At 42.7% G+C, this 55,001-nt stretch overlaps 2 protein-coding genes across 3 annotated transcripts; one reads left to right on the top strand and one right to left on the bottom strand.

Moving 5' to 3' along the window:
* Positions 1–639: 639 nt before the first annotated feature.
* FAM181A (family with sequence similarity 181 member A) lies at positions 640–3,097 on the top strand. The gene is made up of 2 exons (XM_051806711.1): positions 640–1,320; positions 1,639–3,097. The coding sequence occupies exon 2, from the start codon at positions 1,710–1,712 to the stop codon at positions 2,577–2,579; it is 870 nt and encodes a 289-aa protein (XP_051662671.1). The 5' UTR covers positions 640–1,320; positions 1,639–1,709; the 3' UTR covers positions 2,580–3,097.
* A 2,282-nt stretch (positions 3,098–5,379) lies between these two features.
* ASB2 (ankyrin repeat and SOCS box containing 2) lies at positions 5,380–37,917 on the bottom strand. Of its 2 annotated transcripts, XM_051806630.1 has the most exons (10): positions 37,510–37,917; positions 31,326–31,590; positions 29,670–29,774; positions 24,283–24,449; positions 23,469–23,624; positions 21,195–21,440; positions 18,909–19,080; positions 13,565–14,126; positions 9,696–9,849; positions 5,380–8,961 (listed from the first exon to the last, which is right to left on the bottom strand). In XM_051806630.1, exons 2-10 carry the CDS (start codon positions 31,568–31,570, stop codon positions 8,825–8,827), a joined length of 1,944 nt encoding a protein of 647 aa, XP_051662590.1. In that variant the 5' UTR covers positions 31,571–31,590; positions 37,510–37,917; the 3' UTR covers positions 5,380–8,824. The 2 variants fall into 2 exon arrangements, with proteins under 2 accessions (XP_051662590.1, XP_051662591.1); XM_051806631.1 differs by lacking the exon at positions 29,670–29,774 and having other exon boundaries at positions 37,510–37,915.
* Between the last annotated feature and the right edge of the window lie 17,084 nt (positions 37,918–55,001).

Below are 55,001 nucleotides of genomic sequence, written 5' to 3'. Positions count from 1 at the left end.
ATCCCTAGAGTGCGGACTGGAGAGGGAGCATCGCTGCTCCAGCTGCGGAAGGCAACAAATCCCGGCTGGCATATAGGCTGCTGCCAGCTCTGTGTCATCAATGTGTCCAGTGCACATGAAGGGGAGCTCTTCTGCTCTCCTCTTCCTCCAGCTCTAGGTTTTACTGTGCTATTAAGTAATTGCCACCCCTTAGGGATAAGCCTGCGAGAAGGCGAAGGGCTCACATAACTCTGCATCAGTAAAGGAAGCAGCTCAATTAGCATTTCACACGCCTTTTCTTCCCTCTCTTCTTACCTTCCCTGCAGCGGGCATGCTTTCCCCTTAAAGGATTGTCCTGTTTCTGCTCCTTGCCAGCGTTGGCAGGGTGACAGTAGTCGAGTGTGCAAACTTGTGCTATTGTCCCCAGGCCAGGGGGAGTCATGGAGACCCACTAATATGACACAGGAAAATGTTTGCTGATGGCAATTCTATGGGCTTTGTCTAACTCTTTCTCCATCATGACGACTCGATTTAAGTCTCTAACTGTTTGACTACAGATGCAAGAGTACTATCCAACTCCATCCTTTTGTTCGGGTAGTTTGAATGGGTAATTCAGCTTTTGTGTAACTCAATTGAGGGGGCAAACATAAAGACAAGATTCTTGAGCGCTCAAGCTCCCTTTCCATGGATATCTGCACATCTCTTTAGAGATTTGTTCCTTTCCTACCTTTTTCTGACATCATCCTCCCCTTAAAAAAAAAAAGGCTCTGATGGGGAACGGTTAAAAGTAGGTTAGTCCAGTCCCCCGTATTACATTGTCCTGTGCCAATGAAGCATGGTTAGTATCAGCCCCCAGAGAGCTTTGGGGAGTGCAGGGAAAAGGGTGTCTAAACTTTCCTAACTCGTCCTTATCCTGAAGCATTTTCTCTTAGATTGTGTTGTTTTTAAAAGAAAGGCTTCCGTAGGGGTGAAGAGGATGGGGAGAATGGTAGAAATCGTGGGGAAATGATTGTATTTATTAGCTGTCTTTCTGCGGCTGTCCCCATGGAGACAATTTGTGATGGCAAAGAATGCAAGGAGGGGAGGCTGATGCCTGATTGGGATGCTTTGTATTTGGCAAAGTGGCTTCTGATTGGCCTGGGAGAGCCCCGAACTCGCCGGAGTCGATATTCATTCAGCTTGCTCAAGTGCTTGCTAAACTGCATCCAAACACTGGCGGGCCCTGGCTGCCTCCGCCGAGGTTGGCGGTGTGTAACCTGCCTAACGAGATTAGCAGGGAAGGGGTTCTTCTCTGCAGCGACGCAGCCGCCAGCACCGGTGAGAAAAGCTGCCGCGCGCCGGGTGAGTGTCCGTGCTTGCTTACAGGGAGGCCACCCCGGCTTCTGCCCACTTCAGAGCTATCTAACAAGATTAGGCGCCGAGCTGGCTGGCATTCATGAGCCAGTCCCCGTGCCGGTGTGTGCTGGGGCAGCAGTGCGGGGCGGTGGGCTGCGGGCACGCGTCGGCTCCAACAGGAGTTTGCCTGCACGGAGGCGAGCTGACGGACAACTTGTTTGGGTGGCTGAGAAGTTTGACACGTCCCCCCACCTTCCCTCCATTTGCTTGGTGCTATTTGAACCAAAGCTTCTTGCTCTTAAGTCTGCCCGTCATGTTTTGCAGGTTTGCCAAGGTTTGTCCAAAGGCGGATTATAAACTTTCCATGAGAAACTCTGCACGGTGCATCCAGTGAAATGGCATCAGACAGTGAGGTAAAAACCCTGCTGAACTTCGTCAACCTGGCCTCCAGCGACATCAAAGCGGCTCTGGATAAATCAGCTCCTTGTCGCCGGTCAGTTGACCACAGAAAATACTTACAGAAGCAGCTCAAGCGGTTTTCTCAGAAGTACTCACGGATGCCACGGTGTCACCCCAGCAAACCCCCTGAGTGTGGCTGGCGCAGGGGGGCAGAGGATCGGGGCCGTGGCCCCCAGCCCGAGGCACCTGACCCCAGCCCCCATGGTGGGGCTGCCACCGAGAAGGTGATGCAGACAGCCGAGGCAGAGGAGACCCTCACTGGGGAACGGGTTTTGCAGGAGCAAAAACCTGAGGCTGTCCGGCCGGACCAGGTGCCCATGAGGAAGCGACAGCTCCCTGCCTCCTTCTGGGAAGAGCCACGACCAGCTCAGAACCTGACGGCCAGGGCCTTTCCTGCCAGTCCTGAGGGGCTCCCAGCCCCCAGAGACCCTCCTCCCTATGAGGGGAAGAAAAGCAAATGGAGCCCAGATGCTGCTGGCCCAGAGAGCCCTCCTGACCCTGCACCACATGCCGGGGAGAAGGACCCTGCCGGGGTCCTCTCAGGCCGGGTGGGTGCCTGGACCTGCTGCCCCTTCCCTTGCCCCGGGACAGGGGTGTACCAGCCCCCGGGAGCGCTGCCCCCATCACCCTTCCCAGGGCTGGGACTGTGGAGGAAGAGTGCAGCCACACTGCCGGCGGAGGTGCCACACTTCTGCAAGGAGGCCGATGGCACGGGGCAAAAACTCTACAGGCCCATGGTTCTGAAACCCATCCCCACCAAGCCCACCATCCCCCCACCTATCTTCAATGTTTTTGGCTATCTTTAGCGGGGTGGTGTCGGAGTCATGCTGAACACGACAGCTCCTGAGGGTGAATTGAAACGCCCGGTCAGCCACCAGGCATGAGCTGCTGGCAGCGTGGAGCTGCAAGGGAAGGAGACCACTGATCACACCCTCTTCCTCGTGGGCGGGCTGGGGGGAATTAGTAACTGTTGGGAAGCTACTTGAGCTCCACTCTTCTCTCAGTACGTGGGTGTAAATCGGGAATAAACCTTACGAAGCCGGTGGCATGGAGCATGAGGCAAACCAGGGCTCTTTCATGGATGGGCATTGTCTGAGGCGCGGTGAGCGGGGCTGCAGGCCATTCATAGCTGCACTTGTAACACCTAGGAGACCTCCTCCATGTGGGAACATCTTTCTGGGGCTGCCCTGCAGCAGCAGCAGTGAAATGACATGAATTAAACCCATTCAAAAAGTTTTTGTACTTTAAAGTAATTCTGGAGAAGTCAAGATATTCAGGTCGCTTGGTTTTGCATGCAGGAGACTGGAAGGACAGTATTTAATGTAGAAACCACACTTGTGAATGATTTAAGCTCTTGTTGTATGTAAATACTGAAAGAATTAAAAGAAAAAAATAAGGCAAGAAAGGAGGTTAATTTTATTTTGGTGATTCTGCAAATGCAGTCTGTCTAATTTTATCGCACGGGGTAGACACAGGTTTTATTTGCAACTGGTAGGGAGATATGAGGGCTGAAATCTCTGCCTATGCAGATTGATATAAACTTAAAAGTAATTCTGATGCTGGGAAATTAGCTAGCATTAAGCTGGTGCAAATGGAAGCAGAATGAATTTCCACATCAGGAATTACTCTGCACTAACAGAACAAATGAAGAATTGTATTAGTTTAATACAAAACCATGAAGTATGATAGAAGGAAAAAAGTGTAAAGAACAGCCTGCCTTGATTTCTGGCTCACAGATGTTTTTTGTTTTGCCTGATTTTAAGATGCTATCCCAAGACCTGGCTGTAAATGTTTTGCCTAGTATTTTCCTAATTATTTCAACAAATTGGCATTGAAGAATTTATTACAATTTTTTTTTAAGTTAGGTTTCTCTTAAACCCATGGAGAAAGTGTTACTAAGACATGAGATCTGAGATGTTTAATATTGCAGGTGTATGTATCTATTCAGTTATACTGGAGTATATCACTGCAGTCAAAAGAAGAATATTTTGAGGGGTAAAAGGGCCAGAGAATGGACACCTGTGATATCCCGAGGCCTGAACCTGTACTGTTGCTGGAGCTAATGGAAACTTCACACAGATTCAATAAAAAGTGGCCTTGATAGGTTTGGTCTTTGACTAGTGAAGCTCTTTATGACTCCTGGTATCTCTGCAAGGGTTAAAAAACAGGCAGCATTTCATTCAAGCACATTGCAGTAATGAAAAAAATTATCATCTGAGGCAACTGTAGAATGCCATTTTGGATCTTCTGATGGGCCTTGGTGTTGTATAACCAGGTTGCAACTTTCGTTAGAATACGAACTACTCACAGGCTAAAGTATTTAGTTCTTTCCCCAAACTTCACATATCCCAACAATGTTCACTTTTATGGAAACAACATCTGTAATGTGTTAGTAGAGCAAGACAAAAGTAGAATTGGAGATGGCTTTCATTGCTTTCTCCTTGCTACCAGCACTTAATGTATGTATCAATCCTGCACAAACTATTCCTTTAGGAAGAGAGCAGGAGCTATCTTTGATAGCACATACCTGCAACTACATGCAAGGTGTGAGGTGGTAAAGAGCTGATCTAGGGGTTAAAGACATCAAGTTAGCTCTTGATCCAGAAGTGAAGATAGGAACATACTTAAATGCCTTTCCCTTTTTGGAAAAAAATCCTTGAGGAAGCTGTCCCTCTCCCCAAGGACACTAACAGAAACCGGAGGCAGTACCCCCATTGAAGTTAATTGGAGAGCAATGGCTTTTAATTTACAGAGCTGTAGGCAAGGAATTTTCTACATGGAAGTAGGGGTCCATCAATAGCTCTGTGTCACTGTTGTAATCCAGATGAAGCCAGATGCTGAACTCTGTCTCAGTGCTGTCAGTGCAGAGCAGCCTCCTTGGTGTTGGTCTGGGTGAGCAGAGCAGGTCATGGAATGAACTACAGGTATTGCAGAGATTGCTGTGCACAAGTGTTCCTGCTTGAATTCAGAAGGAAAATTTCACAGTGCTGTGTATCACACCAGAATATGCATTTCTATCAAAATTAAAATACTTGGCAAAGTGGATAGCCTCTGTATAAATATTATTTCTGGAGAAATCCAGAGAAAGAAGGGAGTTAAAATCAAGTTTCTCTCTTTTGAATGTTAAATTCTTTGTTTGTTTGTTTGTTTTTTCTTTTAAAGTCTTTCTTATTTGAATGCATATTGCTGCACATTTTCCATGTAGTAGAATAGTGTTTTTTAAAGGATCGAACCAGATAATTCTAAATGACTTCTGACTCAGATATTTATGCTCTTACTCTCAGATTTAAACTAATGTTACTTTTTAAAATCCTTTGTGACATGGATGGCCCTTGCTGGGGCTTTGAACTGGAGCAGCAGTGAAGTAAAACATAAATGAACAGAAGACAATTGTTAAGTATATTCAAAATCACTGAATGGGGATGTGTGAGACTTTTTGAAAGGTTCGCAAAGAATAGCAACTCTGTCTCCTCTTTAGTAATATGTACTGTTCTCTTATCCCTGAGATTAAAATCAGAATTATTAATTGTTCAAACTGGGATTGAATCAGAATTTTCCTGGATATTTTTGTGTTTGGCTGTTGTTATCCAGGACAGCTGATAGCTCTTCAGAATCTACTTGTTTATTCATACTTTGTTTGAAAGATGGAAACATAACATTTGAGAGCTGCTATTTACAAAAACAATGCAAATTTAAACTTTTAAAACCACAATAGCTTTATAAATAATGGGAAGGAAGAGGTAAATGAAAAAGCTTTCATACAAAATGAAATTTAAAAAAAAAATCAAAAAAAGTGCACAAGAACATCAAGTGAATTGCACATTTTGCAGTAAAAAAAGTACAGTAACCTGGTCGTGAAATATTCCTAGAACATTTCACATAAATTCATTGTCTTGGAAGGAGAATATTTATCACACTCAGTAAAAACAAGCCACTTTACTTTGCACTAGAACTACTGATCTGCTTATAAAGCCTGGTTTGGTTGGGTTTTGGGCTATTTTTCTTTTCACAGTAACTTCTAAGCAGATGCATTAAAGGCACATTGAATTTGTGCAGATTCATTATTTTGCACAAAATAGTATGTCAGTGACTGGAGCGGAGAGGTAGCAGGCTCCATTTCAGTGCAAATAATTGTAAACTGAGTATGTGAAGTTTTGCTGTAACAATCAAGCAGAAAGGACTCAATAACATTGTAATTACCAGATTCCCCCTCTAATAGACTCTTCTCACCTCAGTTTCTGTGCACAGCGTGCACTTATCCTTCCCACAATTGTGTTATATTCCCATCAGACCAGTGTTCTCCAGCTTAGTGACTCCTGCTCAGGACAGGTGGTTGACAACAAACCAGGACTTGGGTCTCCCTATAGAAATGAAGGGCTCTTGGTTGAAAGAAAAATGGGCTTTCCATATTTGTGCTGTTCAAACCTAGTTTCAACTTCTCCAAGGACATAAAAAGAAATTGCAACTTGCTAGACTGTTGTGGACACAACAATGTTGGCTCAGGGGAAATTCCCATTTTGGGATAGCTTATGAAATCCCACTTCTCTGGTTATACATGCAGTTGGTGATTGTGAATCCTTTCTATCAGCCAGGGTCTCCAGTGCTGTCACCGCACACCAAACAAACACTAAAGTGGTCTCCAGCAAGCTGTGTTTGTATCCATCACCCTCTACAACTCTGCTTCGTTACACTTATTTAATTTCAAGGACTTTTCTTCTGATTTATATCAACATAAGTAGGACCCAGGCCTTCGCTGTTCAGCCCCAGAAAGTGAGAGATGGATGAACTCCACAGGTGATTTTCTGTCTCTCAAAGTACTGCTTACCAATACAGGGCCTTCACTGGCAAAACTGGTCTAGAGATTTCCTGTACCCCATCCTTTTCTCTCCACCCAATATTTTTCTAACCTGATGAAATTCCCTGTTCACACTGGAGGAGACAAGGAGGTAGATCCTAAAATGACAGTAAAGGAAGTCACTGGATGAAACATCACCAGTGGAGGAATCTCACCTGACTTTCCAAAGCTTTGCAAGAAGATCATTGTTCAGTGGGAATTGAAACTCTGTGGGTTGTTCAACTTTCGCATTCAGGTAGGGGACAGCTGTGACAGAATGTTGTAGCTGTAACCAATTTAGTTCTGCTCCCATCCTGTCCCACAAGTGCTGAGCACATTTCGTACAAAGTCATCACAAAATCTGAACTTGTGTGCCCAGACAGACCTGTATGTGTGCAACACACTTTAGTCCTGTGTTAAGGTATAAAACTCCACACAAATAAAAGTCAGTGCAATGCATTTTCCCTACTTACATTTCTATCTGATTCCATGCATGGTATGTAGACCAACAAATAAAACCAGATCTGCCATGTGTCTGGGGGGGACTCCAAGCAGACCATGATGCACAGCTCCTTTATCACCTAAGGAAAGAATGAGTGTGCTTCTAGCATAAGATCTGCATAGGCGTCATTCCAAATTTCAGTTCTTTCATACTTTCTTAGGTGCCTATTCAGGAATGAAGCACTCATCAAAGCAGTTCAGCAAGTCACACCTGTCAGCTGAGCCGTAGTCACTGCCAATAACCACTCATGGGCTCCTTGGCCTCCCCAGCTGTGAGGGAATGTGACTTGTTAAAAACTTCAATAAAAGAATTTCACGGACAATTATAGTTGTTCAGCAGATAGATGGTAACTTGTTAAGCTGCCATAAATCAGTTGAGGATCTGAGCTGTAAATAGGTGACCTAATTTTCAAAGAAGCTAAGATAATAACTTTTATCAGTTTCAAAGGGAGCTAATAGATATTTCAGACTTCCAAAGTCAGAAAATTCAGGGCTAAATCCCAAGGTTTTTAGTCTGCCTCACTAATATATGACACTAACTGTGATCCCCCTGGCTTCAGTGGAACTACACCTAGTGCAAACAACTTGACATTGTTTAGGCACCTGAATAAGGATTTGGAAACCTAATTCTGGATATTCATTTTCATAAATTTTGAAGTCTGACTTTAATAATTTTGAAATAATTTCTCTTTCTTCCATTGATAGTATTGCTATAGCCACAGAGGTCCAAGGAGTTAGGAAAGGTTGGGTTTTTTAGAGATAAGATCTTCTAGGGGAGGAACAGATTAAGTTGGTGTAATAGTGTTGCCTCTCTCCTTCACACCACTCTGTTCCCTGTCCTTTAGGGCTTTGTTTTGTTCTGACACCAGATTCATGACAGTGTAAACCTACTGTTTACAGTGCAGCAACTTCTAATTTACACCAAGAAAAGAAAAAAAAAGAGCTCAGATTTACTTGCAAATCCCCAGTCTAAGAAATTCTCTCAGAATGACAGAAAGCAGAATGACATTGCAAATGTAATACAGAATGAACTCCATTCACTATGTGCAAATACAGTTCTTACTTCCTCCTTAAATAAACCTTTCCTTGATTTTTAAAGGATTCATCTTTTCTGAATTTTAGTCTGTTGAAGAAATCTGAGATTTGAATGTTCAGAAATCAAGTACTCTACTCAATAAGAAAGATACAAAAAAAGAAAGTAAAAGTGTTAGCAAGGTGGTGTAAAAGTATCAGAGAATTAGCTACCCGCACACTTAGCAGAAATCCAAACAATAAAATAGAAAATACAATAAAAATCTCAGTCAGTGAAGGAAATGTGATTGTCTTCCCAAATATGTTGACTCTCAACAATTTCTTAATTGTCATCACAGCAAGGATGCTAAGCTTCACCACAACCCCTGGATACCTTTGTATTCCTCTGCAAATATTGGTACGACTCATTTGTCAGTGTCAGCTTTCATTTCTTGTTCTTTGCAGAACAAGCACAGAGGTGAATCATATGTGTTTGCTCTTGAAAAACCTAACAACAGTCCTATCTTTAGCTCTGTCTCCTCCATTTTCTTCTCACTCACGCTTCAAAAGCATATTTCTCTTAGATTAGTCATTGGAGGGTGCTTGACCAAGCCAGCAGCAATTCCTCCCTGCTGTGGGCCCTTGCCATGCTGGTGATGCTGGGTGCCATGCCGGGAAGCCACTGCATATCCATCGTGCCTGGGGTCACTGTCTGTAATCGTGCTGTAAGTATCGGATCAGTCTGTCTGGGAGAGGCAAGGTGTCAAGAAGCTTAATGCGGTTTCTTCCAACCAGGCTTCGTACCTTGATGCGGCAAAGATGGGAAAGAGGTCGCGGAGGTTCTGAAAGACAGGCAGGTTAGAAGCATGAGCAGAACAGTTTTAACTTCAAATGGACAGCTCAGCTTGGCCAGAACAGTGTGAAGAGGAAAATGGGAGAAGGAATATAAAAAGGAGTGGTTCTCTGTAATGAAGGGATAAGGCGTCTGAGATTGATAGAAGATCATCTTTCTGGGACATGACACAGGGAAGAAAGTGGGGTTGGAAAGTAGGGTGTTGTACCCATCTCTAAGCTTTCTAGGAGGATCTGTATAAGCCACTTCAAAGTATTCAGCCTTCCCATTGAAAAAAAATGCAGTAGGTACCAAATTTACCTTGATACCAGAAACCTAATTCTAATACTGTCTATGAAAGACTTTGTATCCTGAAGGAAAGGATATTTAGGAGAGCACAATACAAATAAAGACTTTAAAGGCCTCTGGTCATAAGGCTGCTGTGGGGATTGTCACGCTGCCCACCTGTCCTGACCTGACTGCACCCCAGGTACAGCCAAATGGGCCTTTCTGCATCACAATGCTCATTCCCAGTGAGTCAAATCCGTGGCTGGTGTATGTTTCACATCACAGTCAATGACATCTCAGAAATTTCTAGTGCCTAATACCCAGTCCAAAGTATAATTCAGTTACAGTAAGGAAATCCTTTCCATTTTATGGGATGAATACTTAGGTGATGGTGACTGAGGTTTTGAATCTAACAATGGGACTAGTTGTGTCAGATTCTCTCCTGGGTGACCATACCTGCTTTTTCTTTAATGACAGCCCAGTCCTCATAGCTGTCAATATGCTCCTTGAGCCGGGAACAGAGCTGCACATTACCCACATAATCCAGGAGAACATCAATGATTGGCCCAGCCCAGCGACTTATCTCTGGAGTAGACACCATTTCACAAAACTTCAAGGAAAAACAGATTGACTACAGTCAATGAATGCACTTGTGGAAACAGCAACAATAACAATACCCCTGACAACTTCAATGGTCCCACCCTTCTACCAGCTGTGAGGGGAATCACCAGTTTCCCTTCAGAAAACTTAAAAGCCTATTCTTTGACAACTGAGATTAGAACCCCATCTTTACAATCCCAGGATGACACAAATCCCTGGTGAAGTCCTAGCTCTGGAGCATGGAAGAATGATGAATTGTTTACAAGTCCAAAGGTCCTACTTCCACAGAAGTGTGAGGGCAGGGGAAAATTGTCCCAAGTCAGTGAGGGGCTGCTGAAAGGTCCATGCAGTCCAGGGCACTATGACCAAGCATTCTGGGTCCCTTTCCCTTCTTGGGAGGGGCTCTGTGGGGCTACCGTGCAAAAGGAGGCTTAGGGAAAGAGGGAGATTCAGCAGAGCACAGCACCTCCTGCTTCTTGTGAACCCACTAGTGTCTGCAGCTTTTGGGGACCAAACACCTTACTAGAAACAAGCTGGGGGAATGGAAGAAGTCTCTACACAGATGAATCCCAGGCAGTTTTACTCACTTATGAGAGAACTATCCTGGGCCTAATAGAGAGGCATCTTCCTTACTCAGTCCTGGATCAGGCAAATTTTCTGTTGCCCACAGTGCAAGCTGCAGAATACTGAGGCATTACATGGTGGGGCTGCTTATGGAGATACTGCAGAATAGACTTAAGGACCTGACTTCAGGCAGTCTCATTTCAAAAAAGTGGTGACTTTTCGTCTCACTTTAATCTAAATATGTATATTATATCAGTCAGCCTCATCTGTCTCTTGTAGTGTTCTGCATCTGATGAAGATATCTGTGGACGTATCTTCATGTGAACTGCCAGGAAGTTTAACATGAATTAAATCATGCTGTGTAAGTAAGAATTCAGGCACAGAGCTGAATCCAATTGAATGATGGTGGCTTAAGCACCATCCATCAACTTAGTCACTGAAACTGTATGCAAACACCCTCCAAGCTCACACTAAATGGGAAAGAAAACACACCAGCTTAAACCTCTTTCAGTCTAAGCTCCTGTAACTAGATCAAATTTGATTATGAGTCCTAATTCAAAATGCATTAAACTGTTGTGTGGATACTCTTATTCAGAAATAAAATTATATTATCTTACCTAGTAAGGAATAAAGCTGCAGAAAAGGCTATTTTACTCAGGGTAAAAGCATTCACAGAGGTGTTTACTACTCTTCTCTTATTTTCCACTGAACATTACTGTGTATTGTTTCCCAGAAGAACTAGATACAGTGATGTCTGCAGGATCGCAGTGGACAACCCCCAGTTTCCTACCTGGACTGCTTATAGGAAGTTCAGTTAGTATAGCTGGCTGTCACTTTCCAGTGCATATGCCACTGCCATGCAGTTATCCATAGGATGTGCCAGCTGGGGATCTGCACTATCACCTCCATGCAGCAACTGCTTTATCAGTTTAAATGAAGATACATGTAGAGCAATAAAACACTGGATCTTATTTGCTCTGTTCTTGTCTCTCCCAGAGACCTTGCCTGCCTCTTTCTGTCTTCCCTATTCACAAGCTCAATCTACAAAAACATTTTCTGGAATAAACGTGTTTCAAAAGACATTGCAGGAAAATAAACAGAACAAAATGTAGGAAAATAATGCAAACCTGCAACTGCAGGCAATGGGATTGACTCAGGGACAAAGTGGCTGTGAGCCTTTGTCCTCAGCAGAAACCTGAATGCCCTCTTGCGGCAGTACGATACCGCTCTCCCCACCTTCATGGGTTTGACAGCAATTCTGGAAATGTAGAGGAAGGCAGCAACCATTTTTCTGCATTCACTTTCTCCAGGACACATTAATTTAGTGGCAACAGTAAGGATTTATAGTTATGCATTTTCCAAATCCACTAACAGTAGCTCATAGTCATTTAAAGACTAATCATTCAGATTTATTACCCTTACGTAATCTTATACAAGAAAAAAGAAAATGCACGTCCTTTGTGTGGAGAAGGCTACAGTTTCATAAGATCCTCTGTATTTCAGAATACAAACCCTAGCATAACTATATATCTTGAAGCTACACCACACATGCCTTACTTTTATTAACCAAAATACTAGCAGTAAAAGCAATTTAAAAACGGTATTAGAGGGAAAGAATTGCTTTTTTTTGTGTATGCATTTGTCCCTTACTGCTCTCTCTCTCTAGGCACAGATAAAATTTTGTACAGCTTTTGCTACCTCTACCTCATGTGCTCTGACCTTTGAGGAGATGACTGTGAGTGATCTAATATTTTGTTAGGCAATAGTTTTAGGTGAGATCCAGAGGGAACGGGTTTTGAGTGGCTAGAATACCATAGAGGGCTACAGACAAACCATCTCTCCCTGCCCTGGAATTCCATCTCTCTGTTCACTCTACCTGCTACCATATCATGAAACAAAGACTAGAGTTGATACATTCTATTAATTTTTCTTTGACAAAATAAGTGGAATCCTGGAAGAATTTTGCTGTGGCAAACATTCTCAGGGAAAATTCAGCTCTGTTTAGGATAAAAGATTATTGTGATGGACTCTTATCATCCTCTTTATAAGATTTTTTTGTGTCTTTGTTTTTTTCTCCAGATGTTTTACTGGAGATTAATGTCTTTTGGAAGACAGGACTGATAATAAGATAAAGATTTCCTAGGATCTTTTAATATTTTCCTTTATTCTTTCTGCCACTAAAGAACATTTATTGGTAACCATGTCTTTGAGATTCTTCTGAATGCCTCAAAACTACACTTAAACTAGATAGAAGTTGATTTATTTCTTCCCTGATTCTTTGCAAAATAGAAAGAGTGCTGTGTTGAAATTTCTTTTTTGTGTAGCATGTTGAAGGATAGCAAATTTTGATTGGATGATCAGACTTCATTTGAGATATATTGGAAGGAGAGAACATACAGAAATCAGAAAAAAAAAGTAATCTGAGATTCTGCAAAGTCCATTAAAGTACTGAGAGTCCAATCCCAGTCCAATGGAAGCTGAGCAAGCTGCACTTTGGAAAGTACCGCAAAGATACATGTATGAAATGTGTATATGCAAAATCTGTCTTTGAAAATATGAAATCATGGATCTAAATCTCCTAACCTCTTGTGAAAACTTCAACTATAATTCACAGTCATATAGCTAATGTAATAATTTATGCTCTCTCTCTGTGATTGCTTAACCAGTAAACTTAGAAGGTGCAAATATTTACTTTCACTAGTTTACCCTCATAAAGTGAAGCTCTAGACAATTTTAATGTAACCAGTAAATAAAATTCTGTATCAGACAAAACAAATCTTACAGGACATATAAAAAAAGCAGGTTTCTACTATCTGTATGCTACCACCCATACATCTGTCAGGAAAATATGCCTCACTCCTGCACCTCAGGCCCAGAGGAAAAGAATATTATAGAACTGTCAGTAAGGCTGTCAAGATGGCTATAATTCACTGTAAATTCAAGCTGGTGCCACAGAGGCTGTTGCCTACCTTCCTGCTGTCATTGAACATGAACTTGGAACATTCAGAGACACTTATTGAACCTTTTTTCTGTAAATAAAGTGGAGATATTGGCAACTTCTCTCATCAGAAAGTTGTGAGAAAAAAATACACTAAATTTCTCAAGATCTATAGGTAGGAGCTGTCCTCAGAAGTCCTACAGGTAGACTGGGCAGTGCTTACCTGTACTATGGTTGGTTCCTTAGTCAGCTGAGGATCATTAAGTCTTTCCCGTCTGTAATTTAATGCAGGATGGGGGCCATTCCCATACTGACACTCGAAACAGGAACTTGCATCACAGCCCAGATCCAGGAGATACTTCAGCACAGAGAGGTACTTCATTGAAAACATGATGGTAGCTGGAAATGTGGTGGGATGACTCGATATATAGGCATCAATGTTTGCTCCATGGTCAAGGAGCAGTTTCATGGTCTTCATGCAGCCATGACGGATGGAGATGAGTAATGGGTTGATGAGGTCAATATTGGGGTTGGCTCCGGCTTGCAGCAGGAGCTCTGTGGCGTAGATATTGTTGTTAAAAACTGCAAAATAGAGGGGGGTGGTGCGTCTGTCCTCATAAAGGTAGGACCGTTCATTGGAGAGGGCACTGTTGACCTCGTAGCCAGCATCTATCAGCTCTTCCAAGATGTCGTCGTTGTTCCGTTCGGCCGCCAAGTGCAGGGGGCTGATGCCACTACGTTTGACGCGGGTGCGGCTGGTCACAGGGATCAGCATGGAGACAATCCTGCCAGCAGGAGAGTCAGTGAATAGCAGTGAGCTCTGGGGGATTTACAAGCCTACAGCAAATCGTAGCTTTATGGCTGTAACCGTAAGACAGAGTACTTGGGTACAGGAACAACTCTGAGAGAACCCGGGGTGTAAACTTTAAACCTATCAACAACTCTCTCTGCTCCTACCTTGCCAAAAATGTGAGTTGTATGACCCCCTGTCTCATGGAGGAACACTTTTTTTTTGATTACCACCCAGTTTCTGTGGTGTAATGGCAGCTACAGGCCAACATGCTGGCACTCCCCTACCCTCTTTAACTTCTCTTAGGTTCCACAGCCCAAGTGGCAGACAACCAGCCAGGATCTACCAGATGTCCTGCACCTTCGTCACCACGCTGTGGGTAGGACTGGAGGAAAAGGCAGACACCCCCTAGCCTGAGGTGCCAGCAGAAAGGCTGTATCTCCTCACCTTTGTAGGGATTGCTTCATTGCTCAGCAGAGAAGGGTGCCAACATGAAGCGCTGGTAGGTGTTGTGGGTCACAGCCACAGCAAAAGGCATAGGTTAAAATACATATTTGGTTCCCAGACCTCCCCTGGCAGATTTTACAATTCAGTTATTGCCCTGAATTGATCCCTATCCTGGAGGCCCTCACTGTGTGGCTTTTGGCTGTGGCAAATCCATGGGGCTGTCAATGTCCATCCCAGATCATGGGGAGCCAAAAAGACAATTAGTAAAGGGGAGAAAAAGAAATAAAAATATTCTCCAGGCTGGTTTCCATGTTTTAGCCAAGGGAGAAAAAATGTACAGCCAAGTCCTAAACCCCAGTAGTGAGGGATTGCTATTGGAACGCATGATGTGGCCTTAAACACAACCACATAAATCAAGCTGCTCTCATTATGTAATGTGAATTTCAAATATATGATGTATAGGAGCCCTGCAGTTGCAAATCTGTGATCATTTTTATGTCTGCACAGGTGTCATTGGAGCTGCATGACCAACGCAATAGGTTAAACCTTCATTTCCTGCTGTAAAGTTGGGTGGTTTAGCCAAGGCACTAGGCTGATTGTGTAGATACAGATAAGTCACCTTTTAGTACTTTCAGACAGAGACTAGGGACCATCCAATGTGAGTCTGCCTGCTGTTTCCAGAGATGACCATGCTTCCTACATAATGTCTGTGAAGAGAGGGGTATCTAAATAGGAACTTGTGGGAGTTCAACAAGCCAAGCACACCTTCTTCTTTTTTTTTCCTCCCATGCAGATTCCTCTGTCTAGCAGCCAACAGCTTTGGTAACACACAAACATGCAAAGCTCAGTTTCCTACTATGTAGAAAGTCTTCTTTAAAATGCTGTGTATCTTCAACTTGACTGCAATGGCTAGTCCCAACACTGGGCCCTCAAACATGTATTTACATAATGAACTAAGCCAAATATAAGTGCCAGTCTCAGTAAAACCTTTATTTGTGACAATCTGGTGATCCTGTGAAATGATCCTGTGAAAGATTGAGCCTCCAACGCTCCCAGGAGCTGAAATAAGAGTTGAAGATGCATTGTATTTTACAGGATTATGTTCCTATTTACATGATGGACTATTGATGTCTCCAAGTTACTTCTAAATCTCATTTTTAAACAAAAATGTTTTTCAAATTATGTAAATATCTTGGGAAATTAAGCACTTTTTTTTCTCTAAGCAGCTGCACTAGTTTTCCAGCACTGTGACACTCGCCAGGGAGCAGGAGGTTTGGGTGCTGGTGAGTTGGCAACTTCCCACCAGCAAATGTTCTGTAAGAGCCTAATAACAAAAAGGGCACAGAGCACTGCGAGGACACCATGCCAAGTACCAGCATTAGTCATCCCATGATCAAATGTTTTGAAGATTTAAGGGTCTGTTTTGTTCTTTCCCTCCAGCGTATGTGCTTCAGCCAGCTCTTCACATCTGAGTTAAAGAGGTACTGCATCATTTCAGTCTGCAAGGCGGACCTGAACCTCCCTGCAGGAGTGCCACACTCAGGTTCCACATCCAAATGCTGAAGTGTTCTAGAGGTCAGTACAGTCCCTGTACTCCACATTTGTTTTGGTATGATAAGCAGGAAACATCAAATTTGTATCAATTTCATTGTGTAGCTCAAACTTGTCTCTCTTTCTTGCCCTTCCAAGTGGATTGGTTCAGTAATATGGTGCCTCTATCTCTGCAGCCTTTCCTGTCCCTCTATAGGGAGAATGCAGCTCAAATGAAAGCAGCCAAGACCAGAGAAGTCAGACTACAGCCCATGTCTGTCACAGGGCTGAGCTTCATGTACCATTTTGAAATGGTGCCAAGTTTCTCCTTAGTCCCGACACCTGCTTCTGTGATTTCTATTTATTAGAAATTAAATGGAGCAGGAGACAGAGCGTCCTTAGTAGGAGTGTGCCAAGAGTTTACTGATTTCTATTTACTTTATAAATCTGCTCACATGTCAAAAAGTCTTCCCTTTTCAGCATCTCAGTTCTGAGGGGGAAAGAGTTAAATGACTGCTTGCAATTGTTCTACAGCTCATGAGATGACCCTTATGAATTTCTGGTCAGTATTGACAAGGTGTCATTTAAAATAAACAAACACCAAGCAACAAGAGTTGACAGTTGAGCCCTGGGACCACATTCTTTGCTTTTTGATGGTAAGGAGCCTTCATGCTCTGGCAAAAAGTTGAAGTGTGGAATTCCTGCAGAATTACGTACTAAATCTGCAGGAATACAGAGGTCACCGTGAAGGGTGTTATTTTACTGAATACCAAAGGAATTAAGAATGATCAGCCAATTGGGCTAAAGCTTTGTCATTTAGATAAATATTTATAAGAGAATATCTCTTTCTTTTGTCTTTCTCTTGCACTTAGTTTGCAGCAGTTGTGCATAAAAATTTGTGTTCAGTGAAACACAGAGTTTGGCCTAAATTCTGGTCTCATTTATGCTGCTGGTCGTCAGGAATAACAGATATAAGACCTGAATCAAGCCCTTGTTTTTATAATATATTATATATATATAAAATATAATATATTCATAATAATCACGTTACAGAGTTTCCATGTAAATTTCTTTTCAGGTCATAGTGTGGGACTACTGAGGGGAGGAAAATATTAAGAGAGCTGGGCTGGACTTTATATAAAAACTGGATACAGATCAACTAACTGTACTTTCAGATAAACTTTTTCAAAACTGGAGCTGGGTTCTGTCTCTGGTGCAAGGAAATGTCTTTGCAAATCAAACCCTGGAGAAAATTTTGAGTCATGCCTGCATTAGTCTGTGTGGGGTATCCATGAACATGCTGTAAGTGTATAAACCTGTTACATAAATCAACATTGAGCTTCCCTCTTGAATACACAGCTTGCACAGGGAAGTAGGCCTACTCCAACTACAGAAAATTAATATCCTCAAGTCTAACAAAGTGTTTGGACAAGCTTGACAGTCCCAAGCAAACCTAAACACTAGGATGAAAAACTTTATGGGAAGGTGTAATGATGTCAAAAGCTTTTATTCCTTAGAGATTGTGAAATATGTAAGAATCCACTCTAGCAGTTCTCTGCAAAGATAGCTGTACTGTCCAGAAACAGTCATTGCAGTTGGATAGACTCTCTCATTTGCCTGTTCTCTCATTTACCTATTCCTAGAAGCATTTTGATAGAAACTGCAATAATCAGAGGAGTCCTCTACAGTCAGAAAAGGGGTTTGTCACTGCAAGATGTGACTGTGTTTTGCAAAATTAGCTGTGGGTCGCTCACCCTTCCAGCAGCAAGGGGTTAAAGACAGGAACTAAAACTTACTGTAGGATAAGAAGTACATGCTATGGAGTCCAGGCTCAGAAGCATGCTGCAATGTCCCAGATTTTGAAAGAGCCAGGTAAACGCTATTTACATGACAGTGCAACAATCCCATCCTAGACAGCATCTTCTATTTTGATATACTTTATCACAGACTGTAGAGTTTGTCCCTTTCCCAGAAACATCTCTATTTCAGAGGACTGTAAAAATCTACCTGATTCCTGGTTATTTTTTCCATTAGTTACTATTCTCACTGTTTTAAAGAATATGCTCAGCTCTGTCCCAAACACATTTCATTTGAGACAGAAACCACAGGGTCTTTTTATGCATTTGTCTGCTATAATTAAGAGTTATTTAATCACTCAGTAATAAAATATATTTTCAAGACCATGAGCAATTCTTGTCCTTCTTTTCTGAAGCCATTCCAATTTCCTGAAAGGTTTCTGAAAGGGAGGATACCAGAACTGAACACCATATTCTAGCAACAATCTCACTAATGCCCTAGAGATTCACTTAACCACTTCCTGCTGTCAGCAACTGAATTATTGTCAATAAACCTGAACATAGCAGAGATGAATCCAACATCTTCTGCTTGTGCAGAATAATCACAATGGACTCGTAGGAAACTACGCTGCAAAAACTATTGACTAACACTCCCCACCAATACTTTTTTAATTTCATCTCAAGAATATTTTGAGGATCTCAGTTTAATCCACTTCCAAGATACATGATGTTATTTAGCTGCAATAGGTGATGTCTTAGTAAAGTTAAAGAAATCTTTCACCCTTCATTCCTGCTCACCCCATCCCATCCCATCCCACCCTGCAAACACACTCTTCAGTGTATAATTTCTGGCCCAAGCTCTGCAAGCAGAAAACCCCATCCTCAACTAGTAGCTCCCTTGCTCATAATGCCAAGAATTAGATCTGAAACATTACATTCTCCTTTTCATAAGAATGATAGATTCTTGTCTAAAAGATGAAACTATAAAATTAAATAAAACTTACTCGCAAATCCCTTTTTTGGCTGCTATGTGAAGAGGTAACAGGCCATCCTTATTGGTTTTGTTAGCATCTGCTCCTTGGGACAAAAGAAACTCCACAATATGTACATGTCCATTTTTACAGGCTTCATAAAGGGCAGTGGCATTATCACTGGCTTGAGTATTTATATCAGCGCCTAGGAAGGAAGAAAATCTTTTAGCACCAAAAGGTTAAAATCAAATGGAAGGAACATACTTTGAATGAACACTACATCTCCATAACACTGGAAATACAAAATGATGGGTATTTTATGGGGGAGAGTTTGTCATGGGTAGCAACCATTAGGTTCCAATCATGAATCCAGACTCCATTCAGCTATAGCTCAAAGGAAAAAAAAACTTTAAAATGGGTTGTTCTTTATATAGCATGGCTTTTCCTTCAAACACAATAATTCCACTAATATTTATATGTTTTCACTATGTATGTATGCTATTCCTGATCAGGAGTTTGGACTAGATGATCTCAATAGGTGCTTTCCAAAATTCTATGGATATGTATTTATGATATATGTTTATATGTATCATTCATACTCTATATATTCACACTATATTTATAGAATTTATACTATGTTTTAGTTTTAGCACATATCCAGGCTAAAACAATACTCTCTAAAAAGACATCTGCATAGTGCCAAGCAAAAATTCTAAACGGGCTTTATTTGGGCATGTCTTAATTGAGGAATATTGCATTTCAAAACTCAGCACCTGAGATCATATCTCTTCACAAGATCTGAAGTTTGGCTCCAGATAGTTTTACAAAAAAAAAAAAAATTATTAATGAGCTACTAGATCATGTGGGAATTTTTCTTTCTTCAGCTCTAATGTGTGCTTGGCTTAATAAACAACATGCAAGTATAAATCAAGACAATACTTTTTTGTCATGAACAATTTGGAATCTAACCTTTTCTGTTATAGATATTCAAGGCCCAAAAGCCTGGGTTTTGACTGTCATATACTGTACCATGGTGTTCTCAGGCAGGTTGCTCTAGGTGTATCCTAAATGGGAATGACATTTCACTGGAGTTTTGCTTCTAAACTCTAACAAAGAAATCATGTTTGATCATGAAACATTTCCCTGTGTTCTCACCCTAAGCTGAGACATCTGTGTTGTGTTTGGCCCTTTGAAGGTGCTGTAGCTGGAAACATCAGGAGAACTGCAGTGACAAAACATAATGAGGGACTACGTTCTTAATGAGAAAGAAGCCCTTTTTATGATGAACATTTCTTGTCATAAACAATGAATGATATCATTCCTGGGATTTTCAGAGGAGCTTTTCAGGCTTGATACAATTGGACAGTTTTATTGGAATTTCTCCTGTATATTTTTCTCAAAATTGAACTTCAAGGAAATCCTCATATCTATCTAGTTTGGAACACAAATCACATTCTGGCTTAGTTTCTAACATTGTAGGCAGCATGATGGACTAACTGGCCATGTAAAATTTTTTTGACAAGACTAGCTGGGCAGCAGAACACATTTTTTGTTCCCCGACTCATATCTTTCTTAGCCATACTAACTGTTTCAGAAGTTTTATTTCATCTGTGTTAAGCTCTTGTTACACAAGTGCAGGACCCAGATCTTACCTGCATTGAAGATGTTAGCCCACTGTGAAAATAAAATATGCCTGGAATAATATTAAAGTATGCTGTGCTTAGTGTAAAGCTGTTTCACACAAGTGGAGCATTAAAAGGTATGCTTAGTATAAGCTAGATCAAAATTCACTGTTTATATGGCTAAAAATTTACACATAGGGAGAGGTAGTCTGCTTCTACTTGATGTAGACCCATTAACTCTACAATAGTACTCTATCTATTTTCAGCAGAATACATTAAGAGGAGAACAGCTAACATTGCCCATCACTGCACATGTTCACGAGCAGATGGGGTAGGCTAAAGTTCAACTTCTGCCATCTATTACCACCTACATCTGTCTTTTATGACTGATTGGATTTTGGGCTACATGTTTCAGCAATGTCAGTTTAGAAAGTTCAGGAAATGCAGTTAGACAGCACCATATTACTTCCCAGAGTAGGTGACCATGAATGAATGCTGAAGAAGTGTGCGTGTCTAGATCATGCTCTCTGAAAGACCCTACCCAATTCCACCATCTGGAACAACAGGGTTTTAGTGCCTCTGCAGGCTAGGTCTTGCCTCCAGAGACACAAAAAATGCACCAGGGAGAGCTACTGGAAACTTCTAATTATTAAGAATTAAATGAATAAAGGCATGTTAATGGCACGGCTGTACTTACCACATTTTGCAAGGTATCTCAAGGCTTCCAGCTGCCCACTCTCAGCTGCCACAAATAAAGAAGTGATCCCGTAGGCATTTGCCGACTCAATCTTGGCACCCCCTTTCACAAGAATATCAATAATCTCCAGGTCATTTCGGGAGACAGCCTCATGGAGAGCAGTCCATCCTCGATTACAACGATGGTTGGTATCTGCATTGTACTGTACCAGGAGTCTTGCGGCTTCCGCATTCTTACGCTCACAGGCTGTTTGTTTTGGAAAAATGGGAAGAGAGTAGGACAGGCTTTTGAAAATATTCTGGGTGTTGTATATTCACTTCATGTAGCCTAAGGCAGTGTGACACCAGTAAGCCATAGTAAGACTAAAGACCCATTGAGGTACGAGGGCCAAGGCTGCTGCCAAAAACACTGTCTGGGACTCGTAAAGGATGTGATAGTGAAAACAATCTTCAGCTGGGAGGTGGTGGGAGCTAAGTGTCCTGTGCAAGGGTTGTGCCAAGCCTGATACTGGGTGGAATCCAGCCCAGCACATTTGTACCAACTGGACACCACAGTGACCAAGTGAGGTGACAAATGTGAAGGAAATAATTTACGAAGAACAAATATGTTACATAAATCATATGACATGAACGCTTTCTTTCCAAATTCTGTGCAAACTGACCCTTTATCTTACTGTCCTGGACCGTAAGATAAAGCTCTATATAGACAAGGAAAAAAAAAAAAAGCTCAAACTAATAGGACCCAGTAAAGGATCCTTAGAAAACAATAATTGTGTGAGTCAGTAGCACTTTCTCCACCTGAAACAATTTTTAGTTAAAGATCATCCTGAGCTAAAGAAAAGTTCTTAATCATTAATAGCATTTCGTTGATTTTTATTCTACCAATTTGTCCCATTGCTTTTTGAATCCCAAATCATCAGGTTTCCCACACACTTTTATGGTGAGATCCCAAACCAAAGGTACATAGGATAAGCAGCTACATTTACAAACTCCAATTAGCATTTGTTGTACAATGTACAATGTACAGAAGAGAGGCTGGCACATTTCATAGCAATTGGGTTTTTTTCTTTGAAATAATGGTGTCTTTTTTTCACAGAGGTGCCACCTTTTGGTTTTGATCCTTCCCTTGGGATATCTCCATGACTTCCTCTCCCATAAACAGGTGTCACTCGTGTACTGAAAGCAACTATGTAATTAGCTGCTTCTGTAAATACCTATCTATAGCTCTGAAGAGTTTAATTTGCTTCCATATGAGGGATGGTTACTTTGTTAGGATAGACTTTTTTAAATTTGTTTTTTTGTTTGTTTGTTTGTTTTTGTTGTTGTAAGATAAACTAGAAGATATTGCATCAATGCTAGCACATTGTTATTAAGACTTTTTCTCTGGCTAAAGGGTTTTTTCATATCATTGTTGTTATTATTATTACTGTGAGCACTACTATTACCACCACTACTGTGTGTTGAATGCACAGCTGAACAGCTTTCCTTTAGCCAACTAAAAGCCAGAATTTTAAACCAAAAGCATTTTAAACTGAGCAGCTCTAATGACAGGCATCCAAAGCTGGATGTAAGATTGGTGTTTTAACCAGTAATATGTGCTTTTAACGTTTTAGAGTGCTAAAAATTGTCATGGCAGGAGCAAAGGCAGATTGATGTGAAGGTGTGAGAGATCATCTCCTTCTATGAATCTTTGTGATGTCATGGATTTATTGCTATTCTGCTAAAGAAAGAAAGTGTTCTCTCCAACTAGCAGCAAAGTAATATGTCCACGTTAAAGACTTTATCCACCTCACTGAATCGTTTATAATGTTATGCCTCGCCATAGGACACAGCTTGGCCTGACTCACACAGTATATGAATCACTGGCATGTCTACAGTTACTGTAGACATCGAACTGTAGACATCCCACATCGAACATCTACTTAGATCCTACTGTTTAGAAAAGCATACATATTCCAGTACTCTTCGGCTTTTTGTAAGTTTGGGACATTGCGTAGACAGCCTGTGCTTGGGGCCCCACTGAACCTCTCACACCCCACCCTCAGCACCACATCAAAGCTTGCACCCTGCAGGGCAGCTGCTAATCCTGTTTCTGTTACAGATAGGAAAAAAGGCCATGGCACGGCAGGTCAGACATAGGAGATAGAGGACTACTGCAGGGAAGTAGAAAACAGGAACTAGTTGCTGAGTTTCTACCCTTCATCACAAGTGGTCCTGCAGTTCTGCCTTGGTGGCACCAGAAGAGTTCAGCATCCCTGGAAAAGCAGCTACACACCTTTGTAGAGCGGCGTTTCTCTGGCCTTGTTGGAGATGTCGGGCTCAGCCCCAGCCTGCAGCAGGGTGAGCAGGCAGTCCAGGTTGCCCCGGCTGGTGGCCAGGTAGAGAGCTGTCTCCTCATTGAGAGTGCGTTGGTCGATGGTGCCGGGGTACGCTGTGGAGGAATGGTGAGCCCAAAGTCATTACGGCGTGTAGTGCACAAGTATCTACAGTATCATCACCTTCCAAAATCCTTGGAGTTTCAAGTAAGTTTTTATCGTTTCTTTTCCTTTTCCATGATCAATATAAGTTAGGAATATACTATAAAGTTACTATAATTCAGATTGAGTATCTAAATCTGTCACCAGTTTAGATTAAAATGTTCAGCTATGGCTACTAGTGATGCAGAAAGTTGTTGAGTAACTTCAGCAGCAATTTGAAAACAAACTACAAGAGTTAACTGCCTTCAAGCACCAGCAAAGAGATGATCGGTTGGATCTCCAGCCAGTGGGAAGTGAGGTGATTCCTGTCAGCTTTGGCAGCTGAGCAGCTCATAATAGTAGAGAGCTCAGCTTCAAGGCTTTAGTGTGAGAAATCCATGGCTTGGCAGGATCTATCCCGATATCAGTTTCTCCCAAATATCCTAACTTTTAAGGCTTCAGTTTGGAAACCTATTTTCCAAGAGAAAATGAAATTAATATACAGTCAGAGAGGTTGGAAAAAAGTTTCACACACAGTCCCAGGCCAGGATTGGGATGCTGCTAATACTGCCTTTTAGTTTATTCATATTCTTCTTTTCCATTTTGTAATTAATTAGTTTTAAGTTCACTGACCTTTTTGCAACAGGCTCAGGCAACCCACTTGGCCGTAGTATGCAGCTTCGTGGAGGGGTATCCAGCCATCCTTATTAGGTTTAGAAAGGTTTTTTCCTGATTTCATCATGTTGCATACTGCTTTTTCATCTCCATCCTTGATCGCTGCCACTACAGGGTCAAGTTCTCTTTGAAACAAGATTAAAACTTGATTACTGCTTTCTTCATTACTGAGAAGCTTTTTGGAGCAACATTACTGTATCATTTGACCAAAATAGTGAACCCCTTCAGCCTATATACCAAGTATTTGTGGCCCTGAGGTGTCTTGCCACAGGTAAAATTTGTCTTCTCTAATTTTACCATTCTCAGTAAATAAGAAGAATCACTCTCTAGAGGAACTGATCTCTCTCCTCAGAGACTAAGGAAAGTGTAGATGTAACTAATCTCTGACATAAACACTTATTTTAAGTATCTGGATTTGGGGCAGATTTGGATTTTAAGTATCTGGATTTGGGCAAGCCCTGCCCTTGCTCTGTACACTGCGAATTGTCCATGGCTGTGATAATTACTTCACCTTGCTGTCCCATGTGGCATGGTGCTTCCATATGAGCTCTTTTAAACAAGATCAACTTTGAAGAGCATTGCCCCTGTTCACCCCTGAAGAAATTTTCAGATTTGCAGGTGGCTTTAGCAAAAATTATCAATAAATCTTACTCTTGTGTTTTGAAAATACTTCCTATTTCCTTACACAATCCCATTTTCAGAATTTAGCTGATCCAATAATCACAGAACCACAGAATATACTGAGTTGGAAGGGACCCACAAGGATCATCGAGTCCAACTCCTGGACCTGCACAGGACCATCCCCAAGAGTCACACATGTGCCAGAAAGTATCATCCAAATGCTCCTTGAACTCTGTCAGGCTCAGTGCTGTGACCACTTCACTGGGGAGCCTGTTCCAGTGCCCAAACACTGCCTGGGTGAAGAACCTTTGTCTTGTATCCAACCTAAACCTTCCCTGACATAACTTCAGGCCATTCCTTCAGGTCCGTGTGAACATTAGGGTGTTTGTCTTGGCTCTCTTTTTTTTCATCCAGGGATGGCTGAAAAAAAATACACCCACCTGAATGAAATCCTGAGCTGCCCTTCATCATGTCATCACAGAGATCCACAGCTATAGTTATTTCAACATTGAAACAAACAGATTTTCAGAAATAGTAACTACTTCAAACACTATTGACCTTAAAAATATGTCTCCAGTGTCTCAGTAAGACATATGACATGCTGGACACTTCTGAAAATCTGGTTGTTAGCTGTTAAGTGGTTCATGACTTGATCCATTCTAACCCAACAAACCACTCACAGGCTCCACAGGGTCAAATAACTTCTAGACACAAGGATTAAAAGGAATGAAAAACTATTAGGGAGGAAGTGAATATTTAAAAGTCTCTCCAGAGTTCAAAGTCATTGAAATGTGTAGAATCAGTGGATATATAAATAATATGTAAGTAATCTTTTATTTGGTGCTACCTAGTTCTGATACTTCCAAGAAGAGGCTCACTGTGAAAATCTACAAAAAGCATAAAGTGTGCTCCATGCCACCCAGCATGAGGCACAACGAACAGCCTACAAGTGCACTTTGCCCTCACAAGCCTTCCCTCTGCCAAGGATGCATTCCACACACTCCGGGCAGTGACCCATTTCTCCAAGCTCTGTAAGAGTGGTTGCAGAGCAGGGCTGACCCAGGCACATGAGTCCTTCTGCAGAGCAACAGTGAGAGCTACTGGGAGTCTCCCCACAGAGCAGGGGTCACAACACTGCCTGACAGTCACCATGTCCCCAGTCAGCAGTGCCTGCAGCAGGGCCTGCTGCCCTCATTCCACCTCATCTGAGGCTGCCAGGAGCATGACAGAGGCAGAGAGCTGGGAAGTGGGTCCTCTACAGCCAAGTCAGGCAGGACCCCTGCCTGTGGTGGACAGCAGCTCTGTGCATGATGCTGGGCTGTGCCTTCCAGTGTTGGCATCTGCTCGAGCTCCTGCTGAGCTGTGCTGGGACAAGGCAGCCACGGCTTTCTTATTTTGATGCACTAAATAACTAAGCTCTAGGACAGCTAACATTGTAAAGGAAGAAGAGCTTTTCCGGTTCTAATGGGAACTTGCAAAAAATTAATGTGGGCTATACTTTCAGAGACAGAGAGCAAGAGGTTCATGAGGACATAGGAGCATTTGTGGTTTGAACTAACTCTATGGAGGAAAACTTGCAGTCCTGAAGCCAGAGAGATGTGGGAGACAGGTGCGTGTCTCAGAGAGACTGTTAGCATAGACAGGGTAAGAATACAGCATGTGTTAAAGGTCATGCAGGGTAGTGATTATGGGAACAACCTTAAACTCTAGTTATGACAGAATGAAAGTCTAAAATACCACAATAGAGTGAGATCAGAGACATAAAAATATGGGCAGGTTAGCACAGGTCTCCTCACAAAGCAGATTACTGGTACAACCTCTGTATTTAGTGCGAGTTACAGGAGCAACACTGGATTACATTGTCTTGCAGGGGCTGGGCAGACCAGCAGCCTGAAACTCACACAGGCATCACTAATTTCAGTTTGCCCAAAGGTACCTAATCTGTGCCATAAACATTGATATTAGCATTGAAAGAAAAGTCACCAAGCTGCTTCTCTGAGGATAAACTCGGGGCCTTGAAGTAGAACAGGTGAACTCAATACGTATGCCAGAGAATGCGAGAAAACACCATTTCCCAGGTGAAAAAGTGCTTGGTACCTCTTGCTCTTTCTCTACAGCTGAAAGCAGTGATTTCAAAACAGTATAGTCACAAAAATAGCAAGACTGGAATGGGGAGAGATATGGGACACGAGGTCAGGCGTTTTGCCTGAGAAGATAGCAGCTACAGCAGGCAGCTGTCTCCCTGGTCACAGCCCTCCCAGGAGGAATCAACTGACCTCCGATAACTGCCAGGCTAAGGTCTCAGGGACACTGCTGTATCTCCAGGCTGTTTAAAGTACCCTGGGGACTAAGCCTAAAATTGCTAATTTTGTACAGATAATAAACTTTTATACAGGTGTTAGAAACTGAGCATTTTGTTGAAGTCAGCTGAGAGCAACTATTGGCATCTCTGGCTGGGAGAGGAGGCGGAGGTGGGGGATCTTCATCTTTCAACGCCTCTGGCACCAGGCTGCTGAAACCATCTGTTGTTCTGTGCAAAAGTTCGTGTTACACGTACACTGCAACCTCAGGATTTGGGCACATGATAGAGTTACCGGCACATAATGAGTTACTGTGTGCCAGGTGGACCACGGCAGGAGGCTGTGCATGGGGCTGGTACACAGCAAATGCAAGGTGAATCACGTTATCTGAGACCTCAGTGAAAGCAGGAGGGTACCTCGGATTTGTGGTAGGGTTAAAAATGTGTGAAGAATCCGTTACTATTCTGCTTAAGCCCTCAGATCTTGAATGAAGCAAACTTCTGTCGGGTTCCTTGACCTTAAATGATTCCTGAGTAAGATGAGGGGGTTTACTGGATGAGGCTGCAGATGCTTTAGCCAAGCAAATTCCAGATCAGAACAAAAAGTTTAATGAATCTCCATGTGAAATCCTTGTTTTCTGCCTGGTTTATAATTGGCTGTTATAAAACCCCAGCATATTCTTCTGCCTGGATTTCATCAGATATAGAAAAAACAAGTATTAAAACTATGATGTAAGTCTTAATATCTGATGAAATCTTAACCTTATAGGCAACTCAAAAGAATTACTGCATTTCAAAGGCCAGTAGCCAAGACAATAAATACTCATTGCAGATGAGATATATGGTGAGGTCAATTTGGAGTGCTGCAGAAGAGGTTCAGTGAAGTATGGAAAAGTTCATGAAGCTCTTTCTTTTCCTGACAGCCTGGAGTGATGCAGGCAGCATTGAAGCAACAGCACTTCCCCAGGTGAAGCCAAATATCATCCCTTCCTGGATCTGAGACTAGGGTAAAATATCATGCCATCATGCTCTCCTGTGGCTTCCCAGCTATATTTTTGCTCTCACTTGGCAGAAGAGGAGAGCTGGTTTATCAGCCTTATCCCAGCCTTTTTGTGGGCTGAACTCAGTCAAGCTGCTTGATGCAGAACAGCCTGCACCCCACCCTGCTGCTGGACCCAGAGCATCATAGAGGCATGCAAGGAGTGCAGAGCACCTACTGAGAGGATGTGATTTCAGTGTGGCCAAGGGGAGCTGGCAGGTGACAGGGATAAGGCAGGTTTCATGCTGCAGCAGAAAGAGATGTTCACAATGTCAGGGAGGGTAATGGTAGCGGAGGGCCAGGAACAGACCCTGCATCAGCCAGGATGCAGGGGGAAGTGAGGAAGATTGTAGAGCTGGATGAGGGATGAAAGGAAGAAGAGTGTTGGAGGAGTAGTCCCTGCAACCAGGCATCCAGGGAGAGACTCGTAACACAGATAAAAAAAAGTAGATTTGAACTGGGTAGATAAAAAGGGCAGGGAATTTTTTTCTGCAAGGATACAGAGAAGTGCTGCCTACAACACTTTTCTCTTGTCATCTGATAGCTAAGGGCAGGTGCACGTATCTAGTCTGCCTCCAGAGAGCTGTAATAAACCCGTCACAGTCCAGACATTTCCACTACACTCAGGCACTGTGGCAGAGTTTAGGCCACCGCATTGCCTGTCTGCTTTCCTCATCCAAGACTCTGTTCACCTAAGCTTATTTGCAGCCCTCCCAACAGCAAAGCTCAGCCAGGAGGATCAGAGTCAGTCAAGCTAGTTTCCTCTTTGGGCAAGTAAGCTCTCTTCAGTGTGGCAGAACAGCACAGATATGGCTGGGAAAAGGCACAGCATCTTGGGAGCATTTATAAAATATTTACTTTGAAGGACTGCACTTTCTTATCTTGTTTATATATGGTGATACATTTTTTTCCCCATTCTTCCCTATTGTTGAACCCTGAACTTAATACCAATGCAATATGCAATTACTATCAGCACCTGCCTGCCTCATCTACCGTGTTAAGTGAGCCAGTCTATATAAATCACACTGCATTTGTCCCTTCCCTGCTGTCCTTGTCACCTCAGAGCTACTGACTGACCAAGAATCCCAGGACATGTGCACTGAAGGGATGAAGAGAGATGAAGAGGGAGAAGGGAACAAGGGAGTTTTGAGGTGGCTCAACTGCGAGAGCCTGGGCATGGTCTGGGGCAGCTAGGAGGCTGGAAGGAAGAGCAGGAGTGCAGTGAGGGTGTGGTGCAGGTGTCAGCAAGACCTCCTCCAGATGAACACACCATCTCCCCCAACCAGACACCATTGCCACCCAGAAGTGATGTCTTAGTGGGAGAGTGGGTAGCAAGGTTTGTTTTGACTGCGGGGTAAAGCAGGAGAGGAAGAGGGAGACACTTACACGGACTGGGATGTGCTGCACAGGCTGCTGTCGTACCTTCGCCTGACACCACAGGCTGCCCCCGAGCTGGATGGCTGAGCACGGCCTGTCTGCTGGGCCGCCAATCTGGAGTGGCGATGACATGAATGGAATAAGGAAAAATACTCCGAATAGGAGAAACAGGTCATGCTGAGGCAGAAGGAGAGACACACATCCACAGAAATGGAGCGAGAAAGCCTGCCGGTCAGGGCGTTGAATAAAAGCAGATGGCCACGGCTTGCACTGCACTGGATTCAGCTGCTCACTCGGCTCGAGTTTATTTTTGGCCCTCTGAGGAAGCGTCAGGGGATTCAAATGACCATATAAGACAACAGTGTGGTTAACCCTACCACCACCGCACAGGAAGCAGGCATGAGGCGAGGTGAGGTGACATTCATCACCTCCACAGTGCCATGCAAGCAGGTCAGAGATGAGTGCAGAGGAGGACCCAGGGTGTCTGGGTGTCAGCTCCATTTCAGTTCGGCTCTCCCAGGTGGCAGAAGAGTTCAGCAGTGCTACAGATCTGGTGATACAAGCTGGAAAGATTTTCCCTCCAGTGGGAGGTCAAACTCTGCTGGGCTAAGGCAGGGGCAGGACAGGTTAATGCACAGAAATGCTAATGCTGCCTTTTGCCAAAATAGCAGTTGTCAAAGGATATCCAAGGAGGACAAGACCAAATGGCCAGGGAATCTTTTATTCTCCCCAGCATCGGGTCCCCACAGCACAGCTGACAGTTTAAGAACATAGTAATGACACTGAAAAGCCACTATCTTTGGTGGGGAGTAGGATTGCAGGCTATACTGCATCCTGATTCCACAGCTATGAACATGCTTACATTGAATTATCATTGAATTGTTCCCAGTTTCCCACCCTTGGAAACCAAACAACCACAGGTGTTAATGAGCAAGGCATCAGAGGGTGGAGTTATGACAAAGGAGGAGCAAAACTTTGGTTACTCCTAGTTTATTAAAAAATGAAAAATTAGTTTAAAAGGATATTTTCCCTTGTTTTGGAGGTGACTTTGGGACCTATTCCCTTTTCCCTTGAGAAATCTGCCTTATATAAAATGAAAGGGGAACATGGCCTGTGTTCGAAACTGTCAGCAGGTCTCTGTGATGACAGCTCAGCATTGCAGGGGAGGGGGATGGTGCCACAATTTGGTATCTGGAGCTGTTCTTGGCTGAGAGTAGCATGTTTGAAATCTGACTGATCTGAAATAGCCACATCCTCTAAAAACTGGAGTATCTGAAAGGTAGCCAGCTCACATTATACCTATTTTTTGCATCTCTCTTATGTTTTCCCATAACAAATTCTGTCCTCCCTCTCTGGTAAAACCTAAGCTTGGCGTATAGTGTGTCCCTGAGGGGGAAAGGAGCAGGTAGCCTCGGGAGGGCTTCTGTGGCTCAGGAAAGCTTGTGCCTCTTTTTTTTCTTTTATTTGTTACTTAAAACAGACAACATCAAGCATATTCTCCTTTTGCTGTGAGCACATAAATTGTTGACCTCATTGGATTTGTAGCAGACTCCGGCTTTCGCACTAATGACAGGCTTGCGGAGGAGCCGCCTGGCAAAGCTAATTAGAGAGCACGTGGTCTGACAGGGGAGGCTGTTTTCCATTTCCAGGCAAGGACTCACTTACCTTTGCCAAGGGTAGATGCGGTAAGGTGGGTTGTGGGGGCTGGCGTGGCTGGGGGTGGCCGCCGCACCAGCACATGCCACCATTGACTTCTGATGGCTCTGGGCACCTGGCTGACCTGCGGGGTCCTCCTCCAAGCTCTGCTGGATGGCCATCTTTATAAGCTCATCTTCACTCAGGCTGCTGTACAGACTGTATTCCTCACAGCCTATTGTTTGTCTTTGAGTATTTGCTGCCGTTGTAGCCATTTTTATTATTCTTTGCTTCCCTATAAAAAGAAATTGTGATCATCAAAATCTGGAAAATGAAAGAAAGAAACTCAACTGTCTTGTGCTCATCTATCATCTCTGCCTCTTGATTAGACTGACCAGAAAATCCTTCAGAAATCTTCCACCAGGGAGAGAATGTTACCAGCTAAAATCTGCATGTAAACTTAATGAACTAAGTCTTTTCTATCACACAGAAATAACTGGTTTAACTGGTGTTTTAAAAAGAGGAAGTGAGCTGTTGCACACAGGGCAGGTTTTTATCTGCTTCTTTTGGTTTCCAAATCTCAAGAGAAAATAGATAAAGGAAATCCCCGTAAGATTAAAGAGGTACAGTTTTGAATTTTATTTAGAAGACCAATGGATGTCTCTTTTTATTGGTTTTTTCTTGCTCTAATTGCAGGAAATTAAGGGAGGAGGTTTGTCTCTTTGCTGGTTTTCTGAAAGGACAGGTTCTCCACCATGAAGTGTAAAGAAACTGTTGAGCAAGTTTTTCCTCCATATCTGGAGATCTCTCGAGCAACATGCAAAGCTATGCTTTGAAGTGCCTTTGTTTCACTCAGCAAGGAAAGCAACACAACATTGCTGTTTCACTTCTGATTTTTTGCTTTTTCACAGAACAAAGTTCAAGGTCATGAGTGAGCTGGAAATGAGAGAAGGGGGAAACACTGGGGCGCACTCAGCAATCACAGAATGACTGTGAACCACCAATGCAGCATGGACTAAAAAGGCCAGGATGATCCAAAATACTGAAGAATTTCCAGCAGTGATAGGGAAGTGCTAATGGCATGAATGGTATGATGCTCTAGTAAGATCTCATTTGGATGCCAAAGAGCACTCTGGCCACCAGTGTTCAAGAGCCAAGGGATTATTTTATGGGAGGAAAAGGAAAAGCTTGCCTCAGATGACAGCCAACATGGAATAGGTTTACTTTTTATAAGCACTGAGTGAGAACTGTGTAAAATAATGGAGAACAGTGGGATGAGGAGCAACAGGAACAAGCTGCCCAGGAGGACATGAACATGACAGGGACCCAGCAGGAGGGGGCTGTGGAGGCATGTCCCCCAGGTGCAGAGAGGTGAGGCTGAGAGCACCTGTAGGGTTGTCAAAAAAGCTGCCTGACTCTACCCTGTGTCTGCTGGTCCCTGTCCCAGCGATGCCACAGCAGGGTTGGTCTGCAGCTCCACACAGCCTGGCTGTGCCCAGGTTCAGGTCCTACTGATCTGGGCCACCCAGCAGAGCCATGAGCATGAGCACCACTGTGCAGGAACAAGCCTCACACCAGGAAAGTACCCTGCTATGGTAGCCCTTGCTGCTGCGTGCATAGCCCAGAGATGGTCCTGACCTGGAAGAAATGGTAGCTCCCCAAATGGCAACAGGGCCATATCTATGCATGTCCAGATCCTCATGTTTGTTTCTTTGACCATAATTTAAAAAAACCCACCCCCTCACAAACTAATACAGTTTGAAGAAATTGCAAGAACTTGAATTAGGCCATAAGTAACTTAAAATCTTGAATTTAAGGTTTTCACTTCAGACATGGTGGTATCTCCCACATCAATAGCCACCTCAGACTAGCCAAGCCCACCCCAGAAGTGTGAAGACTTCAGGGTAAAGGGAAGCCCAGCAGATTTCAGACTGACATTATGATGTTTAACAACAAAAGATGTATTTCACAGCCATGAAAAATGCCAAAATAAAACCTTCAATTGGCTCTAAACAATGCTGCCAAATTTTGATGGTTTTTATTTTTTTAAATTTATTTATTTTGTTTATTTTTTTATTTTATTTTTTATTTTCATTTTCAGCCGTATCTCTCATGGCTACAGTTAGTTCCCTTCTCCAGTGGGAGCTGGTATGCCCCAGCTCTGCTATGACCCTTGCTGTCCCAAAGATCCAAGCCCAGACACCAAGCAACAGATAGCTCTTGTATGGAGCTGCTGCCCATCCTGCACCCCAGCTGCTCCAATACCTGTCTTTGGCTGTGCTCCAGTGAGTGTCTGGCCAAGAACAATGACACAACTTTGTTTCTCCAGCAGCTGCTGCTGCTGTTTGGCTCTCTCAGCTCCTGAAATGCTGAGCAGCACTTGCATAGCTGCCCATAGGTACTCACGTAGTAGCTGGTGAATGGCAGATGTGTGGAATCCACGGGTTGGAGTCAGAGGGCTTGTCTGAAGCATCCAGCACTGCATCCAGCACTGTAATGCCTTAATGTATGGACCTGGCCCCAGTGGTGACTCAGAGACCTAAACAAAGCCGTCAGTGGAGAGGGCAGGATCTGATCATAAGCTCCTAATGGAGGTGATGCACAGTGACTCTTTGAAGGACGCAAGAACGGAGATGAAACTGCTCCTCTTTGAGGACAACCTGCACCAGTGCAACCTGGGACACAGATCCCTCCTCAATATCCTGCCCAATCCCATCACCGGCATCCTTATGCCACAGGAGGTAGGGCAGGCAGTGAATCCATCCTCACTGTGCTTCTGAGCTGGGTGTTGCAGTACTTTCAGGGGCAGTCAGGGCTTTGAAGAGTGTGCAGGAGACTACTGCGAACATGATGCCACACCCTGGCACAGAGGAGCTAACTGATTTAGCTATCTCACTAAATTCCCAATGGATCTAGGTATAAAAGCCATTTCTGCACATCTTCCCCTCCCTCCTTTTGTTTCACACCTCGGTAAGGCAAAGAGAGTGAAAGGGAGATTTTAAGTTTGCATGGATCATTCCTATTTCACCCTCTTATTCTTGGTAGGGGTTAACTGGGTCCAATCCACTTGCAGAGCAAAAGGAGAATGTTTCCTGCATGTTGGTGAGCCTCACTAATCTAAATATTTTGACAAGAGTTCCACAGAGTGCAGAAACAACAGTGTTAGCTGCAGCTCGCGCCACTGACTCATCCTGCAGGGAGAAACTTTGTAGGGCTCAAAATAAAGCTTTCACGTCTGCTCATTGAACTGCACAAACATGATGAAGGTGTGAGGGTCATATCCTGGGGCTGCAGGAGCTTTTGGGCCCTTACTGAGAGCCAGAGATAGCCTTGGCTGCCCTGAAACCCAACAGAGACTGTTATAGTTGGGCTTGAAGCCATTCTTGCATACCCCTGCCTGTGTCCCCTTGCTCAGATTGACCTGTGTGGTGTGACTGAGTTTGGCAGGAGGCACAACACATGCCTTCTCCCTACAGCTCCCTGTGTGACAGCCCTGAGTGGAGTGGAGCAGAGCAAAGCTACCACCCTCACCTTCCACCTGGGGATGCTTTTGTTTGAAGCTGGAGGACCACAGGGCACCAGCACTGGTCCAAATTATGTCTATAAGAAGTCACAGTGAGCCAGCTGAGCTGCAATGACAGGCCGAGCACATGCCCTTGGCTAGAGGCTAAAAGCACCAGCACCTGGTTCAGTTTACCCTTCTTTCCCTATGGCTGAGCTTGGTGTGTTCCTGTGAGTTCCTGGCACTGCCCTAGTTCAGCTGATACAGCAGGGCTAAGGTTACCCCATCTGAGGCCATCAGTGAACTGCCAACCACAGCCTTATGAAAGCTCACTAGACTAATGCACTGTGAGGTAAATATTTTCCACATCCTGTAATGAAGGTGTGAAAAAAAAACACAATCTCTGTCGCTAGAAATGTTTGAGCCGGTTCGGAATAGTGAGATCTGGCCAAAGTGGTCTTTCTAAATGCAGTTTGAATCTATTTTCTTGCCCTAAGCCTGCTTAGCGTAGGTTTACAGCATTGGAATCAGATTTATAAGTTAAATGCTGGGTTTACTGTTCACCCTAACTTCAGGTTTTGGGGATGTTTTAAGGTTTGGCTGCACCCTGCATTTCTCTGACAGCCCAAGATTCCATCCTCACATGCAGGTAGCACACAGCATTGCATCTACTGGGATAGCAGAACCTGAATTTTGAAGCTGTGGTTTAATGCCCTTATTATTCCTTAGCGAATGCTTTGCCTTCAGGTCTGGATGGCTTCACTAGTGATCTCTCTTGGCAGAAACATATCTTAGGATGCTGCTCTCTGTGCTGCCACTTAGTAGTTCAGTCTGACAAGATCTTCAGGAATCTAGACTTACCACCATTTCCACCTAGAGTCTGATACTTATTTTTAATTTTGCTGTCCTGATTTCAGAGAAAGTTTGTTTATTTATATGTAGGAACCAGGCCTGTGCTATACAGGGGTAACTTAGCTGCATCCAGGGACCAGAAGACAAGGTTAGAAAGGAAATGCTTGTGCCAGGGCCACACTGCAATGCTCTGTCCTGAGTTCATGGGCAGCTGTACCTGGCAGATCTCTGAAACCGAAGGTATTATTCACAGGGTGGCTACTAGTAATCACCTGCTTGATAGCAAAAGCCACAGACAAACACAATTAGGTTGCTATTATAGTTGGAGGACAAGCTCTGTCAACATACAGTGTTTGGGAGAATGGGCCTCTGATCTCTGATGCAACATAAATAAACAAGGATTACAGCTGGCTTTGAACATGCAGAACTGTGCAATTCAATACCATTAGCATCTGAAACAACTGGTCCCCATTGATAGCACTTCCTTAAAGAAAAGCTTAGGGGAGCTGCCTGTCCTCCCTTAATAGATTCCAGGCAGCAGAATTAGCAGAATTACTTATTTCTGTCAAAGGAGGGTGGCAGGTGAATGACAAGGTCATTAAGGGAACAGAGCCAGACTTCGCCTGCCTTTGCGCTTTTATCCCAGTCAGCTGGTAACTCAATACAGGACCTTGGTATTTACGGCTCAAGGTGTGATAAACCATATTTCTAAAAACATTACCAAGTCTCTGGAGGCTGCAAAAGAGAGAGGAGAAGAGCAGCTTCATAATTTTGTCTTTTGCAAGGAATGATTAAGCCCCAGCCTCTGCAAATATGTTTGCCTTTCCACGTATTTGTCATTACTTCTGAAAGCAGAAGGAGCACGTGGAGGAAGGCAAACACTGCTGGATGTCTTCACAGCAAACCAAGCCTCCACTTCATTTCTTACTGTGGCACCTTTCAGGACAGATCCTCTGTGGGCAATGGAAACCAGATCAACTTGCAACACTCAAAGTACTCATATTTTTGCTGCATTTTAGGTCAGTTTCCAGATAAATCTTTGCAGTTCTCTAAGGATATTATGCTGGATAACTACTACAGGGAAGCAAATGATTTTTTAAAACCAGAAAGATTTCAGTGCCCATCAGATCTGCCAGATCTGAGACATCAGAAGAATGACACCTCATGCTGTCCGGCTGCAGCAACAGGCAAGGATTCTTTGTAGTGACAGCTTATGCAGACGGCTCAAGTTCTAGCCCAGTGCTGAAGGAGCAAAGCCAGGCTTCCCGAAGGAATCCTCTGAGCAAACAAATCCCCTTGTTCAGCCCCAGCTGTCAAAACAGGTCACCTATCAGCCTGGCATATGCTCTAATGCCACAAAATCATGATTTTGCACAAATTCTTTACTGGAAATCATACACCTGCAAGATTTTATTTCTTCTCAGAACACATTAATTCACACAGCAATCAGTGCAATATTAGCTTCTTTTCAAACCAACTAAACATTTATAAATTAAAGAAATCATTTGCCAAGGTAATTTTTCTCCTTCACACTGTGCCTTGTATGATACATTCCACTTTAGTATATTGTAGCTACAGCACTGATTTCTGAGCAAGATATTCTAGGGACAAAGCATCACCTGCAAGTTAAAAAAAAATAAGGAAAAGGCAGAGCTACTGTTCTGTTTAATACCAGAGAGTGCTTTATGGCATATTTGAAAAAAACAAACCCCCAAATAAACAAAAGCAAATCACAAAACTTTTCAAGACTGTGTTAGGGTGTTAGGTTACAAACTGTTGTAGGAATAAATATTTACATAGACACAGTAAACCAGAAGTTGAAAATACTAATTAAGTTCAAAACATGCATATTTGCATTACCTTTTTGTTCTGAAATAAAAGGGTAAAAATACTGTTGAAATGGGTTATCTCCTTGATTAAGTCTTAATTCAGAAAATCCTTGCTGGTATTTGTCTCCCTGCTTTGCCTGGATGTTTCGATCAACTGCAGGACAGCTTGGAAACACTCTCTCTTTGAAGCCTGGAGTTTATTTCTGGATCACCCCATGATCAGCGAATACAAGCCAAAATATAAGTTGTTCCGAATCTCAGATTTCCTGTTTGAAGATGCACGGCAGAAACTTTTACTGATCCTGAAGTTCTTCCTTGTTGCGTTATCTGACAAACTTCACTTCATCGAGCATCCTGTAGCTAAGTGACACAAAATTGACCTTTCTATTACATCATTATTTATTGTCCCTGACAAGTAAACCATATATGGACATGTTTCTGGAACCTAAAGAAGGAAAAAAAAAATGCCATGTAATTTTGAAGTAAAATATGCTGTCCTTGAGAGTTTTATTTACTTGGGGGGAAGTGAGCTCCCTTACTTTTTCTTTTAGCTGATGCTTGTTAAACAAAACAGCCAAACATTACATGGGTATTTACTGATGTTTTAGAGTTGTTCATATATTTTTAAGGCTGCAAGTTGGAGACTTCAGGATTCCAAAAGATGACAAAAGCAGTTGTGAACCTGTTGCAAGTAGTATTTGTAAGAGCTTACTAGTGGAAAAGAACTGCTCTTGTACCATCTAAATGTGAACAACAGACACTCTCTCAGACTCCTTGAGACCATAAATGGGAAGTGATAGCCACCTTCCCCACATCTGGAAGAGGGCAAGCTGGCCAAGGAGGAGATTCTGTGAGATAGCACTGACCCAGGGATGAGTTAGAAGAAAAGAGTCAGGCACATGTAGGAGAACTGACACTTGGATCGGCTGGAACGTTGGGATAATAATGCTCAGTTTGGGAAGGTTTCCATGTGTTTGTCCAGCTAACACAATGAATGAAGGGAAACTATAATACAGTATCAAAACGATGCCTTATGCTTTTTCCTTCAGCTTCTGCTTTACTGATTGCCACAGCAAAATGTTGCATATAGGGAGAATAAAGCCTTGATTGCAGTGGGTCTGCAATCCTTTCTGAGTACCTTGTGAAGCCTCAGGCTACCTGTACATACCCTGTCAGTGCATAAACACCCCCATCTAAAGTTTAGCAAGAACAATCTTGAAGGGAAAAAATGTAGCCAAACCATATAATCCACTAATATGCAATTCCTTCCAACTCATCTACTTCTTTTGTAGTCTTTGAGGACCAGCATGATTTCCCTCTCCATGCTTGCTCCTCAATCCATTGTGCTCCAGCATGAGAGGATGGCCAGCACATGACACATCTCCCTTCCCTGCTGTCCAAAAAGCTGTGTGTCCCTCATATCTAGTGCTGGGGCTGTTGTTTTGTCCAAAGTTAGAGTCATTCAGCAGTTACTGTGACAGGCAGAGGAGCCCTGGAGGTCATCACCGAAAGTGTGTGAAATTCTTACACCCTTGACAAGATGTCAGCCAACCCTCTGTGACTTTTAAACAATACCCAATGCTTTTTTTACCCTGATACTACCTCAAGATTGTAACTAGCCTTGACTTAAATCAAATCTGAATATCTGCTACTTTTAACCCTTCTGCTTGCTTTTTGGCAATCTCTCACCAAATTCACGCCCCTGTCACAGTCTGATTGATCACTGAACTCAAGAAAAAATGCTGATACTGTGATGCAGATTCACACTTCATACTGGCAAGGGTGTCTGTGTCTTCCAGGATGGACTGTTTGATTAACACAAAGATACTGGGGCTCAAGGTCCCATAAGCCATGAACATTGTAGGTGGTTGCCCATGACATTCAAAGCAAGCGCACTCTTCAGCTCCCTTGCAGAGCTCTGTGCACACCCTTGATATATTTGAAACTTCTATAAATGCTGATGCACAATTTTCCAATAAAAGCACAGGACTCTGCTTCAGAAGATCTATTTTCAGATACCACTAACTCTCCCTTTTGTCTTGAGTAAATCATTTAGCTCCTCTGGGTATCATTTTCTACATTAGTGAAGTGGAAATAATCAGATGCATTAACTTCAGAGAACAGTCCAAAATTCCTTGCTGATGGGAAGCCAACAGGACTATTTATATGGATAGAGATTGCTGAATAAGGCCTTATTTAATTAGTATCTGTGAAATCCTCAGAGTAAGACCTCATAGAAGTTTGAAATTTTAATTACAGAAACAATACTGTACAGAAATGAAATCATACATTTGGGGGTTGGTTTTTTTCCCAATAAAACCATGTCGTGTCTTTATTACAACACATCCAAAGCATAATAATAACAATAATTATGATTTATTAGCATTGCCTCAGATTGGTTAATATTTTCCCTGGGGCATGCAAAGTTACAGATCTGCATTTTTCAGCTTAACCCCAAGACATTCCAATAGATTACAAATGTCACCTGAAAAAATAAATATGTACATTTATACTATTTTCTGGAACAAATTTCAAGCTCAGACACTGCATATTAGATCCACTTGCTTTATCTTTAAATAAGAGTCATGGAAATGTCTGACATGCTGATGGGGGAGTCAGCTAGGGTCTCACAAACAGTGAAAGAGATTTGAATCTGCAAGAAGAAAAGAAGGATGACCACGTGAAAATGAATGGCAAAATGAACAGCAAGATAGTTTTATTCTTCATGTTTCCTCTAAACAGCCAGCAGAAGTCAGGTTAGGAAAGCACATTTAACATTTCTTTGGTTTTTGGATTTGTTCAGGGTCTCTCTTTAGTTGAATTAAGTATTCTTCATCTCTACTAAGCTACACAGCTGAATCAGGCAGCTGAGGCTTGAGAAAAAACAGAGTTGATTTGTGCATCCCAGGGGACTGGTGAGCTTTTTACCGATCCATTCTGTATGCAGAGCTGCCGTAGATGTACCATCACATGATGAAATGCATGAAATTACCACAAATTGTATTCCATAGACTGTACCTACCTATGGTGACTAACTCAACTGCATCCAAACACTTGGCTCATGTGTGGCTGTTCTGAAAGGAAGAAAATGCTGATTAGTTTTGACAGTAACAGTTCCTGGACAGAAAATCCTCATAATACTTTGCTTCAGAACAGCATACCTCTTCATGCACCAATTACATGGAACTGTTCCCTTGTTACTTAGATCTGGGCTGAACTTTTTTGCTGCAGAAGGGCAGCAAGGTGTTTACGGTGTCATATTTCACTGAGAGCATAGAGCTAGGGCACACATATTTTACCATCATATTCCAGCAAGCAGAGCTTTGCATTCAGTGTTGTCACGTTGTGCTTCCAGCGGACACTCCCAGAGTTCAAATGCAACCACTAGAACCACAGGGAACTCTCCTGTGCCTCCTGCTACACAACCCACATTCAAATAACAAGAATATAGAAACTCCCACAGGGGAAGATGGTTTCAATTTCCTTTGCAAGAACTAATGATTGCTTTGGCCACAGTATCCCAAGAGAGGTGAGGAGTGAGAGGCACTTGTATGGGAAAAGGTGCAGGATGTCACACGTGCCCTGGGGGAATGAATATGATAGATATTATTCCTTGCTGACTTTGCTGCCTAAATACTTCATTGCTGGAAAGATGTAGGTGTTTTGAGATCATTCTACTAAGAATATAATTCCCCTTTCATGAGGAATTTATCCCACTTTAATGGCTGCTGACACACACCCCGAGTCAGAGTGGTCTTCGACTCAGCGTAGAATTTCCATCTCTGCACAGTGTCTCCTCACTGAATATTTTTCCCTTTCAAATCCAACCAAAATGAAGTCCTCACTCCTCTGGAAATATGACATGAGCACCAAGGGGAACAGCCAGTATCCAGGGTCCTAAGCCCCATTTCAGGTATCTGATAACTCAGCCCTGCCAGTGAGCTTTGGAAGAGTGTGCAGCTACTACAGTCACACCTCTCTGCAAATGTCACCATAAGGTCACATCCACTGACTCAAACTGAAAGAAGAATCAGTCAGAGGGAACATGAAGTGCTAATATGAAGTGAGCACAACCCAAAGACTGTATAAACAAATATATGTTCCTTGGAGGAAGAGGGAAATCATAAACATTATCATTTAGTTCTCTTTGCTGTGCAAATATCATTTATCTTATTTTATAATGTATGTTAGTAAGAACTCTGATGAAAGACTCGCCTTTACTTTGACCTTTAAAAAATCCACAAAATTCAGAGATATTGCTGCAACCCCATTGCTTTGAGGCTCTTGGAGGACGAGAATGGCAGCCTGAGACACAAGCTGCCATGAATAGCAAAGATCCTGGAAAAAAACAGTGACTCCAAACCAGCATTGATGGAAAGATGAAATTAATTCTTACAGAAAACAACCTTTTCACAGTTTTTTAAAGGCAGTCTTTGGAAATATACAATGGCTTTTTACCTCTCCATTTGGTCCCTTAGGCTAGTTTATAAACAAAGTCTCTTTTGAAGCTTTTCTCTGGTACCCTCTAATTCCATTAAGACTAATTTGTTTCTAATTATTGTGTCTGCTGTATGCAAAAAGACCTATTGCATTGCTCTCCTTTCCTTCCTGCAATGACATGAGAACAACAGCCTTACTATGTATGGATCTGTCTTTGCTTTACATGCCACGGATAAACAGACCTTGAAAAACAAAACACCTTAATTCCGCAGCTTGCAGAAATGTCCATAACTTTTAACACAAGGAAGTTCAAGGAATTACAACTTTCTATATGCTTGGAGTGAACCTAAGATAGGTGCTACTGGAGTGGCAAGGCAGAGCAGGGCCTTCCTGTGAACAGGCCCAGGGAAGACGTGGGTGGGTTGGGCTCCTGAAAGATGGATTCCAGCCTGGGATGGATGCTGGAGGTTGCTTCTGACCAACCCCAGTGGAAGTGGGTTCACTGCCATGGGGCTCAGAAACTCAAAACAGGGGGACAAGCTGCCATTCACATTGACTCCTGTCACGTTATGCTGGCCCACTACCCTGATGAGATATCCAGGCCTGGGGCACTGCTGGTTGCTGTGCAGACAAGAGCAGTGGAGGAACCAGAGTACTGTGCTAAAGGACACTGCACCACCATCTCTATTTACCCAGTGCTGGTTTTGTGTGCGGTCAAATTCATATGTGATAGATACCATATCTGAAGCCCTTGTCAAATGCACTCCTTTCTATTGCCATGGAGAAAGCTTCACTATCTTGCACTGACTGAGCATGCAGGAGAGAGGATCAGAGGTTTATGCCTCCTTTATGTTCAAATCACAAAGCAACAGGTTTGTTTTGCAGGGCTGACATTTAATTATTTGCCCTACAACTCAGGTTAAATTCAGAGCTAAATTTAGGACAAGTGTCTGGACAGAATGTCATGACACCAGTGTATATCTGTTGCACGACATACCATACGAACGAGTAATTTTCAACTCAGTTAAAAATAACCATACACTTACCTAATTCAGCAGACTTCTGGGCTTTGTCTACTGAGCTGGTAAGCAGACAGTGCAATACTAAGAGTCACAAGTATACTGTGGGAAAAAACATCTCTAAAAGCAAGAAGACAAAAAATATCCTTCTGTGTCTGTTTTCTCTTTTTTTGTGTGTGTGTCAAGTAACAAGTACTGTCCCATAGTAACATAAGTATGATGTCCGGATTATCTTAAAAATCGATTTGAATAAATAAATTAAAGTGGAATTGTGAAAAGAGTTTTTTCCCATTGAAGTGAGAGATCTCTGATTCCTTAAGGGCAGAGTCAAATGGCTGTTAATGCTCCCACCCCAACCCTAGAAGAGGACAGATTTTTTCACAGTAAAGAATTAGCTTGCTACTACCTGGTTTCCTCAGCTACAAGATGGCTATATAACACCAATTAATGTGGCTGCGTCAGGGAGACTCAGATCTCCAAACTAAGCATCATTAGCTTCCTGAGCTGTATTTGGAGATAATAGCTCCAGGGAAAACCTAAACACAGGAAAAACATTCCTGTTGTACAAGTGTCAAAACCACAAAGGGAGATAGCAAATCTGTTTAACACCTTTACAGATAAGATGAGAACAGCACAACAGCACAGATGAATGCTGGAGTAAAGAGCTGAACTTCAGCCAAGCTGTCTTGATGTCACGGAGAGCTGTAACAATAAGCAGAATTTATTTTCTCTATTTGAGCTGCTGACATGCTTCTGTCCTTTGGCATTTATCTAGACCTACCTTGCTGATAAGGAAAGGTCAGGGTGTTTTCACCAGGCCTTGGATGGTGGGGTTGTGGGCACTTCAGCCGTGCGGGGGTGATAGCCATCAATATCGAGTCCTCCAGCTGGAGGAGCTGGCAGCCCCCATGGTTCCTTGCTGTGGAAACATCCTTACAGGTCCCCAGCCCCACTCATGTCCCTGGAGCTACAGCCTGGCAGAGGGAAGGTCACCAGGATGAGACAATAAATGCTGAATGCTGCTGACCATCAAATGGAGGGGCCAACAGCTGTAACAAGCAAACCAGCTGGTTATTGAGGTGCTTTGGGAGCACCAGGGCAGCTTGTGGGGCTGCTGAGCAAGCACTGATGGAGTGCCTGTGACAGCTGAGCAAGGACAGGGTTTTGTTTCAAGGCAGTAGAAATGGGATACAAGCAGTTACCTGGGTCACTAAGCTAAAGCTGGTCCAGCCCAAATGGAGGGAGCTGGTACCTGACAGTTGCCTCATAGCTGATGGGAGCCTGTGCAGGCTCAGTGTGGGGGCAGGATGATCAACCATATCATGGGCTACAGAAGGTACTGCCAGGTATCCTCAGTAAAAAAATCTCACCCTTAGGTGGGACAGTCCTCTGGGAGGAGAGCAAGGCACAGTACCATGACAGTGTAGGGAAGTGTATCCATCTACTTTGTGCTTGCTCTCCAGATACAAAAGCACTTTGCTGTGAGGGCATGCCAGCATAACACCTTTCAAAAGTGCTTAAATCATGTTTACTGTTTTTTCCTTTAACGAGTGATTTCCTTTTGACCTGAGATTGTGAGACAAGATAATGTGCCAAACTATTCACACTATATATGAGTGAGGTTAGTGCATTCACAGTTTCAAAGACATTTTTCTTGAAACACTGCAAAGACTGAGTCATTTCTTGGTTGGCACATTCTATTTTTCATGAAAATGATTTTGCTTTCTCTGCTGCAATTGTACATCATGTCTGTCACATTAGTTGTGGTCACTGTTACATATAATGGATTAACCTCTGATATAATCTTATTTTCTGTTGCTTGGCACCTAAAAATCAATCAGGCCATTGGTCAGCTTAGGTCAACCCCATAGGTTGACCCTGACAGTGGTAGTTTAGGAGCATTTGCAAGGAACTTTGGTCAGGATAAATCATTTCCCTCAGAGACATTCTGCCAGTTCATGATGACTGGTTTAAATCTTCAAAACTTGGCACTTTGCAATCTTTCCAAATATTTTTAATTATTTACTCCTCAATATCCCATTTTCATATAACGCTGAACCCAGATTTGAATCTTGCTCAGTTCTTTATCTCCGTGACATTTTGAAGCCTCGTGTCCCAGAGTTGCAAATAGCACATTCTTGTGCTAATGTTGTTCAACTTCTGGCAACCTCTTGCTGTGTACCAGCAAAGACCCACAAGTGGTTTGAACACCAGGAGCAGAGACCTCACTCCTCAATGTATGCTGGCACTGTAAGTCAGGTTCTAGGGGAAAGCCAGGCTGCAGGCACTACCTTTAACACATTGAGTCACACGGACATGACACTGGGGTGTATGCTGGAAACGCGGACTTCAGGTTGCACAGGAAACTGTGGCTAGCTTTAAAATACAAAGAAAAAAACCTCAAAACCTGATACATGCACCAAGGCTTCACTTTTGCAGTCAGCAGCTCTTAGTGAATGTGTCAGGAGACATACTGGGGCAGTCTGTGCGGCACATGGCAGCACCGGGGCTTGAGACACATTTGTGTCTGAAAAGAGCCAAAACACTCATAATCTCAAAGAAAATGAAAGTGTAAATTTTCACCAGTGCTATGAAATGTTTCTGGCAATTGGTTCCCTGCTCAGGATATGAAGATGAACGGAGTGTTTCATAATAATGTTATCAAATTTTTTTAATTTTTTTTTTTTAAGGGGAGAAAAAAGGAAGATTTACCAGAAACCACTGGAGTAACTGTAGGGTGCTGTCCTCATTACTGATCTTTGTAATCACAATCCATACCACATGTTTGGTCCCAGCATTGGTTTGTTTCTGCTCTGCATCGCATCTGTGTGACAAAGCATGGGAACTAATATCAGTTTGGTGGTATGTTCTGGTATGTTGGTTCAGTACCAGAGAAGATGACGGAGTCACACTGGAGTAAGTGAGGAGTCAAAATACCCTAGGGTCTTATAACACACTAGAAATAAGTAAATATGCAAAGAAAGAATAGATCAACCAGGCATTACCAACTTTTCTTTCTCTGGGGTAATTATATTTTGTTACTTATGAAAAACTAATATTTTCTCTTCTGAGCCTCCTGCACACACATGAAAAAGGACTCTGTCTCTCTCTTCAGATATGTATATGTGTATATGAACATATATCTTACTGGAAATTTTGTATACTTGGGAAAAGACAGTGAAGTCCTTTACCTAAGGTATCCATTGCAGGTACAAATTAGTATGGCAAGAGAATAGCTGGGGAAAATATTGCAGAAGATGTGGGCTTTCTCCATCTTTCTTCATATAAAGAAATAGTTCATATAGTTAAATCTCCACTTCCAGACAATTTCCATCTGTCTTTACCTTCCTCACTGTATGCAGGAAAACTGACAAACGAGGGCAGGCAATACAGACTTTTGCATTTATTTATGTACAGAACAAGCAGATTTTTAGATACTATAAATCAGTACATTCCTGATTATTTTAGTGGAACTGTATTTAATTGTTTCCAAAGTAGGAGCACAAGAATCACTTCAGGAAGAGACATGTATGTTCCATCAAGAGGTTTTTTAAAACTGTGCTTCAGATCCGTGAAACAATGTGACACACAAATGGTGCACTGCAGGTGGTTATGCTGAATTGGAGTAAGCAAACAAAAGAGTTTATTGTGGGAAGTATATATCTTTACCATCCTGGGTGTACAGGTCAGAGTTCTGTACTGGTTAAGCATCCTCAGGAAAAAATCATCATACAGGTTAGCAGCATAGGATGCATATTAGCACAGAACCAAAAGAAATTATGAGAAAATAAATCTGCAATTACATATAACTAAAATGGCATAACCCAGATACAAGCATGGGACTCTGCACCTCTTGCTTATTTCACAGAGGAAAACCAGGCTTTGCTGTGCAAATGAAACAAAATACTGCTGAGACAACTGCCATTTAGAAGAAGAATAAAAAAAAAAAGATAAAATTTTTGTACCTCTGCACATGCTGCAGTAAATATGCACAGATGCACCACAGATGCAAAGAGAGAAAAAAGGACAGCACCTGCTGTCCTTGTGAAAAAAGGACAGCACCAAGAAGGCCAAACAGCTTCTGAAAAATTAAAGACATTAAATCCCAACCCTCCAATTCTGTTAGTAGCATTTGTATTTTGATGCTATCCTGGGAACTGATTATATTGAATTTTTTGCAGTTGATTTTGAAGCTTTCAGGTTGAAAATTCCCCCAAGGTGTTACATGTGGCAAGGAAGGGACATTTGCCCAGATAAGGTTGTTAACATGACTTGGCAGATCTCTGCACAGTGGCAAGCAGTAGAAATATTTGCCAGGGTAAGCCTGATCACCTGGCCTACCATCCCTGCCTGGACATGGCTAAGGCTTCTGGGGGAACAGGGCTTACAGCTGTGGCCAGGAAGTGGCTCTCCACTGCTCCCCTCTGCTCAGCAGAGATTGGCAGGAGATTTGCATCCATCTTGAAATTTATATTTCTCCAAATCATAGTTTGGTATAATTAAAACAAATGGGGCTGGATTTTGTTGATGCAGCCAGAGGCTGTCAACATTTCCACCCCCAACTCTGCTCCCTTTCTTTTCAGTAGAAGTCATCAAAATGCATATGGCTTACTGAATAGAGCACTGTGTGTTGGGAAAGGCTCCTAGTGTGCTCCCAACTTCATGTGAGAAACCAGGCGTCCCCAGAAATCTCAAATGAGGTATTTGCTGCAAGTGAAGAAAAGTAAAGAAATGTTTTGTGACCCAGTTGGGTGAATTCAGGTAGGTGACTTCAAATCCCACCACACCCTTGAATATAAAAGAAGAAACCTTGATGGGGAACATGGTGCTTGGAGATTCTCAGAAACAACAGTGCTTCTAAAGAATTTAGGACAAAAGGGAAGAATAACTGAGTAGTAACTTTCCTGTACATGTAAAGCAGCTTTGTCTGTAAACTTAGCGTTGTACATTTAAGGGTGGCATCCCACAACATAAAACCAAACTGGTTGATCTCAGTAGACACTGACTGAATTTAAATTTGTTTTGCAACATGGGGAAGGGATATTGTAGAAGACAGTGAGATGATTCATAATTGCAAAATCAGAATTTATAGCAAATAATATGGAGTCAATAAAAATAAAAAGACAGAACACCATGATTAATACAACACATATGTGCACAAGTGGTTGACTCAGCCCCCGAAAAGCCTAGAACAGATCTGGGAAACTGAGTATGTGCAGCTGCTGCTCACATTAGTCCATCTAATCCATCCATCATTTCTAATGTGCCCACCACTGTGGTATCTATTTGCATAGCACAGAGCTCAGGCAAATACATGTATTAACCTACTTTATCTAAGTTGCTGCATAAACCTACTTACATAGGTGCTTAGGGCTAGCTGAATTGCCCATCAGCCTTTTCAAAATGGTGCAAAAGGTCCAAGAAGCACAGTCCTTCCCACATATGTTGACAGTATTTCTTTCCAATAGAGTATCTCTTCAGAAGAATCAGCCGGAAATGCCCATTAATTTTGCACATTTCAAGACCATTCTCTTATAGTTTGCCTTCAAAGACCTCCAACCCCAGTAATAAAACACTCCAGACTTCTTAAATGTATAACCATAAACAAATCAAATATGTAAGATCACATAAGACATTTTGTATAGCACTAATCCTGGAACAGAAGGTTCATTTTTCATATCATATCTCTCAGACTTATTCTGTGCCCAGTGGAAAATCTGTAGCTGGGCCTGTATCTCACTTTCTTTTTTGTAAAACCTATGAGACTAGGTACTTTCTTCAGTATTCCAACAGTTATGCCCACTGAATTAATCTCTGCAGAGGCAGCCAGAAAAATTTTTCACCTGAAGAAAATCTTCAGGAGCTGCTTAGCATCCATCAGTACCAGAAGATTAATTCAAGAGACCATCACACTCTGAATTACACTGATAAATATATGTCAATCTTGCTGGGCAGGACCCGAGAGAGTGCCCTGAAGTTGTGTCAGAGGATGTTTAGGTTGGAAATTAGAAGAAGGTTCTTCACTCAGAGGGTGGTGGTTGGGCACTGGAACAGACTCCCCAGGGAAGGGGTGACAGCACCAAGTCTGACAGAGTTTAAGAAGTGTTTGGACAATACTCTTGGGTACATGGTGTGATTCTTGGGGTTGGTCTTGTGCAGGGCCAGGAGCTGGATTTGATGATCCTTGTGGGTTTCTTCCAACTCAGCATATTCTGTGATTCTTCGACCTGGGCTCACATATCTATAAAATTTCAAATTTTTGGAATTAAACAGTGATTCCAAAGTGCAATTTAAAGGCTGTCAGGTTGGTAATTTTTAGGTTGACTCTTCCTGTCGGAAGCCCTGCCTGCCTCCTTTGTGCCCTGCCTGCCTGCCTTTCTCCATTGTGCAATATGATGCAACGTATTTGATGCCTGGCCCCTGAGTGCAGTGCTAAAGTATAATCTTTGCACCAACTTGTCAGGAAGCTAGACAGGTCTGTTTTATGTTCCCTCAATCTGTATTTAGTCCACTTTGTCTTCATAGGGAGCCCTGCCCAGATAGATATATACATATTTATAAAAACAGCCATTCATTTTGTACACAGAACATCTCAAAGTACAGTCATGTCTATAAACATTTGGGCCAAAACCCCTCTGGCATTGAAACCACTGATGCCAGAGCAATGAAAGAAACTCTTTTCTTTGTCTCAACGCAACCCTTTCTCATCTTTGCTATGATGCACTACCGAGCAGAGCTGTGTGACCGTATGCCACGACAAAGCACCACATATCATTGCTATTAACAGGCTTAAGAAAGGTACTAGGAAGAAAATCTCATTACTGCAAGCTGATATTTCTCATACAAGGTCTGATTCCAGATGCAAATTCTTGATCTGTTTGTAAACATGAAGTGGAGTCTTTATTTCTTTTTACATTCCATTTAACTTAATATTGAACTGAAAAGGAATGTTGGAATAGCAAAAAATACTGGAATGACCTTGCTTCATAAAATAAAATTTTCCGAGTAGTGTAATTGTTTTTGAAACCAATCAAGCTTTATAAAAATCAGAATATTAAACTTCCCCTATCATCGATTCATAAATTTTTAAAGAACTTTTCAAACAATCACTGTATTCAGTATGCGAAGGACAAATCTACAAGAGATAAGGAGATGCATCCTGCCCTCATCTTTTCTAATTAACCTTATTGTGACACCAACAAATGCAACTGATTCCCTTTCAATTCACATCAGCATCATTGAGCTTATGACTTGGCCAAAGAATTAATTATGTCTCAACAGAAAATCTGTAACTAGAAATATCATCAAAAGAAATATGATGAAGGGTGTTGCCTGGTCTGTCTTTGCTGGCAAATAAGTAATTTTTTAAAAACATGTCAATTGAGTAATTTCCTGGCTGATACAAACATCTTGTCCCACATCAATGGTGTTACCTGCCAGCAGAGAGAGGCCAGGTCTGGAATGAAGATAACCAAGGTGACTTGTGATTTTGCCTGGCATGGCCTAGGTGATAGACAGCATCATCAGTACTAACATATGGACAGTCCCTTCTGCTGGTCCCCAGGGCAGGGGAGGAGAAATTATCACCTTCAACCCTCTCTGAGAGATGAACTCTTGCTCTCCTTACTTACATATTGTGGGTATAAGATCAGAAAGATTGGAAGTCCTGTATGACATTTTGCTTTTTCTGCATATCCTTGGGTAACTTGATTCTTTAACAACTTTACACAGGGAAAGTCAGCTGTGAATTCTTTTCTAAGGATGAAATGCCTGCTGAAGCCAAAGGTCATTTCACGGTGTACAGGCAAGTGAATATGGAGTAAGAAATTAATGATTTTAGTGATGCTTTGGTTGATTTGATTGACTGTTGTATATTTTCCCATGGAGGAAGAGGACAGAGGTGTCACTCATGTCCCCATCACCCACGAGGTGGGACAAACCTCTTTGCTTATTCACATGTATGCCAGAGAATCTCAGGGAACAGCATTTTCTCATTAAATCAAAGTAAACTCTTACCTATTAAATTATCCACTGCCCTCTCAGTGCACAGTGCGTGTGTCAGCTAAGCTGACCCCAGACGTTTCCAGCTAATTGGTGTCATTTGGATCCAAGTTTGGGCCCCTAGAGAAGTGAGTGCATGGCACTCTGTTATTCAGGAAAATTACCTTCTTATGGTTTATTGACACCCCAGGTGAGGCAGTGTCATGAGCAAAGGAAATTCTACATTTAAAAAATATGCTTTTTTTTTTTTTTTACATACAGCAACCCAAAAGCAGTTATTCATTATGAGAAAAAGGCAAAAAATCAGCAATGCAACCAAAAAAGAAAGACATACTCTGTTAAGGAAATAAATCTTACTTCCGAGTCTTCAACAATAGCATCTGTAGCTGTGGACAATTCCAGTTTGGAACGTCCAATTATTACATGTTAATTCTACCTCAGGTACTTCCTGCCCTCCTCTGTGCAGAAAGTGGGTTCTGCCCAGGTCCTGTGCTTCAATTTGCCCCATGTAACTGTGAGCAATGAGCAATACTTCACAGTCTCAACACCTTACACCGCCCTGAATCACGATAGAGAGAGATTAATGGCAGTAGACAGTGTAGAAATATCATTGGCCTATTACAGGAGGAGGATGGTCACCCCACAAACAGAGACAAGGCAGAGGTGCTTAATGCTTTCTTTGCCTCTGTCTTCAACACAGAAGATGGACCAAGGGGGTCTCAGTGCCCTGAGCTGGAGGACCATGACTGCGAGAAAGATCAACTCCCAGTTGACCCTGAAATTGTGCTTTCCCAGTCTGGTTCAAGAAGTGTTTGGATGATACTCAGGCACATGGTGTCACTTTTGGGGATGGTTCTGTGCAGGGCCAGGACTTGGGCTTGATTATCCTTGTGTGTCCCTTCCAACTAAGCATATTCTGTGATACCTCCTTGGGCACTGCAGAACTTGGGAGGGCTACACTGACTTCTTAGGATATTTACTCTTGTTCATCAGCTTCAGGGTTGTTTAATCATCTAACTTTGGCACCGCTTTGAAATGCCTAGGTGCCCTAGAAGATCAGCAAGCCCTCTACTCAGTTAAAAACCCCACACTTGGTTACATTTTTCTGGACGTTAGGCCCACACGTAGCAAAATTTGTCCAACACCAGCCAGTGTGGACAACTCACTATTTATTTAAATCAATATGCACCCAAACCAGCATAAATCCAGCACTATATGATTCAGGGCTGCACTCTGGGCGTTTCCCAGTTTGACCTAGCCATGACTATACGAGACTCTAAGGACTGCTCAGACCCACCTGTCAGTGTCCTACCAGCCTCACTGGTCATAATAGTGTGAGTACAGCCCAGCCTAGCCCACCACCTTCTCCTTTGCTGCACCTTAACTGTACCCTGATCAAAAGGTGACTTAACTGCACCTTAACTGCACCTTAACTGCACCCTGACCCCCCACTTTATGCTTCTTGGGGGTAGTGGCAGGATGGGACCTTGAGTCAGGGTGGCTCCTTGCATGCTCATAGGAAGTCTCATGGTTTACTTCAACCAAACAGGGAGTTCCTAAAACTGTCACACTCCTGTTCAGGTTTGGGATCACCACTGTACTGTGAGGGTCAGGAGTTGGAACATGACATTTTGACCAGATTTAGGACAAAGAGATTGTACTCTGAATTGGCTTTCTGCAGTCACAGGGGGATTTGCTGTGTGCCTTTACTGGCTTGCAAAGCTGATTTTCTTTGTAGGCCCCCAGCAAGACACTGAAAAGCAGTGCAAATATGCTCCAGAAGACTCTGCTTCTAAAGAGAGGTCAAAGTCAATTGTGTCACAGCAGAGCTTGTTGCCAAGTGGCAAGAAATTAAAGTGAGGATGAAATCTGTGTCCCAGTGAAGAGCAGAGCTGACCACCAAGCACATCAAGACATAAGCATCCTTCTCCACTGTGCTGGGAGAGGAGAGCCCTGGCATCAGGGTTTAGTCCTGCTTCATTCCTTTGTGACTCTCTTCTGGCTGTTCATGGCTAGTCTTTGCACATTTACACACATTGCAATCAGTAGGAAATTTAAGCAACAGGCATAGTCCATTAGAGCAGGGGAATTGCTGCAAACTGTAGTCTTTCTCCAAGGGAGAGGAAAGTGCTAGCCGTCTCTCTGGGGGACATCCCACTTGCAGTGACAGGAGTGACTTTCATCATTTACCATGACACGTGACTCAGTGCTGCAGCCTGCACAGACTGCAGTCCAGGTCTTTGCTCGCGCTGTAAAATCCTTCAAGTTGGATTTAGCAATGGCACTGAGGTCAGTTATTACATGAACATCTTCCCCTGTGCTCCATTCCCAGTGTGAACACTTCAATTGTTTGGGACTTGATCTGATGGAAGCTGATATATCTATCCATGGCACTGGATAATCTGTCAGTTTACCAAGTCCCTGTGTGGAATGTCTCATCCCCCTGTTAAATGCAGCATTTCACTTCTTTTGTGCCAGAATGCGAATCAAACTTTTAATTTTCATAAGCTTTTTTAAGACTAATGGGAAAAGAGGAAATGAGGCAGCACAAACTGCCAAGCAGAAGTAGAGTCAAATGAAATGACAGAGGGATCGAAAAATAAAAATAAACTTGTAGCAGAGCTGAAAAATTGAGAGTGAGGTAAGGGCTAAGCTTCCCCTGCCACAATATCCAACTGGTGCATCTCCATTGTTCCATCTATTCTGTTAGTAAAAAAAATTAGCACAACAGTACAGTATTGGTAATAGGAGCAAGGTACTAAAATGGACTCATTGCAACTTTAAGTCTTGTCCCCTGCTGTTGTTAGTAAACATTATGTACAATACTCATTCAGAATATAATGAGAGCCATCAAAAAGGAGTAAGGAAATCTGGGCTAAACACAGTAAGGGGCTTTAAGAACTGCTTAGCTTGACAAGATAAATGGTGTTTTAAAGCCAAAATGGACTCAAAATCTGGGAGCTCAGGTTCCTTTTGAAGTCAGTGGGGATTAAGGCCTGTTATCTAGCCTGTTTATCAATAAAGCAGCTGTGTAAAAAATGTGGATGATGGAGCACTGCCTTCCCCTCCTCTAGTCATGATTAAAATACAGTGCCTCTTGATCATGGTGAGAAGTTCTCCAGGTTTAAATCCTAGGACATCAGTTGGTGATCAACTACTTTTGATGCAGCTGAGAGATGAGTAAAGAATGAAGCTGCTCAGCCTGAGCAGTGCTGGGCACATGGTGATGCAGAGCCTGCAGCTCCCAGGAGGCTCTCAATGCCTATGGTAGAGTGCTAAGTGATTTAGGCACCTCCAGCATTAGAGGGCTTTCAAGAGGCTGTAACTTGCAATGACAGTGTGCCAAGGGATGGTGTCCAACATGGCTGTAGCTCCTGTTAAACCCAGTAATATATTGTTCGAGGCCTCTTTCCTCTGATTACATGCTTTCTTCTAATTGACTCATGGCCCTTTATTTCTTTTGCTGCCAGCTCTCCTTTAGCTTAACTGGCTCTTCGTTCTCCCTAATGTTATGCCCTTGCTTTATTTATAGAAAGCACTGGTATCCACTCTGGGATACTTTCTCACTAGCGGTGAGCTAGCCAAGTTCCCGTTGTCCCAGACAGGCTCTCAGCTCCCCTGCTCTGCTCAGCTCTCCCTACGGCACCTGTGTGGTCCGAGTCTGCCTTTCAGGAACACTGCATGCAGCTTTTGGGAGTAGATCTCATTAAAGTCTAGTACCATGGGACATTTATACTTGCTATTATTAAGTATTATGATTATTAGCATTCCTATTATTTCAGGAGATCACCGGGAGGCTGAACAGTCAGAACTGCTGGATTTCCCTCTCAAAGGATAGTTGTTTTATATACTCCTCCAACATCATGGAAATCCTCCTCACGAGGCATAACACAATTAAAAGTTCCTTTGACACCAAAAGATCCTTTTAACAACATACTTCATTCTTACTGTTAGAACTAACTCTTCTAAAATACTCATGCGTTTCTTCATTTTCTTTTCGGGCAGCAAAAGGTAGAGAGGAAAATTGCTAAATACAAAGTATTTGAAGGTTTTCTGCTGAAAA

This window comes from Manacus candei, unplaced genomic scaffold (genome assembly GCF_025592945.1).
Source record: "Manacus candei isolate 608988 ecotype Guabito, Panama unplaced genomic scaffold, ASM2559294v1 h1tg000067l, whole genome shotgun sequence".
In the NCBI taxonomy this organism is placed as follows: domain Eukaryota; kingdom Metazoa; phylum Chordata; class Aves; order Passeriformes; family Pipridae; genus Manacus; species Manacus candei.
This window is presented reverse-complemented; position numbering and strand designations above follow the sequence as displayed.

Coding starts and splice junctions, on each gene's coding strand:
- FAM181A (XM_051806711.1), top strand. CDS start 1,710: ATGGCATCAGACAGTGAGGTAAAAACCCTGCTGAACTTCGTCAACCTG.
- ASB2 (XM_051806630.1), bottom strand. CDS start 31,570: ATGGCTACAACGGCAGCAAATACTCAAAGACAAACAATAGGCTGTGAG. Junction 23,625..24,282: donor CCTGAGCCTGTTGCAAAAAG/GTCAGTGAACTT, acceptor ATTCCTCCACAG/CGTACCCCGGCACCATCGAC. Junction 19,081..21,194: donor GAGATACCTTGCAAAATGTG/GTAAGTACAGCC, acceptor CTTCCTTCCTAG/GCGCTGATATAAATACTCAA.